Below are 71,853 nucleotides of genomic sequence, written 5' to 3'. Positions count from 1 at the left end.
TGTAGTAAATTACTTGTCAGTTTCAAAGCAATATAGAGGTAAAGAGGATTCCCCCCCCCCCCCCGGCCCCTTATATATAGAGAGACAAACACGTGTATATATATATATATATATATATATATATATATATATATATATATGCATCAACTCGTAAAGAAATAATAAAGGGAAGAAAATGAAAGCTGGAAAGTGTGGAAACCACGCAAATCCAGCAGTCTTATAGCGTATTTACCTTTCACAGACTGATATTTTAAAATCTTATTACATTATTATTTTGAGATTTTTTCTCATTACCTTTTTTTTTCAGTTCAAAGTGATATTTTCTCTCATTTCTTGACTATTTATTTTTTCATTAGGGGAAACCTATATCTTTAATCTGGTAATACTTGAAATTTACGTCAATTAACAAATCATTGAAAATTGAACATGCTTATCCTTTTGCTTATCCTTTTTTTTTTTTTTTTGAAACTTAATTTGCTTATCCATGGTTATTCGTTTCAGTTTTCGGATTGATATATTATCATTCAGCAGCTAAGTTTCAACATGTTAGATAAAAATAGCAACTAAAAGTCTAAAACAATTGAGTAGGATAAATGGAAAGTACGATCATTCAAGTTAGAAACTAATGACACTAAAATTCAATTACACGAATTATCCAAACGAACATATGTAGGAATAGATGATACTAAATTCAATATACCAAAATTGTGAAAAATTATTAACTCTACCAAAGTACTGTTGAGGTAGTCTACCCTGGCCCTCATATCCTACAAAATGTTGTCATTCATGCAAATGTGACATTATTTGGTAATTTTTTATTTTTTATTATTTGTGTTTACTAGAAAGCTGACTCATAAATTTGCATAAGTTGCATTATTTCGTTGGTTGAGAGAGTCACTTTAGCTGTTCTCCCAATAGACCTAATAATTTCTCTCAAATTGTATCATTCAATTGAAAAATAAATATAAAGATAGGTCAACATGCTGTCAAACCTTTGGATTCTACGGCAAACTCTTACCAATGAATATTCTAACTTTCCATATAAGCGAAACAGCTACAAAACAATTTGGCACTAACAAAATGAACCAAAAATATTTTGCAACAATACTAGGGCATAGGTAGAGAGGAACAAATCTTAATTTTTTGTTATAGTTGGAAGACCAACCAATATTCAGAATAGCTTGAATATTACATATGTACTCATAACAAAAGAATCGAAAACTAAATAAATCCATAATCAGTGCTGTAAAGAGAAACAGAAAGTGTCTAAGCCTCTAAGGCATTGGCAGCATGAAGGTTTGAGGATGTTGTGTCTATTGCCGTCCAATCCCATTCCCATGGGCGTGATTCAAATTCTAACGATGAAACGTAAGCCCCCAACTGTTCTAATTTGATGTCATCAATGTCATCCGCAAAATTAGTGTTAGTCATGCCATCTGTCTGTTGCTCAAATATTTCTACAGAATGCTCTTCATTTTGAATGACCTCTCTTGTAAGCCTGTCTTCTTTTTCCTTATTTCGTTGGCTTTCGATCCTACAAATCACGTAATCATCATACTGCAAGAAAAAAAATATGTTGATTAAGTGTTGTTTAATAAAAGCTAAAAAAAGATATTGATAAAATCAATAAGGCTACAAAAGGAAAATCAGAAACAATAAACTAAAGACATTTATATAGAAATACATACGAACCAATTTTTTTAACGGAGAGAAGTGATAAAAATACAAATCTTACTCTCATTAACAAGTCAATCAATCAAATGACACCAAATACACTAGAGAGATTCGGTAGGTAATATCAAGACTCACATAACATCATAAACATATAGGAAACCAAGCCTACAATGTATTTATGCATATACTTAAAGCAAAGTAGCACAATCCATGCAATATAAACACCATGGCAGTAAGATATTCTTAACCCCGATAATGAAAAGCACAACCCAGTTATCTAAACAACAATATACCACAAAATATTATGTAGCATGATAAATAGATAAAATCTTTAAAAACAAAAAATATATATATATATACATATGTAGCATGAGTCAACATTTAGGTTTGCTTGGAGTTAGCACCAAACAACGAAAATCACTAAAAGTTAGCATTAGGTTAATTGACTCCTAGTGTTGGTTGGAGTTGAAACTAGAGTACAGTATTTTGCTTATATAGAAAAATTAAACCCTAGTTCTATTTGGTCAAGAAAACCCTAATTACCTTATTACAAAATAAGGTTATTTTCAAATATTAAAATACTCATAGACTAAAACATAAAAATACAATTTTAGCAAATTTTAACAACCCAATAATCTAAACAACCAATAGCACGTAATATCATTCAAACATAGAAACTCCCAATTAACGATGGCACAAGAATGCAACAAAGAAACTTTCTTTCTTTCAAACAAGGACAACCACTCAAAGTTAGCACTAGGTTAATTGACTCCTAGTGTTGGTTGGAGTCGAAACTCGAGTACAATATTTTGCTTATATAAAAAAATTAATCCCTAGTTTTATTTGGCCAAGAAAACCCTAATTACCTTATTACAAAATAACCTTAATTACTTTCAAATATTAAAATACTCATAGACTAAAACATAAAAATACAATTTTTGCAAATTTTAACAACCCAATAATCTAAACAACCTATAGCACGTAATATATATCATTCAAACATAGAAACTCGATATTAACGACAACACGAGAATGCAACAAAAAAAACTTTCTTTCTTTCAAAATTTTTAAAGATAGTTACCTGTTTATTGCGTAGGAGTCTCCCCGCCAGTCTAAACTCATGCATGACCCATCGGCCGATGGTAGATTTGAGCCCTTTGTGCGGCATATAAGTAAGACTTCTCATAGAGCCAATTTGGTTCTTCTTAGCTTTATCTCGATATATTGGCTTATCGTTATTGAGTTTCCATGTGCCGTAGGGAGTGCTCCTTTGTATTCTTGAACCATTGGTTGTCACTTTCTTCAGTTTCGTGAAGAAGTAAAGACTAGTCTCATCGCTGTCCTTGAAGTATTTCCTCCAACTCCAGGAATCCTTTTCTCCATAGAGATCACACTCGATCAAAACGTCGTTTGAACTCAGCGGCAGTCCATGTACCTTATTGTAGAGATAATGTTCAACTATCTCAACATGCGTTGGTCGAAACCTAAAGCAAGGCAAAAGATCATCTTCGTTACCATAATCCACCATCATGTTACTCTCAGAGTGAGAGAGATACATTGAGCTAGGTTAATTAGTGTTTTCTTGGGATGGAAGTATGAAAGCAGAAAGAGGCAGCTTATTCTTTTATACTGGAGTATGACTGTCGGTTGAGAATAAGAAAGTAAAGAAATTTTTAAAAAAAAAAACGCTATATCCTTGGCCGGTTAGGAGTAGGACTCCGCGCGACTTAGGATTAATTAGGCCTGTTTCTCTATCTTTCGTCAAAAAAATAAAAATAAAAAATAAAAAAAAATTAGGCAGTTAATGAAAGGGTTTTTTTTTTTAATTATACATAATTAAACAAATTTTTTGGATCACATCAGATTTACTAAAATTGCTCACAAGTACCTAAGAATTTCCATGATTTACTAAAATTCCAACGAAGGGACTAAATATAGAGTAGATTTTAAATCAATTAAAAGTATATATTAAAATAAATAACTTGTAAATTTTCGATGCCTCAAAAACATATGTATTTGTATAATATCAATGATATGGATTACAACTATATTAATCGACACTCACAAATCTTACTAACATAATAAACTCACAAACTCAAAACCCAATACGCCCAAAACAAATATTTCACGATCTTCTAATTATAGTGAATATTTAATTAATTTGAGTAGTTCAATTGCAATTAGCCTATTACACATTTACAAGAATTTCATGATGTTTAAGTAAAAGTTGGCTGCCACACTTATCTCTCATTAATTCTGTAGGGTGCAATTTGTACCTAAGCCTAAAAATAGAAAGGAAATAAGCTCAAAGAGCTCAATACAATGAATTTGTAGAGAGTGTGTTTGAAATCTAGGTTCTAATGAGTTTGTATACCAATTATAATGGGCCAAGATCACAATAGAAACAAGTTTATATAAGGTAAATCATCCTCGAACTCAATCTGAGGAGGCTAAATCCTCCTTATATGTCTTTCTCACACTTAATAACAGATTACAAATATTATTCCTCAGTCTACTGTATTTCCTTTCTTTCTTTTGCTAATCCCCAATTCTGGGGGTTTCCTCTGCCTTTTATACCATCCTTCCTCCTCTCTCTATCCTCCACGTATGGATCAGATTGTTAGTATGGATACTTATCCCATCAGCATCTCCTTGAAGCTTTTGGGAGTAGCTGTAAGGCTGCACACTGATGCACAAGAATCACCTCCTCATAAAGAGGTCAGAGAGTTAGTTGTAGAGTATTAAATGAAGTGGTAGCAGCTTTCCCCTATATATTTCATAGTCTTTTCCTGTTCTGTGCTCTTACGATGTATATCCTTACCTACAGGATCTCCTAGAACGTCGCTTCTGGGTAGCATGCCACACCGTCTGACCTTGGCTTTGCTCAGCCGAGGAAGTACTCCTCCTTTGACCACTTTCTTGGATGATCATGATTAGACTATTTCTTAACTTAACAACACAAATTCTTAGGAAGAGGATTGGGCCTCTAGCGCAATATATACTCCTGGACCTATCAACCCCACAATAGCCCCTCGGGATTCTTCTTTCTGGCTCCTGGAGAAGGAAGGAGGATTTCGATGTCACCTTAATTACTCTGCACTCGTCATACATCATCCCTGACTACATAGGTGCCTTTTTAACTACCCAAGGCACACTCCTGATGCTTTGGCATACAAGACGTGCCTTCATTAATTTTTACGGCTCCTTGTTCCCCACGTTCTATAGTGTGATGTGAATCCAACGGTTGAGAATTTCGCTGCAACCCAGGCAGGAATTTTCCTGCTTGGGACTCTCCTTTAATATAAATACTGCCCAATTTAATCACTCACCTCACTTTAGCACTCATACACTGAACCTGCAAAACTCCCATAATCTACTCATGCCCTCACAGTTACCAAGAGCTTATCGTAGCTCCCACCTAGTGTGCCCCAAATATGTTTAGAATTATAGGCTGCATAGACGTACTTGATGAAAGGATGGGTTTAGGGCTTGCCCATCATGATGTAAACTAGATCTATAACCTCCATCACCTAAAAGGGAAGGGGTATTACCTAAAGTCTAGGTTTCCCAAGGTTATGCTCATCCAATGCCTCCTCGACTCCAACAAAGGCCTAAACAAGGACTTCCTGATTGTATCAGGGGAGTGACACGATGGTCTCCCCTGCTCGACGAGAGAGAGACAACTAGGTGGAGCTCTAAGTTTAGGTCGATTATTTTAAAAATCACCCCCTTTTCTTTTTCTTTTTCTTTTTCTTTTATTCGTGTCTGCATGTAAATGTTCATTTAATTCACACTAATTTTTGTTGATGATTTTGCAGATACATGCGTTGCTATCCCAAACTTCAATCTTGTCAACCAGCCAAGCTTAGAAGAAATACTAAAGGCCGTCGTATTCATTCACAGTGACGATTAGCTTCAAGCAACGCATTGGATTCTCAGCTACACTCCCATATCCAAAGGTTTTCAGGCGCCGAATTGCGTCATAAAAGCCAAAGACCCCCGTCTACACCGGATAAGCGTCATCATTCCAGGTTTTCTCATTCCCAAAGGCGCTCCTATCCTAGAAGGCACTCTCACCACCCAACCTATCCCAAAAGGCATTTCTACAATAGCATTTCCACTTCAACACACGACCGGTGAAGTTAGCTCCTCCCAACCCATCATCAAGGAAAAGGAGGAAATAGTTGACGTCTCGGACTTCAAGGACGATTTTGAAGTTTTCAATCTGCCTTTTTCCCCAGGAAGTCCAGCCAGTGACCTCGACCTCACATCCCCAGAACAAGCAAGCCACCCACAAGGAGAACCCACCATCTCGGACACAATGCCAATCCAACGCAAAACCATATAGAGTCTCCGAGACCTAATGGAGTCCCAAATGGAGGGTTAGGAGCCAAAGAAGGCCACCCAGCCCAAACATCCCTCACTTCCACCAACCCAACCCCAACGTGCTGACCAGGCTAATCACAAAAGAAAAAAGGATCAGCCTAAAGGCAAAGAACTGGTAGAGGGGGGAAAAGCCATCCTTCCAAGGAAATCGAGCCCCAAAAGGGAGCCAAGCAGGCTCGAACATCCCAAACAGCCCTGGAGAGGAGGGTTGAGCTTCAACCTTCAGCATCTGCTCCGACCTGGGCCCCGGCCATAATCCTAAATGGAGCTGCTGTTACTGCCGACGCCTCCATCAGAAGTTCTACTTCGTGAACAGCTGCTGTGTGGCCAACGCATTAGAGCAAGCAATTCTAGTGCCCAAGGACATGACCGACTTGAGGCAGATGAGGAAGCATAGGGTCTTCTCTCATTGAAGAAGGAACTTGCCCTGGTAAGAATACCATCCAACTCCTCTTTATTTTTATTGTTTTGTCTACTTCTTTTTATATATACCTAACTTATTTGATCTGAACATGCCTCAATGTTTCTTCTTGTTTTTGGGAAAAGGTCGTCTAGCGATGGCCGAGATGCAGGCGGAGGCCTAGCGTCTAAAGCTCCGTCAAACCGAGGATAACTAAGCGGTGGCAAAGAAGCCCTCGACAACAATCTGAGGGAGTTTGAGAAGGCTAAGGAGGAAGCTAACAAAGCCAAAGAAGAAGTTGAAAAGGCTAAGGAGGAAGCCAAGAAGGTCGGGGACCAGGCCAAGCAAGATAGGTATGAAGCTGGGGTAGCTGAGACCGAGGAAACCCTTAGGTTGGAGGTCTCGAAGGTATATAGATACTATTGCCTCCAGGTGTGGAATGAGGCACTCAAACAGGCTGAGGTTGATGTCTCTTCTGCCCTCTAGAGGGCAGAAAGTGTTTACTATCCTCTAGCCATTCGGGCTTGTAACTCATCTGTCCCTAAGGCTGATGTTGCCTCCTAGGGAGCAGTGCTGGAAAGGACAGTCCAACCAAAGCCTTTCCCTCTTCTGGCAATCCTTCCGAGGAAGCTGAGCAATTTAAGGCCATTGGTAAATTAATTGAAACAACCAAGGAGGTGGCTCACGATGTTACCCAGCATCCAATTGCCCCTACGGAGCCTACCAAGGAAAAAGAACCTTCCTATCCTATGGAGATTGTCTTGGCAACCCTTCCTATCACCACTAAGGAGGACATGAAGGGTAAAAGACCTTCATCTTCCACCACAGCCCAGCCTCAAAAGACTACCAAGGATAAGCTTAAAATAAAGATGAAGCCTTGATTCGTCTTTGTCTTCCTCTTCTTTTAGACTTTGTAGCCCCCCGCCCCCCTTTTTTTACTGTAATGTAATTTGATCTTTTGTAAGTAAATTGCCTCTTCCTGAGGTTTAAATCAATGAAAGTTACAAATCTTTCTTTCATGATTATGATACTTGTATCTCTCCCTTGTATAGTTTCTGCTTTATTTAGTACTTAATTAACAGGATAATGAGATATGCCCCAATTGGCTATCTGCATAATTAGTAATACTTCTTTAGTTAATTAACAAAAGAGTTCAAAAACAACTAAGTCTACAATCATTAGCAAAACACACTTTTAACTTCAAAATTCCTGCATCACAACAGAGCAATCATCCACCTCATTCCCAATAATCTTAATGACCTTGAGGGAATAATTGGGTATTGACTAGATAACAGATATGTTTGACATACTCACTAATGCTTTAAGTGATGCTCATAAACTTTCATTTGTTTAGATTGTTGCAGAGGAAACCCCTAGAATAGGGGGATCAGGAAAAAAGAAAAGGAAACACAAGAGACCAAAGAACAATATTTGTAATCTATCTTTAAGAGAGATATACAGAAAAATTATCCTCCTCGGATTGAGTCCAAGGACGATTTTCCTTACATAAGTTTGTATCATCTTTACTTCTTGGTCATCTTGGCCCTTGGCAATTGATAGACAAACTCATTAGAACCCAGATTCCAAACTCACTCTCTACAAATTTATTATATTGGCCATTTTGGGCCTATCCCGTTCCTATTTTGTGCTTAGGTGCAAAACGTGTCCTTACAATTGGCACCATATGTGGGAAATCTCGGTGTTTCATTGAGTACATCCAGTTATGGTAAGTTCAAGTCCTTACCAAGCAGAGTCTTTAGGGTCCCAACGTTAAGATCATCCCCTTAATCTTGAGCAAAGAAAGGACCGGGAGGGGAGTGTGCACACCACCCATACTAACACGAGTCAATCTCGAGGTGGAAGCCACGTCTCTCATGCGGACAGTGCTAAGGGCATGCAATTGGAGATCAATCATTTGAAGAGGAAGTTACGCCATGAACGACAGAAGCAAACTCCTTCCATTTCTGACCCTTCTTTTGATAATGGTGGAGATAGCAATTACAGGGCCAGGTCAAAGACTCCCCCTAGTGAGTCTTTCTCATATGAATAGGACAACCCTCATGGCCGCATGAATAGGAATTCATCATGCAGAGGCCTGGGGAATGACGCTATGAGCAGAACGTTGAACCAAATTTCTAAATCACCCTTCACACGTAGAATTGAAGCAGGGAAACTTCCTCAATGCTTCACTCAGCCAACAATCATCATGTGCAATAGACGAACAGACCCTGTGGAATATGTAAGCCATTTCAATCAGAGGATGGCCATGCACTCCAAGAATGAGGCTCTATATGTACGGTTTTCCCATCCAGTTTGGGACTTGTGGCGATAAGGTGGTTTGACGGGTTAGGGGCAGGTTCTATTGATTCCTTTAAGGAACTCACCTGGGTGTTTGGATCTCGCTTTATTACGTGCAGTAGGGTTCCTCAACCTCTAGATTCCTTGCTGTTTATGACCATGCGAGAAGGGGGACCTTAAAAACATACTCAGACAGGTACTGAGAGATGTTCAATGAGATTGATAGGGACTTCGATGATGTGACCATAAGAACTTTCAAGGTTGGCCTACCTACTGAGCATGGTCTAAGGAAGTCATTAACAGGGAAACCGGTTAGTAATGTATGCCAGCTCATGGACCGTATTGACAAGTATAAAAGGGTCGAGGAGGACTAGTAGTTAGGAAAGGGCAAAGCGAAGGTGGTCTCTTGGGATAGGAGAGACTTCAAGTCGGATAAGTACAACAATAATCGTCCTCGGCGAGATTTTTCTGGGAAGTTCGAGGTTGCTACTACACCACAAGCAGTTAACGCGTTGTTTCGAGAGCCAGTGCATCAAATCTTATAAAAAATCAAGAATGAACATTTCTTTCAATGGCCCAATAAAATGAGAAAAGACCCCACAAGGCGCAACCAAAACCTTCATTGTCAATACCACCAAGAGCGAGGGCAACCGAGGATTGTTGAACTCTATGAAGCCATCTGCAGCAGCTTTTCTGAAGTGGCAAGTTAAAGCAATTCCTGTATCACCCCAACAGGCAGGGACTCCCGGCAGGATTGGGATTTCAAAAGGATGCTTCTTCGAAACCGCCTTTAGGAACAATCAATGTTATTCTTGCAGCCCCGAGAGGAGTTGGTTCTCAATACTCTAGGGTGTTAACCATAGCCCAACCACCTGTAGGGACATCCTTCCTAGAGCCGAAGAGGAGCAGGACGAGGGTCCGTCCAGTGCTGAGTTTCTCTGATGAGGATAAGGTTGGTACCTTACAGCCACATGACGATGCATTGGTGGTTACTCTCAAGATAGAAAGGTCTGATGTAAAGCGGGTATTGGTTGATCAAGGTAGTAGAGCAGAGATTATGTACCCTGACCTATATAAGAGGTTGGGGCTGAAGATTGGAGAGTTAACCAGTTATGATTCACCCTTGGTAGGCTTTGATGGGAAGGTAGTCATACCAATAGGGCAGATCGAATTTCCAATACAAGCTGGGTCGGAGGTGGTAGAGGTGAATTTCATCGTGGTAGATGCGTTTTCTCCCCACACAGCCATCCTAGCAAGACCCTGGCTTCATGCCTTCGGGGCTATCTCCTCTACCATGCATTTGAAGGTGAAATATTCATCTAGTGACCAAGTTAAGGAGCTGATAGGAAGTCAGTCTATGGCTAGGCAATGTCTGGTGGCCGCAATTAGACATCAAGCTCAAGTAGAGTCTTTAGCATCAAATGAGAAAAGTTTGTAGCAATCAAAGGAGCCGGTGTTATCTAGGAATCCAATGGAGATGGTAGAGTGTGAAGGGTTAGAAAAGGTTATTATAGGTAACGATAAGGAGAAGTACTTTCAGGTCGGAGCTCAACTGCGTACTTAGGAGAAGGACGAGTTAATAATGTTTCTTAGGGAAAACATTGATGTGTTTGCTTGGAGTGCTTATGAGGCTCGGGGTTGGATCCAAGGTACATTTGAAAGTCAACCCAACTGTCATGTCGAGGAAGCAACCACCTTGGCGATTATCAAAAGAGCATTTTGAGGCTATCAAGGAGGAGGTAATCAAACTCAAACAAGCAGGGGCTATCAAGGAGGTATTTTATCCTGAATGGTTGGCTAATACAGTGGTAGTGAAAAAGAAGAATGGGAAATGGCAAGTATGTGCAGACTTCACAGATTTGAACAAAGCTTGCCCTAAGGACCCCTTTCCAATGCCTCGTATAGATCAATTGGTGGATGCCACTGTTGGGCATCCTCGGATGAGTATTCTAGACGCCTTTCAAGGATATCATCAGATACCCTTGGCTCTGGATGATCAGGAGAAAACTGTCTTTGTCACTCCTATAGGAAATTATCACTACAAAGTAATGCCTTTTGGCTTAAAACTGTAAGGGCTACCTATCAGAGGATGATGACCAGGATGTTTGAGCCACAACTAGGAAAGAACATTAAGGTTTATATAGATGATATGGTGATCAAGAGTAAGATAGAGTCCGAGCATGTTAGTGATCTAGGGAATATCTTTGGGATATTGAGGAAGCACAATCTTTGCCTTAACGCTTTTAAGTGCTCTTTTGGCGTTGGTTCAGGAAAGTTCTTAGGATATATGGTTACTCACCGAGGAATTGAAGTCAATCCTAACCAAATTAAAGCAATCAACAATTTACGGCCACCTCGGAATCCTAAAGAGATCCAAAAGTTGACAGGGATGATTGCTGCCCTAAACCGATTCATTTCTCGGTCAGCAGACAAATGTAGCCCTTTCTTCCAATTGTTGAACAAATGGAAGGGATTTGAGTGGAGCAAGGAGTGTTTCTTGGCCTTCCAGCAACTGAAAGAATACCTTTCTCGGCCATCTATCATGTCCAAACTCAAGGTGGATAAAGCTTTATTTGCATACATTGTTGTTGCTTCTCATGCTGTGAGCTTGGTGCTGGTACGAGTTGATAATGGTGTGCAGAGGCCAATCTATTACGTGAGTAAATCACTACATGAGGCTGAGGTTCATTACTTACCATTGGAAAAAGCCATTTTGGCAGTGGTGCACGCTACACATAAACTCCCCCACTACTTCTAATCTCATACAATTGTTTTCCTAACTCAACTTCCACTAAAATCGTTACTTCAAAGTGCTGATTATACTAGAAGGATTGTTAAATGGGGTACGATCTTAGGGGCTTTTGATATTAAGTACATTCCTCGTACCTTCGTTAAGGGTCAAGTTCTTACAGACCTAGTAGCTAAGTTTGTTGAGCTTTTTGTAGAAGAAAAAGAAGACAAGCAGAACATGGATGGAAAATCAGTTAGCATGGTCTCCCTCCAAGAACCTACGTCCTGAAAGGTGTATATTGATGGTGTAGCAAATCAAAAAGGAACAGGAGTGGGTTTAGTTATAGCTTCTCCCGAGATGATCATTATTGAAAAATTCTTAAGGTTAAGTTTCTCGGCTACAAATAATGAAGCTGAGTATAAGGCCCTGTTGGCTAGGATGATCATAGCCCAGAAGTTGGGAGGAAAGGCAGTAGAGATGTTCTCTGACTCAAGATTGGTTGTTGGCCAAGTAGAAGGGGAATTGGAGGCTAGAGATTCGAGAATGCAAGAATATTTGAATCAGGTAAGACATTTGCAATCAAAGTTTGAATCTTTCACTTTATTGCAAGTCCCCAGAAGCAAGAATACCCATGCCAATTCCTTGGCCACCCTCGCAACATCCTTGGCTCAGGGCTTACCTCGGGTTATCCTTGTTAAAGACCTATACAAGCCTATTGAGACTAAAGGTGATGTGACCTGAATTCATCAGATCAAGGTGGGACCTAGTTGGATGGATCATATAGTGCTATTCCTTAAGGAAGATATCTTGCCTAAAGAGAAGTCCGAGGCGGATAAAGTACATAAAAAGGCTCCTCAATTCTGGCTATTTGAGGACCAAAAGTTGTACAAACGCTCTTTTTCTAGGCCATACCGGCTATGTATACATCCTGAAGCAACAAAGCTACTTCTAGAAGAATTACATGAAGGGATTTGTGGAAGTCACATGGGAGGTAGATCCTTATCTCATAGGGCTCTTACCCAAGGGTACTAGTAGCCAAATATACAGAGGGAAGCACAAGAGTATGCGAAGAAGTGTGACCAGTGTCAAAGGTTTACTCCTAACATTCATCAACCAAGGGACGTCCTCAATCCTTTATCCAACCCTTGGTCTTTTACTCAATGAGGCTTGGATATTGTAGGACCCTTCCCTAAGGCAGTAAGGAATAGGAGGTGGCTGCTCATCGACACAAATTATTTCACTAAATGGGTTAAAGCTAAGCCACTATCAAATGTTAGGGACTTGAATGCGAAAAGATTTGTTTGGAAAAACATTGTCAGCAGGTTTGGAATTCCTCATACCTTTATCTCAGATAACAGGCTTCAGTTTGATAGTAAAGCCTTCAGAAGATATTACTGCAATCTCGGCATTACGAACATATATTCCACCCTGGCTTATCCACAGGGAAATGGACAGGCCGAGACTATCCATAAAGTAATAGTGAGTGGGGTCAAGAAAAGGTTGGATGATACTAAGGGAAAATGGCTGGAAGAACTGCCACACATCCTTTGGACCTATTGGACTATGCCTCGTAGTTCCACAAGGGAGACCCCATTTTCAATGACTTTATGGGGTCGAGGCTGTAATTCCTCTCAAAATCGGTTTCCCAACGCTGAAGATGAGCTCTTTTACTTCGAGCAACAATAATAGGTTGTTAGAAAGAAGCTTAGATTTGATTGAAGGACGAAGAGAAAACGTCATGGTTCAATTGGCATACTATCAGCATAAGCTCAAACAAGGCTATGACTCGAACGTAAAATCAAGGCTGCTGGTGTCAGGGTATTTGGTATTGAGAAAAGTTTTGGGTACTACAAAGAACCCAACCTGGGGCAAGTTAGGGCCCAACTGGGAAGGGCCATATCGTATTACTTCCGTAGCTGGAATAGGTGCTTATTATCTAGAAGATATAGATGACAATGTTATACCACGTCCCTAGAATGTAAATAACTTGCAAATGTATTATTATTAATGAAGGTCTTTTTTGATATATATATATATATATATATATATATATATATATATATATATATATCGCTTATTACTTTACGCATTACATTTCTCATTGTTGTTAAGTATCAAACAGAACATTGGCTATGTCTGGCTCCTCGAACCACATCCTTGGGTAAATTGATATTTTTTAACATTCTTCTAAATGTTAAACAGAACCTTAGTTATGTCTGGTTCCTCGAACCATTTACTTTGGGTAAATTAACTCTCCAAGTTATCTTACTAAGTATCAAACAGAACTTTGGCTATGCCTGGCTCCTCAAATCACATGTCTTGGGTAAATTGATATGTTTTAACATTTTTCTAAGTGTTAAACAGAATCTTAGTTATGTCTGGTTCCTCGGACCATCTACTTTGGGTAAATTAACACTCCAAGTTATCTTACTAAGTATCAAATAGAACATTGGCTATACCTGGCCCCTCAGACCACATACCTTGGGTAAATTGATTTTTTTTTAACATTTTTCTAAGTGTTAAAAAAAACCTTAGTTATGTCTAATTCCTCGAACCATCTACTTTTGGTAAATTAACACTTCAAGTTATCTTACTAAGTATCGAACAGAACCTTGGCTATGCCTGGCTCCTTAGACCACATACTTTAGGTAAATTGATATTTTTTAACATTTTTCTAAGTGTTAAACAGAACCTTTGTTATGTTTGGTTCCTCGAACCATCTGCTTTGGGTAAATTAACACTCCAAGTTATCTTACTAAGTATCAAACAGAACCTTGGCTATGCCTAGCTCCTTGGACCACATACTCTGGGTAAATCGAAAATTTTTTAACATTTTTCTAAGTATGAAACAGAATCTTGGTTACACTTAGATTCTCGGATCACATACCTTAGAGATTCCCACAACAGTGATCTAAACAAATAGAAGTTCATGAACATTACTTAAAGCATTTGTGAGTATGTCTAACATATATGTTATCTGGTCAAGATCTTATTACTACCTCAAGATCGTTAGGTGTATGGGAAATGATGTGGATGATTGCTCTTTTGTGATGTATGGATTTTGAAGTTAATAGTGTGCTTTACTAATGTTGTTGACTTAGTAATTTTTGATTTTGTTGATTAATTAGAAAGGTATTATCACTTATGCAGATAACAAAGTGGGGCATATCTCATTGTCCTACTAATTAAGTACTAAGTAAAATAGAAACTATACAAGAAAAAGATGCAAACATCATAAACATGAAAGAAAGACTTGTCATTAATCTTAGCCTTAGGAAAAGGCAATTTACTTACAGGAGATCAGATTACATTTCAAAAAAAAAGAAATATACAAGGACAAATCAGGGCTTCATCTTTATCACAAGCTTATCCTTGGAAGTCTTTGGAGGTTGGTTACGAGCTGTGTTGGTAGAAGCAGGCCCTTTACCCTTTGAGTCCTCCTTGGTGGTGATGGAAAGGGTCGCCTGGACAATCTCCATGGTCTGGGTAGCTTCCTTCCCCTCGTTAGGCTCCTTAGGGGCAATGAGGGGCTAGGCAGCATCATGGGCCACCTCCTTAGTTGTTTTAAGTGGTTTCTCGGTAGCCTCAGACTACTCAGCTTCCTCGAATGGATGGCCAGAGGAAGGAAGGTCTTTGACTAGGCTATCCTTTCCAGCATCTGCTCCCTGGGAGGTAGCATCAGCCTTAGGGACAAATGGACTAGGCGCCGAGATGACTGGAGTATAGTAAACACTTTCTGCCTTCCAGAAGGCAGAAGAGGCATCAACCCAACCTAGGTGAATGCCTCATTCCACACCTAGAGGCAGTAGTGTCTACATACCTCCGAGACCTCTAACCTGAGGTTTTCCTCGGTCTCAGCCACCCCAGCATCATAACCATCCTGCTCGGCTTGATCCCTTGCCTTCTCGGCTTCCTCCTTAGCCTTTTCTGCTCTTCTCTGGCTTTGTTGACTTCCTCCTTAGCCTTTTTAGACTCCCTCAGACTCTTGTTAAAGGCCTCTATTTATTTCTTTGCCGCCGCATAGTCCTCGTCGGCCTAGCGAAGCTGCAGACGTTAAGTCTCGGCTTGCCTCTCAGCCACCTTTAGAGCTGCCTCGGCACTCTTTTTATCACTTTTTGCCAAGTTTAGCTTGGCAGTGACCTCGTGTAGCTTTTTCTCTGCCACCTCAAAGGTTTTTTAGGTAGCAACACGCCTAGCCTCCTCGTCCTTCATTGTTCTGTGCGTGGTGATGATTATTTCCTCAGCCCTATAAGCAGTTTGGATGGCCTTTTCACATAAATAAAAAGGAACAATAAAACATACTCAGGTCAAAAAAATTATGTGTAAAAAAAATGAATGAATGAAAATTGAAGAAGAGTTAGATGGTAATCTTATCAGGGTGAGCTCCTTCTTCAGTGTGAGGAGGACCTCATGCTTCCTCATCTACCTCGGTTTGTTCATGTCCTCAGGTAGTAAATGTGTTTGCTCTAACGAGTCGGCCAAGCAAGCAGTTGTTCCCCAATCAAAACTTCTGATGGAGGCGTCGGCAGTTACAGCAGCTCCATCTAGGGTAATGACCGGAGCAGATGCTGGGGCCTGAACCTCAACCCTCCTCTCCAAGCCGTTTGGGATGTCCGAGCTTGCTTGGCTCCCTTTTGGGGCTCGACTTCCCTGGGAGGATGGCTCTTTCCCCCTTCCACCACCTCCTTGCCCTTAAGCTGATCCTTTTTTCTTTTGTGAGTAGCCTAGTCAATACATTGGGGTTGGGTGGGTGAAAGAGAGGGAAGTCTGGGTTGGGTAGACTTCCCTGGCTCCTGACCCTAAGGAGAAGGAAGCTTGGCTTGGGTAGCCTTCCCTGGCTCTTGATCCCTCACTTGGGACTCCATCAGGTCCCTGAGGCTCTGCCTGGTTCTGCGTTGGATCGACATTGTGTCTGAGTTAGTGGGTTCTTCTTATGGGTGGCTTATTTGTTATGAGGATGTAATGCCGAGGTCACTAGTTGGACTCCCCGGGGAAGAAAGTAGGTCAAAGACGTCAAATTCATCCTCGAAGTCTGAGACGTTAACTATTTCCTCATCTTCCTTGATGATGTGTTGGGAGGAGGTAGCTTCACCGGTTGTATGTTGGGGTGGAAAGGCTACTATAGGAACGCCTTCTAGGATAGGTTGTGTGGTGAGGCTGCCTTCTAAGATGGGGAAGCCCTCAAGAAGGAGGAAACCCGAAACGGTAACGCTTATCCGTTACAGGTGAAGGTGAGGGTCGCTGGCCCTTATGACACACTTCGGCACCTGGAAGCTTTTGGATATAGAAGTATATCCAAGAAACAGGTGCACCACTCTGAGCTGACCGCCACTATGGACAAACACCTCAACCTTCAAGATCTTGTCCAAACTCATTTGGTTGACAAGACCGAAGTTTGGAATAGCAGCGTGTTTTTCTACAAAATCATCAACAAAAATCAGTGTTAATCAAAGGAATGTTATATATATGCAAACACATAAAAAAAATTTATAAAAAAAAAAAAGAGCAACGGGGGTGATTATGAAATAATTGACCTAAACCTAGAGCCCCACCTAATTTCCCCTCTCTCGTCGGGCAAGGGAGGCCATCGTGCCACTCCCCAAATACGATAAAAAAAATCCTTGTTTAGGCCTTTGTTGGAATTGGGGAGGCATTGGATAAACCTAACCTCGAGAAACCTAGACTTTAGGTAGTACCCCTGCCACGTTAGGTGATGGAGGTTGTAAATCCAATTAATATCATGGTGGGCAAGTCCCAAACCCATTCTTTCATTAAGTACATCTACATAACCTAATATTCTAAACATACTTAGGGCAAACTAGGTTGGAGCTAATCGGTGAGCCCTAAGGTAATTCCTAGTGATTATGCCCATGAGAATTCTCATCCCCCCCTCTATAAAGGCAATCATCAGGATTACTACTTCTCCCTCCTGCCTTTTCTCATGCCATTCCCCTAACTTACAATATCTAATGGACACTCCGGGCGGAATCCTATATAGAGTTTTAAACTCCTCTATTTTCTCTTCAGAATCTACTAGAGAGGCAAATCTACCCATTTTCAAGGGAGGTTTGAAGGTATTAAAAGATAAAGAGATGAAAAAAGAGCCGAGGAGTAAAAGACACAGAAGAGAAAGAGAAGTAGATGAAAAGAAAATAAGCGAAAGAATTTTTGAAGACTTACACAAGAAAGAAAACTCTCATCGGACTAGCTCTCGGTAATTATGAAGGCACAAGTGGAGTAGGTAAGCTTGCAGGTTTAGTGTATGAGTGCAAAAATGAGATAAAGAATTAATTTGAATGTTATTTATATCAAATAAGAGTTACAAGGGGGAAAACTCCCGCCCAAGTTCCAGCAAAATCCATAACCATTGGATCCACATCACACTGAAGAACGTGGGGGGCATAAAGCCATAGGAATTTGATGAGGGAGTGTCTTGTAAGCTGAAGCATCAGGAGCGTGCCTCAAGCAATTAAAAAGGCATTCGCGTGGTCAAAGATGATGTATAATGGGCACAGAGTGATTATGGTGACATCGAAATCCTCCTTTCTTACCGAGGAGCCAGAAAGAAGAATCTCAAGGGGTTATTGTGGGGGAGATAGGTCTAGGAGTACATATTTATATACATATTAGGCCGGAGGCCCAATTCAAGGATGTTAAGCAATCCGAGGATGGATAAATGTCTTACTAAGGGTCCGTGTTGGTATATAGGGGGTAATGTCTGATCATGATCATCCGAAAAGATGGTCCGAGGAGGAATACTTCATTGGCTCAACTAAGCAGAAGTCAGAATGGATTGTTTGCCATCTAATGGCAACATCCCATGGGACTCTGTTGGTAAGGATATACATCACCAGAGTATAGGACAAAAGAAAACCATGAAATATCTAAAGGGAAAGCTACTACCACCGCATTAAATGCCCTACAGCTAACTCTCTGGCCGCATTAATGAAGAAGTGATGTCTGAGTAGCATGGCTCAGCCTTACAGCTGTTTCCAAAGGCTTCAGGAAGGGGTTAATGAGACAAGTATCCAAACGAACAAGCTGATCCATACATGGAGGTTAGAGAGAGGAGGAAGAATGATATAAAAAGTAGAGGAAACTCCCAGAATAGGGGGATCGGGAAAAAAGAAAAGGAAACACAGGATACCAAAGAACAATATTTGTAATCTATCTTTAAGGGAGATATACAAAAGAATTAGCCTTCTCGGATTGAGTTTGAGGACGATTTTCCTTACATAAGTTTGTACCATCTTTACTTCTTGGTCATCTTGGCCCATGGCAATTGATAGACAAACTCATCAGAACCTAGATTCCAAACTCACTCTTTACAAATTCATTGTATTGGGTTTTTTGGGCCTATCCCTTTCCTATTTTGAGTTTAGGTGCAAAATGTGTCCTTACAACAATCAATTTTATGATTTGAAAAGCTTCAGCCTAAGCCTTTAAGTTTGTGGTAAAAAACAACTAAACCATGGGTTATATCACTATATATATATGAAAAAGTAACTTACAAATCTCAAAAGTTGGTGAAAAAGGAAACCGATGAAAAGGATATGAAAAATAAATTAATTTGATCTTTCCACTTAAATGACCATTTAATCAATAATAATAATTTTATGAAAATTTTCCACACATTGTGGTCAAAGTTGGTGGCAAACTTGCTAAGCTCAGCCAATATGTCTTGCCTCGAAGAAGATAGCTATTAGCATTCCAGCTCATGAACTTTAAATGGCTATGGAAAATTATTAGATTGCTTTTGCCTTCATTGGATCACATCTATCATATTGTGTTTAATAACGAAAGAAATAGCAAAATTCAAAATTTAAAACTCAACGTATAGTTGTATTGTTAAATTTTAAATTCAAAGGTATTCTAGTTATTCAAGAGGAGAAAATTCTATAAAGAAAATTAAGTTGTTGAAAGAAATTACATAATCCAATATCTAAAACTACAAACCCAACTATTGTTCATGTACAAAATATTATAGATAGATATTCAATAATCAAGAACCAATTAATTTTTCCATCCACACAACGATTAGCTTAAAGCTAGATACTAATGGAATTTAAAAGAAATTAAATTCTTTGAATTTTATCACTCCTAAACTTTCAAACAATTTCTCAAAAGCTAAACAATCCACAAAGATATTCATCAACTAAACAGGCCAACTAAGGTCCAAAACACAAAAATTATAGCCACAACACAACATTCTACTTAATATGGTGTACTTTAAAGAATTTAAGTTTCATTTAAAAAATTAAGATAATTTTTTTTTTTTTTTAACTATTAGACCCCAAGTTCCATACAACAAAAAAAAATTAAGATTCAAACTCTACTCTCTTTTCTCTTCCATTTGCACAATTTCGAGTCACCAAACAGTCCAATTAAACAGTAAACAACAAATTATTAATATAAGAAAAAGGAAATCTAATATAACTAATATGTATTGAACCATAAAAAGCAAATTATCAAGCATCACATAAGAAAAACAAAATTATTCCCCTTCCTCCAAAAGTTTCTAAGAAAAGAATGGTTACCAATTGATTGGTATGATCTTCAATAGAATAAAAAGCTTCCAGTGATTGCAAGGCTTGATTGTTGACATCTGTCAATGAGTGGACAAACGAAATAGAGATAAAAAGAAATTTAGTTCATCATATAAAATGACAAGAAAAAGAGAACAATAGTAATTTCTCTTTGGTGAAAATAAATAACACTCTTACTATAAAACAAAGACCAAAATGAAAAAATCACATTGAAGTTAATTATCAAATAGAAAAATATTATAGCAAACATATTGAGAGTAACATTCTTGCAGCCTAGAGAATGGAAACCATAAAGCAATTTATAACAAATATGATCAAATGCCAAACTCAAATCAATTTTAAAAAGAAAAATATATATATATTTGACTAGTTTTGAGGCAATGAAAACTCAAACTCATTCATCATGAAATCCCAAAATTGAATTACATTATTTTTTTTTTCAAGTAATGAGATGGAAATAAATAAATAATAAGAGTAGTAAAAATAACAAACTCATTTTGAGTTCATACCCTTTGGACCTGGGCTACTAATGTTTGCCTCCCATGTGCTTCAATTTCATTTGCAAGCTCTAGAGTCATTCTCTGTCTCTTGTACTCATTTGATTGGGTTTTGGCAAACATACTTGAGTCATGACAGAAAGAACGGTTAAAACACTCAAGAAACTATCCCATTGAAGGTCATATCAATCAATTTGTGAGAGAGAACAACTAATAATTTATAATAATAAAAAATGAGAGGTGAAGAGGTTGCAATTTGTCAATGACTGTCAGAATTCCATATAATAGTGGCATCTGAAGAGTTTGGGTTAATGGAAAGACACACAATAGAGTTGGAGATAAGGTAACACCTAAATCTAAGAAGATGCTCAATAAATGTAAATTGATAAATAAAAAAATAAAAATGAAAGAAATAAAATAAATGATAATATGGCACTGATATAGCTTAATTGGAGAGTGGCAACAATAAATGTTACGCTTTAGCTTTTAGATATATATAGATATAGATATAGAGGATGTACTTTCTAATTTCTATCAAATCATCAACAACAACAATGCATTCTTTTTCAATTATTTTAATTTCTTATTTTCTCTATTTAAATAAGTGGCGACTCAATTGTGAAACATTGACCTAGGAGGGATGATAACAATAGTATAACCTGCACTCTCTCTTGAGAGGCAATAAACATGACTCCACCTACTTGCATGGGTTATGCTAAAACCATTTGAAATGTTTGGGTTCGAAGGCGAAGTCTCTCACATTGGCATGTCCACAAGTTTTTGGTCCCACTTTGGATAGCTCCCGATGTCTATATCCATATTTTTCTTACAAGATGATGAGTTGAGCAAATCACTTCGTATTACAACAAAGCATTCTTCTTGATGGGTTTTTGATTGATACGTAGGTCTTCCCCAAATTTCACTGTGATTTCAAGGGTGCATAACGTGCTTGTCATATAGAAGAATTATCTAGTGTGAATGTGTATATGTTGCGTACAAATTAAGAGGGAGTGTTTGTGCTTGCATGTGAATAAGTATATATTTGTAGGATTTTGAAATTGATGGGTTTAGAGCACTGTTTTCAAACCCAGACCGGGTCGGGAGGCGGACCGTGAAAACCGAGAACCGAGATGAAAACTGGTTTTTTAAGCATAAAGAACCGAATTTTTTGTTAATTCCATGAACTCCTAAAACCGAGGTTGGACCGCATGAACCGTGCGGTCCAACCCCTTAGCAATTTTTTTTTTATAAAAACAATTTAACACAATTTTATTCTACTTAATTAAATTATTTATCTCTTACAATGAATAAAAGAAATTATAATTAAAATCCTTCAAAGATATTCAACTTTACTTCAAAAATTAATCATAAATTTTAATGTTTTCATGGTTATTATTTCATTTTATTAACTTTTTTATTTAATTATTAAATATATGCTTGAAAATCATTAAATTTTCCTCACATATATAGATATATTAGTCAATTTTGCTAGTTTTATAAATTTAATATATATATATATATTTAGACTTTAATTAATTATGACATCATCACGGTTCAACCCCGGTAACCTCGGTTCAACCTCAAAAACCTTAAACCTCTCCTTTTTACAGTTCAATGAACGGTCCGGATTTCAAAATCATGGTTTAGAGAAAATTGATGGGTAGTTTCCATTATTCAAAACTAACAAGGAAGAAAACCTTAAAATGTTGGCCCAATTTTATTTTTTTTTAAAGCATAAGTTGCCCCAAATTCTAATACATTTACATAGCTGTAAAAAATTTATAACATACAGTAAACCTATAAAGCTAAATTCTTTTTTTTTAAAAAAACATAGTTAATTTCATCTCCAAAATTAGTTTAACGTCCAAACAAATTGGAAATAGCAAACTACCCAAGAAATCAACTGTGGCTCTCTCTCTCTCTCTCTCTCTCTCTCTCTCTCATGAGTTTCATAAAAAAGAAATAATTTGGATTGATCTTATTAATTTTTATATTTTCTTAACTTTAAAATGCTTAAACTCTAGGATTGGAAAATATTATTTCTTTCCCTTTTCTCTTTTAATTTTTTCCTATTTAATTTACTAATTTTAGTTACAAAAATAAAAGTTAAAAAAGTTTTTAAAAAAAATAAAGAAAATTGTGGCTAATTATATCTATATGTTTAGGTGCTGATGTAGTTCGAAGTTTGTTCTACAAGAAAATGAATCAAGTTTGAATAACTAATCTAATTTCATCCCATAAAATATATATATATATATATATAGTAATCTAACTTGATGACGAGTTCAAACGTATCTAGTATTCCAAATAAAATTAAGTAAACCAATATTGAATTATCTTCCCATTTAGCACTAGTTTAACTAGACATATGTTGAGCATCTCCACTAAATAAGCTAAAACCAAAATCCTCTCTATTTTAGGGAGTAAAACTTAAAAATAAAACTTTTAACGGTCTTTCTAAAGTTCAAAAGGTGTTTTGATAATCAAGAGTCACTCTCTTTGTCTAGAGTGCTATTGTTTATTAGCAAAAGAATTTATTGGAATAAATTATTCAACTCCTGTCTCCCTCTCTCTCTCTCAAAAGTAAAAGAAAAAGGGTTGTGTTAAGGGCACCATGAGGTGCCCATTAACAACATATTTTAGGCAAATTTTTGGGTAATTTTTTCAATTTTTAGCAATTTTTTAATTTTTGGCAATTTTTTTTTACTTTTTTTAACAATTTTTTTGACAACTTTTTTTCTTATTTTAAAGTGAAACACAAAACATGAAACCTTAACAAGCACCAGGTGGTGCTTGTTAACATTTCCTAAAAAAAAAATTGAAACAAGTACGTAAAAAAAATAATAATAATAAAAATGCTCTTAGTTAAGCCTGTATATCTTCTATATTTGTAGAGTTGCCAGAAGATGCAGCGCCCAGATGTTCAAAAGAAGGGGAAAAAAGTGTTAATCCCTGCAGTCATCAAAGGTCGGTCCCAAAAGAAATAATAAAAAGACGAGCCAAGGAAAGAAAGAGCTGGAAAGTAGCATATATATATATATATATATATTTTGAGTGTTAATATATGTCTTTAGAGTACAAAATAATAAATTATTTTTGAAAATATTTTTTAAAAAATTGAAAAAATATTGACAATTTTTTCAATTCTCGAGAAAATATTTTCAAAAATGAAAAGCTTAATATGTGCCCTTAGGGCACATTAACCGAACCCAACTCTAAAACATCACTTTTATTAAGTGTTTTAAATATTATAATATTTGACATTGACGAACAATTCAATTTCAAATTTGAAACCGCATTGTTCATAAATTGTAAATCTTATATTATTTTTTTTTATTAAGGTGAGGCATGTTTTCTTTAAAAAGGGAGAGTGAGAAATATAAAAAAATGAATAAAAATATTTAAAAAAGAATATTTAAATGAAGTTGTAAAAAATGGAATGTTTGATGTTTGGTATATTGTAAAATGGGGTATTAAAATTGTAAAAATAGTGTTTTAAAATTGTAAATACTAAAATTTTTACAATTATTGATGAGAATGCTAAAGCCTTTAAAGAACGGCTATGATGTATCATATACCAACATAGATACACGTACCAACATCTATGATCTGTATTAAACTTAGAAATTCTTCTTTTCTTGACTCTTATATTGTACCCTCTTTTTTGCTAAACTTATATTGTACCTCCTTAAACCTTTAATTAACATTAACATAACTTGTTTAGTCGATTGTTATTATTGTTTAATACTTTTCTCCTTATTTTTAACGGGGTTATTGTTTAATACTGAATTACTGACACAGGTCATCAAATTCAAAAAACTAAGACACATGTCGTTGGCAAATACCATGGGCTGATAATTGATTTCGTAATACCCTTTCCTCACTGGGTATTTTTATGCTCTCGAGTCTTAAGTGACCTTCTCAACTTGGAAAATAGTTATAGAACATAGTTTTGCTCTAAATTAGAAAAAATTTCTTAAACTCAAACCTTTTTTTTTAAAAAAAAAGGGAAATTAATAGTAGACTTTATTGATTACATAATTGAAAAAGAAAAGAGGTACAATCTACACAACATAAAAGAGGTACATTCTTCAAATCAAGAAATAACATCCTTTTTCTCTTTTGCAAACAATAGCAAGAGTTAGATTTCAAAAACACACTAACAAAACTGTTAGAGATATATTAGCCCATTAGTATAAGCTCAAACTTAATTTTATTTTGTGTGCAAACCAAGTCTCCTACTTGTACTAGAAGTCTATTAGTTTAGGATTTAGTCTACTATATATACACATGTTATGGTTCATTGTAACATAGGGATTTGTACTACACTACTATATTATTGGTGTAACCCTTTAGGGTTTCCTCCGTGGATGTAGGTCGTTAGGCTAAATCACGTAATCCTCGTGTGTTATTGTGTTCTATACTTTATGATTTTACTTCTGCATCTATACTAGCATATTCAACATGGTATATCAATGCTAATATTTACATGGTATCAGAGCCACCTTTCTATGGCCATAGTTTTCTGTCCTTACTGTGTATTAAGAGCAATCTTTGTCTTCTTCGGTGTTTCTTCGCTGCGTTCATCTTCTTTGGCTTCCCACTGATGCCGTCAAATCTCTCCAGTATAGTCATGCCACCGATAGAAGTCGCATCAACACTGCAAAACCATTGCCTTCCTCAAACCACCGTCACAGAGCCAAACTTTATTCAAGAAATATTTTCAACCTTATCAAATCTCAAGGTTTCATCAAGCATCCACCAGAGCCACCTTCCTATGGCCATGGTTTTCTATTCTTACGGTGTATTAAGAGCAATCTTTGTCTTCCTTGGTGTTTCTTCGCTGCGTTCATCTTCTTTGGCTTCCCACTGCTGCCGTCAAATCTCTCCAGTATAATCATGCTACCGATAGAAGTCGCATCAACACTGCAAGATCATTGCCTTCCTCAAACCACCGTCACATAGCCAAACTTTATTCAAGGAATCTTCTCAACCTTATCAAATCTCAAGGTTTCATCAAGCTTCCACCTTGAATTTGAGAGGGAGTGTTAGAGATATATTAGCCCATTAGTATAAGCCCAAGTCTAATTCTACTTTGTGTGCAAGCTAAGTCTTCTACTTGTACTAGAAGTCTATTAGTCTAGGGTTTAGTCTACTATATATACACATGTTATGGTTCATTGTAACACAGGAATTTGTACTACACTCTAATATATTATTGATGTAACCCTTTAGGGTTTCCTATCCGTGGATGTAAGCCGTTAGGCTGAACCACGTAATTCTCGTGTGTTATTGTATTCTATACTTTATGTTTTTGCTTCCGTATCTATATTAGCATATACAGCATGGGGTATCAATGCTAATATTTAACAAAAACAAACTAAATAAAAATTAAATTGATGTTTTCTAGCATCCATGCAGCCTCCAAAGGACAAATTTGTCAAAGTTGAGGAGATCCAAAAATTCACCAAAAATACTTTATCCTATGATATCTATGCAACATAAAAGATGTCAAATTCTAGAGGTTTTAGTTTATGCAAAGCAAACCCTATAACATCTATGAAGTGAGTTTTTGGTTGGCAGTTTTAAGGAATTCCAAACAAACCCTTTGAACCAAACAACTTCGTAAAAGAGCAACCTTATTAGTTTGGTCATTCATGTGTATTTTAATATTATGAGAGGAAAGTGTACAACATTGTAAGTGCACAATTACACCTGGACCCAAAGACAACTACGGGCTCAGGCCCAATGAGCCTTAAACAATGAAATTTGTAGAGTGTGGGCTTGAAACCTAGGTTAGAAGTACTGAGAACTTGATAACAGGCTAAAAGTTACAAACACTTGTAAATAATAAACAATAATTGCAAATAGACCTCCTCGGACGTGAGCCGAGGACTACTTCTGTATTATTTCTCTTTCTTTCTTTAAAGGTTACAATTCTTAATTTCTTTCTTCGTTACCGAATCCCCCTCTCTTTGGCCTTCACCCCCCTTAAATACTTCATTCCCTGATACTTTTTGGACAGTGACTAGAAGTTTCAGTCCTACTGTTCAGGGGTCACTTCCCCATTAATGCGGCCAGGGAGGTAGGTACAGAGTCTTTAATGCGGAGGTGGCAGCCTTTACTCTTGATATTTTCTTTAACACTGGTGCATCTAGAAGGTTCAGGGCCTCCCCCTTTTAACCAACAGTCTTTCCAGAATTCTGTCTTGACCTTTGTAGTGAATCTCCGAGTCCTCTTGGAACGGTCCGAGGAGGAACTCACCCTCGGCTGTATCTTCGGACCCTCGGCATATAGGCCGATTCATAGTATTAACAAATTCCTAGCTTATGAACAGATCGGCCCTCCTTGCTAGAGCCCAAAGGCCCACATGCCCACTTGGGTCCTTTTACTCCTCCACAAACATTATTATAATTTCAGAGTATGGTATGATTTTTTCCACTTTAAATTATAAAAATTATAATGAATATTTAACTAAATTGAGTATTTTGTGGTTCATGTAATAGGCTAATAGCCCAATGATAGCGGCAACTTTGTGGTATTTAATGTCTGATTTGAACCCTTTCTCTTTCCACTCTTCCACTATCTAAGATTTATTTATTAAAAAAGAGTTATGTCTATAATATTTTCATAGCAAATCATAAATGACAGGCTTGTTATTGACGGTTATTAATGGGCAAAAAAAAAAGTATTTTTAGTAGTAGGTTCAAATTAAATTAGAACCAATAACTACTTCCCACTTTGTTTCTCAAAGAAAAAAAACTTACTACTTAATATTTATTATGAGAATATTGTGACGACAACAATTCTGTAAAAAAAGATGAGAGTTTTACAATTTTTTTTTTTTGTTGAGAAGGTAGTGTTTTACTTTATAATAGACTTTTTGACAAAAACATGAGTTTTGATTCAAAGTACAGTTTTATGCCACAATTATTTATTTCCATATCAATTAGTAAATTAGAACAAAGAATTAGTCGATATTGCAAAATAATACCACGCTAAATTGCATATACTCATTTTTATTTTATTTTTTTCTTGCTTCAATCATTTTTAATATTTTGTTCATAGTACACAAAAATTTCATTCTAAATATATTAATCTACATGTAAAGTTTTTAACAGTTGAATAAGAGGTTTATGGTTCAATCCCTACTTACACCAAAAACTAATTGATATTTTGGTTTGATAATAAATAGCAGAATCATAAAAAACGGACATCATAAATTAAAACTCCATAAAAAATAAAAATAAAAAATAAACAAAAATACTGATTTACTAGGATCAAATTATGGAAAGTGTGAGGTGCCGAAAACCCAAAGACCCGAGGACCCGAAGAAGGGAAGCTCGAGATATAGTAAGCAAGGGAGAATAAAGGGATAAAGAAATATACCCGAGGATACCCGAGGATGAGGTGGCATGGGTGTTGATGACATAGGGGACATATTGCGAATAGTTGAACGTGGCTGGATAACTTTGAGTGTTGCATTAAATGTCCGGCACCAACCTTTCTGGCCGCATTAATTAGGAAGTACCGACTTTGTTCGTTGCATTAATGTAGACGTGACCTGAACAGTACGGAACGCAAAGTTAGGGCTTTGCTCCATTACCGACGGACAGGTGTCGGGAGAAGAAGCTGAATAGATGGCAATGTGTAGGGCTGAGATGATGAGAACTAATGATATAAATAGGAACCGATAGACACAGAAAAGAGACTTTTGTTGTTGAACCCTCTCTACAAATATATTGTATTCGGATCTTTAATCAAAGAACAAACGGTGATAGTCTAGACTGATTTGTGATTTTTGGTCCTTACAGAAAGGATATGTTAGCTTAGCAATTTTAAATTTATTATCCATATGATTTTGATTCAATAAATATAAGTGATATGCTTTTCTTTTCTTTTCAGGTTTAATCTATATATATTATCTTCTCCTTTAAATTAAAAAGAAAGCCATACAAAAAAATAAAACAAATAAAAGTCTTATTAAAAGTCAAATGTTTCACTTAATGTGAGACGAGTGGAGTAATGCGTACCTAATTAGTTAAATGAAGACATATTTTATGGTTTTTAGTTCCTGTTAACTTGCTCAAAAAAGCCATAAAACCCATTAATTTGTTAATTGAATCAAGTTAGGCTCTGAATTTCAGTTCACTTTGATCAATAAAACTGCATGTAACTAACGTTTTCACAATAATTTTTATAATAAACTGTAGTTATTATTGATTTTTATTTGTATTTATTACTAATATTGCTCTTTTATTAATTAGTAATAATCTGTCATTTAAATATGTTGCAAAAATATTTCAAAAATGTTGTAAGCATAACTCATTGGATTGAAATGAAAAATTAAAATTATTTCACTTTTTAGCTTATTTTTGTTATTATTTATAAGTCACATTGCTCTTTTTAGCATTATTTATAAATTTTATTGTACTATTTTAATTAATTTTTACCTTTATATACAATACTTTCAATAATAATTGTTCAATTTTAACAAAATAAAAAGTATCTAAACATTCTCTTAAAGTTAAAAGCAGCTGAGGAAAAAATAAACCAATAAAACATCAAGTGAAAGAGAATTAGAGAAAAGGTGAAAACCACAGCAACAAAAAAAAAATGACGTGGCAATTGGAAATGGAGTATAAAAAATTGAAAAGAAAAGGAAACAGCTTTACAGTAAATATATGGAAATCCAAGGGTAGAAAAGTACAGTCCCAACTGTCACACAAAACTAAAAAAAGCTAATCTTCCAACTTTCCCAACACAACCATCAGTACATGCTCAAATACCTCACATTCTCCTAAGCCAAACTCAGCCCACTCTCTCTCTCTCTCTCTCTCTGACACACACAACAATGTCACCTTCATCACCACCATTACCATTCTTCTTCACTCTCCTCCTCCTCTTCTCCACCGCCGCCGCCGCCGCCACCACCAAAACTCACTCTCCACCTATCTCTCTCCCACCTACACCCTCACCCAAATCTTCTCCAACTCCAACCATACCATCCCCTGAATCCTCTCCAACTCCAGCCACACCTTCTTCACCTTCACCCTCATCACCATCGTCACCCTCTTCCTCTTCTTCCTCCACTCTAGACCCAAAACAACTGAGAGCCTTACAATCCCTCAACATCCCAACTTCCAAAGACCCTTGCCAACCCAAAAACAATGCCACTTTACTTTGTGACTCTTCCAAACCTTTTCGTCACCTCCTCTCTCTCAGTCTCTCAAATTGTTCCTCAGACGATGTAGCTCTCTCCTTCACAGCTCTCAAATCTCTCTCTTCTCTTCACTCCCTCTCCTTCCTTAACTGTCCCATATCCCCCATTCGCTTTCCCACTGACCTCTCTTCCTCTCTCCACTCCTTCACTTGCATCAACTCCCTCAAAAGACTCACTGGTGTCTGGCTCTCTCGCCTCCAAAACCTCACCGACCTCACTGTCTCTTCCACTGTCATCAGTGCCTCTGGCCCTTTTGTCATTCTCGGCAACATGAAGAAACTCACTTCCATTACCATCTCACACGCCAATCTCACCGGTTACATTCCAAAACACTTGAATCTGAACTTTACCCACATCGATCTTTCAGCTAATAAGCTCAGAGGAAAGATACCCACTTCGGTCACACTCCTTGAAAACCTCGAGTCTTTAAATCTTTCATCGAATGCGCTTGTTGGTGAAATACCCACTTCGTTTGGGGACTTGATTTCGCTGAAGAACGTGTCTTTAGCATCCAACTCGTTGTCAGGTTCGATCCCAGACTCGATGTCAGCTATACCAGGTTTGGTTCATGTTGATCTGAGCTCAAACCAGTTCAATGGGACTATTCCGAGGTTTCTCTCTGAGTTGAAGAGCTTGAAGTTCTTGAATCTAGCAAACAATGAGTTTCAAGGGGTAATGCCTTTCAATGGGAGTTTCATCAAGAGGTTGGATGTGTTTAAGGTTGGTGGGAACACTAACTTGTGCTATAACCATTCGGTTCTGTCATCAAAGTTGAAACTTGGGATTGCGCCTTGTGATAAGCATGGATTGCCCATGTCACCACCGGCTTCTAAGGCGGATTCTTCAGCAGATGATAGTAGCAGTGATTCAGATTATGATGAGAGTGATGGGAGTGATTCAAGTAACAAGAAGGAGCATCATCATGGACCAAGTAAGGTTGTTCTTGGTGTGGCAATTGGGCTTTCTTCTATAGTCTTTCTTATTGTTTTCCTAGTTCTTCTCTCAAAATGGTGTCGTTAAGGAAAGGAGAAGAACCATTTTTTGCTTTTCTGCTTTTTTTTTATTTAAATTTTATTTTTTCGTTACTTTTTAGATTAGGGAAAAATTGGTTATTAGAGTTAGAGATGAGTTTGATTAATTTATTATACACTTTAATGATGAAGAAGAGTAGGTGCAACGGGAAAAACAAAAAAAACAAAAAAAACAAAAAAGGAAAAAGAGCAATCATTGAATTGGTGTGTTATTTTTTTTTGCTGATTTGATCATTTGATGGGGGAAAAAGAGCAGTGGGGTTTCAATTTGTCTGATAGGTGTATTCACTTGGTTGCATTATTAATGTGCCATAGAGGGGAAAGTGGTTGATGTTTGATTCCTGAGTATGTACTTTTTCTTGATCTACAAGCATTTATCTTTTCACACTTATATATTAATCAGCCACTCAATTCATCCTTATGAGCTTTAATTGTGTTGGTTTGTTGTCCATCTACTCTTTCTGTAGTACAGTGAAGCCATACTTTAGAAACCCACACAAGGTTAGTATTACAGTGATTTTCATTTATATTGTTGGTATCGATGAAGTCCATGACTATGATAATAGAATGAGGGTGTTCAAGTAATTTTCTTCTTTGCTCATTATATTATATTCATATGGTCAAAGGAAATTCCATGAGGAATTCTTCATGGCTGTTGTGAGCGCCTGTGTGCTACAAGCCTAAACCAATAATTCACAATACTTTAGGTTCTAGATTTGTAATTTATGAACTTTCACCTTGTACAGCTGTACTAGGTATTTATTGCTAATATTAGCAACAACAAAAAAAAGAAGGTATTTATTGCTAATAGTTTACGTGTGCTTCCCAGTATATTTGGAAGTTTAAAGAGAGAGAGAGAGAGAGAGAGAGAGAGAGAGAGAGAGAGAGAGAGAGAGAGAGAGAGTGTGTGGAGGGTAGAAAGGGAATGTTTAGATATCCCTACCATTTGTTTAGATGCTTTAAAAATTAAAATGAGATTGAGGAGAAATGATCAAACATCATATAAATCTGACAATGCAGAGGGTACAAGGAGAAGGAGATTGTAAGGGAATGATTATTGCTTCCCCTTCTTCTTCTTCTTTATTTTATTTTTTTATACAATAATTTAAGTGTATATGTGTGAAGCTCCCTGTTGGACTAACCACCGTACCAAGGGTACACGGCATAATTGCTTCCCCTTTTTGAATGTTTTGAAAATTAATTAGGAGGAGGGGAATTGATATCTCTTCCATTTGTTTGCCTGTTTTCAAAATTAAAATGGGAATGAGAGGATATGATAAGACATCATATAAATTGACAATAATATCCATCTTTTGTTCAATTTAAAGAAATATATATAAATTGGCATTAATTGGGTAATTTTGGCTTTTTTATTTTATTTTTAATTTTTAATATTAGTGGAATCTCTTCTTTCCCTTGCCAAATACAAAATACTCCTAATTTGGAGAAATTGAAATTGAAAATGAGGGATTTGAAATGAACCCTCCCTCTTCCATCTATTATTAATATTATAATTTTATTAAAATTCCAAAGAAAGTAATTAAATACCTTCTATTCCCTTCCCTCTACTCGTCTCTCCTCCCTTTCCATTGAAAAATTCATGGCCTTTCTCTTTTATAGGTGAACAAATCATTACAAGAAAATTGCAATTATTTTAGGTGATGGTGATAAATAGGATGACTTTTTTTTAATTGGTGATATAGAAGGATAATTTTCTATGTCTCACACACTCCATTAAAACAAATTATACTTATATGTACGACCCTGAATAGACAAGAGACAATGAACAAGCTGGTGATGGTTGATGAGTTGTAAAATGGAGAATGACAAGAGATGCCTCTGACCCAACTAACCATGTTCTCAATGTAAATGTTATTAGATGGTTAATTCAAGTTCTCTCTCCTTTTTTTTATGAGAATCTGAAATGTATGGTGATTTTGACTGGAGCATATGAATTCAATGGTTAATTCAAGTTCTCTCTCCTTTCTTGATGACAGTCTGAAATGTATAGTGATTTTGACTGGACCGTATGAATCAATTGTTAGAACTATAAACCTACCAGCTTCTTTTTATTCTTTGCCATTTTCTTGATTTACCTCTTTGCTTTTCTTTCTTAGTTTTCCACAGCTTCGAGTTTCAGCCTCTATTCAAATATTCTCACAACCTCCAAATCCTACACTGCCTGTGCATTGTTTGTGGCATCTGTTTTGAGCAGGTACTGGAAACCTGATATATCCAGGCCCTGTAAACCTTTTCCCTGCATCTTATGTCCATCCATCAGAATGCTCTTCTTGCTTGTCTTTTCTGTCCTTTCCTGGTGGTAGAATGTTTGAGATGGCTAAAAGCCTGGAATAACAACAGAGATTAGAAGATAGGGATATTCTTATCAGCCCTTCGACCACAACGCTATCTAAGTATTCCTAGAAGATTCTAATTTCAGCTCTAAAATAGAGCACCAACAGGGGATTGTTTTTGTGTTAGCTGGCTCAACAATCAGAATTAAGCTTGCACTTTTGGGTTGTATCTGGGAAGTACTTTTACCATTTCAAATTGCTTTAAATACCCCCAAAAAAAAAAGACATTTATTAAAGTGCCAGAATAGAAGCTCAAAACTTCCACTAAAAAAAAAAAAAACATTCCCCCCCCCCCCCCCCCCCCAAATTAAAAAAAAAAAACTAATAATTTATAGTATGTATAAGTACTTAAAACTTTTAAGTATATAGCTACGAAAATAGAAGTTGGCCCTCCCAAATGTTCGAGTTAGTCCAATGATGCTTTTAAAAACTAATAGAATTTGTCAATTGGTCTAGTAGTTATAGAAATAAGGTTGTTTTTGTTTTCTCTAATTCGTTTTTTGTACACATTTAATATCAAGCTAAACAGTTTTTGTATACTCATTGGAGTTTAAAAGATGTTAAGTTACCCTAAAAAATTATCTTGCAAATATACATATGTGAAAGTTGTTAATTTTATATGCAATGTATTTATAAAATATGACTTACTTTAATATCAAAATATTAATGTTTATATTTGTGTATGTGCGTTTACGCATATGTGTGATAGTTTATCTTGACTTAAGACTAACATATTAATACTAAAATTTGACCTCCCAAACAAAAAATACTAGCTACACCCCTGATTAGATTGTACTGAGATTTCAAAATGAAATTCCACAAACTAACATGATGCTGCCTCAACCCTCAGCTGGACCAAATGTGCTTGTGGATAAATCTTCCTAAATAGAACAGAATGTACATTATCTAGTGCATCACTTGAAAGGTACGACATGAATTGCTATCTACTCAACGCCCTTGTGCTGGACTCTTTTAACATGGCAAGCTCTTTTTATGTACTCATGTGTCAATGCCATAATTAGAGGCAGCTGTTTTTGCTCTATGCATTTTGCTATTTGGACCCGCCACATAGCGCAGTCATGAATGGCATCTCAGCAGCAATATGAAAGCTGAACCTAATTTACAATAAACATGTATCGTGTCCTGATGTTAAAAAATCATACCATCCTCACAGAAAGATGACTTAAAAAAGTTGATAGAATGGGAAAATAATAATTTATGGCATAATTTTACAACTATTCAAAAGGAGAAAATTTATGAACACAGTTTTTGTCACAATCATTACATGACTGACTACAAGACCGACTGGCGGAAAAAAAAAATTTGTAGGTTTATGTGAAAGTGATAGGCAATTGTTTGTAGTCTCTTATATCAATGTTGTGGCAAAAGCACAAAAGTAGTAGGCAAAAAAGAACTCATTTAAAAAAGAAAAAAAAAAAATTCTGCAGTTTGTGTGTGTTCTACTTATTCCTAAGGCAGTAATCATTACTCCAATAGATGCAAAGTCCGCCCACCAGGAATAAGTTCATGGAGGAGGACTGGTGAAATAATAATTGTAATTTATCAACATGAGGAAATAATATTGGCCAAAAAAGAACTAATACAAAGAAGATATGAGAGTAAAGCCACGGAGCACTACAGTGAGTGAAGTGAATGTCTAGAGTATCATCAACAAGTGCATCATAAAAGTTTATAGGAGCAAGGTTGTCAAAATTAGGATTCTACGTAGGTGGAATCGTAGATCATAAAATCGAATCATAGATCGTAAGATCTTACATTATTTGAGAAAAAAAAAATGCACATTGATATGTTAAATAATCACATAAATTATACATTTATTGATATAATTACCATATATCACTATATCTATTTGTAAATATCATTTAAAGAGGCCAAAAACCTCAAAACGTGATACTTTATTGAAATATTTTTTATTTGGATCCAATTGACACTCTCTTTACATTTGAGTGGAAAAACTTAATCTATTGAGATTTTATCTTTCATTTAGGTCCAACTGAGCCTCATTTCAAGTTAAAGCAAATTATAAGAAACCAATGTTATTTGGGATCATTAGAATCGTACAATCCTATCGATCCTGAACGATCGTAAAGATCCTTGAAAGATTCAGATCATTTTAGGCAGGTGGGTTTGTAAAATCATAGAATCGTAAGATCCAAATCGAGATTTTGACAACTACATATAGGAGAGCTTGTTTTTCTCAAATTGCCTTACTCTTAATGTCATTGTGATGGTACACAACAATTTTATGAAATCGTGGTATTGTGTTTCTATGATTCTATCAAAAATAACTTTTGCTTGTTTCTAAGAGCCTTCTCATCAGGTATGTTAAATGTGTCAAATGTCAAATATTTGGCATTTGGCACACCAAAAACAGAGCATCATGAGGTGTGCTCAATGTGTCAAATTTTTTAGATATGCTACAGTACGCTTCTATCTATGGCACAGTATGGAGAAATGTGTTATATATATTTTTTATTATTATTTTATTCAGCTTTCTCTCTTCTCTCATGGTGCCAAGCAGATTCACTCTCTCATCCTCTCTTCCTCTCCATCAATCCTCCCAACCTCTGATTCACTCTCTTAGCCTCTCATCCTCTCCATCAATCCTTTCAATCGGTGGTTCATCCCTCAAATGCCTCAAACCCATACCCAATCTAAGCCTACCTTGCCTTCTTCCTAGACCTCAGTTTCAATGGAATCGGAGCATCATCCAAGCTCCACCGTGACAACCACAAACCACCACCACTCCTCTGCTCTTTGCGTCTCGGTCTAACCCGGACCCAACACACGCCTCTCTAAATCAAGAACCAAAACCACGCCAGCAAGCTCCGCCACTGTCCTCCCTGCTCGTCCCCTAAAGTCCAATCTCGCCTCTGATCTCACCGATTCTCTCCTCTGAACTTGCTGCCAATTACTCCTTTGGTCTCACCAGCGCCGCCGCCGATCTCACTAGTCCTTGCCGTCAATCTCGCTAGTCCTCGTCGCTGATCTCGCCAGTCTTTGCCGCCAATTTCACTAGTCCTCGCCACTGATCACACCGCCAATCTCCACAGCCGTCACCGATTGTTGGTTGAGTTTGGGTTGGCGTTTTATTCTCTATTGAGGATCCGGTGATTGTGGGTGTAATTTGTGGTGGTTGATTTGCTGTTGGTGGTGGTTGTTGGTTGGTTGGTGGCAACTGCCACTGAGTTAGGTGTTTGTATATTGGCTGGGATTTGAGATAATATATTATTTAATGTGTAGTAAATATTATTTTAATGTATAGAATTGAAGGATAAAACATCTGATAAATGAGATATTGTAAAATGATGTAGTAAAATGATAAAGTAGGTGTTTAATGTTCAAATTGACATTTTTTTGAAACATCTGATGAGAATGCTCTATAAGTGCAAAAGACAGTTGTTTTTTGCATTGTGAAGAACATAATACGAGACCACTGTCTTAGAGCAACCACATTAGTATGTCTAAAAGATTCCGTCTATTATATACAAAAAAACTTACTTTTTCTATTTTACACCATTACTTTTTCTATTTTACATCATTACTTTTATAAAACACTTACATCAGTTTATCTATTATACACACTTTTTTATTAAAATAATATTTTTCCTCACTTTTTTTATTATTTCCCACCTAACCCATAAAGTATCTGCCTCTCACTTTCCCCGAACCCACAAAGTCTCCGCCCCTTTCTCATCCCTCAAAGTCTCTGCATCTTTTTTTTTTTAACAATTCGAAAGCTACAAGGAAGAGGGAAGATGATGAAGAAGAAGATGAAGATGATTGAAACATAAGGAAATCCCTTATCTCTCTCCTTAATTCTCAGATCCCTTAAGTCTCTACCACCATTGGGTTTGTATTTGATTTTGATTTTGATTTTGATTTTGGATTTGGGTTTTCAGTTTATGATTTAATTTTGAGTTGATTTTCTGTGGATTTTGGGTTTGATTTTCAGTTGATTTTGTTTTTGGTTGATTTTAAGTTGGGTTTGGGATGGGTTTTCCAATGGGGTTTGAGTTGATTTTAAATTGTTTTGTGTTGATTTTGAGTTATTTTTGGTTTGATTTTGTTGATTTTGTGTTTGGATTATCAAATGTTGAAATGGGTTGTGGTGGTAAACCGATGATAGTTGGGTGGTGCTGTGTTTGTATTTGGTTGATACTTTCTTGACCGGTGTTGGTCTGTAACAGAGGAGCAAGAATATGAGGGAGAAGAGAAAAGCCCAAGTCCGTTTCAAAGGAAGAAGAAAGAAAAAATGGAGCCAAATTGGAAAATTATTGAAATATCAAATACACGAGCTACAATAACCGTGCATAAATACACAATTTTACACCTACAAATGTGGATGTTTTTTTGAATAAAATGTATAAAATATATTTTTTTTTTTTTTTTTATATATATTTTGAAAGACTATGCACCCACGGATGTAGATACACTTACAACCATACCAGGGAGCTGTGCAGCACAAAAAACATGTAATAGTGGTCCCAACCTTATACTATATTAAAACAACGAAGAACCATACAATATAAAATTGTCTGAACCCTGCAATATTAGATCTTATCGTACATCATTCAAGGACTGGCCCATCACATTGACCTGTCTGCTGTCTGCGTTGGTGGGCCTGCAATGGTTAGCAGTTTCCCAAGGCTTGTGATGGACAAGAGCAGTAAGAAAGGTGAGAAAAGAAGCAAGTGGAAGGCAAATTACTAAAAGATGCCTTTAGAGACAATACAAGAATGATTCCAAGTGAACTGTTTAAATGGGCCTTCCTATGATAATGTATCATATGCAGAAACACTAGTTTTGTGCTTTTATCAGTGTCAAAACATCATTTTTCTACATCCTAAAAGATTTTTCAGGACTTTTCAAAAGTTGGTAGTACCCACTTTGGAAATCTTTTATGCAGCTCCACATTTAATAATTCCCATCCTTCCAATTATAAAGATGGGGAATTCAATTTTTTTCAACTCCTCAGCAGGGAAAAAGAATTATTAAGGACACAATCAACGCTTTCTTCCAGAGAGATCGATCATCCTCGCTTTGGTAATGGTACCCCTGTCAAGAATGGATAAAGTATTTATGAATACCAATCAGAGATTAGCATTAATGACAAACTGTTTATTTTCGTATGAACTAAATATTATGCCTCCAAAGGTCTACTGAGACAGGAAAATGCTGCTACTTACAATGCAAGACAAAACCTGCATGTTGACCACATACAAAGCCATCAAAAGAAGGATTCTTCATGAAAATTCCATTCACGCGAGACATCGTGATTCATAAACTCCTCCAGGTTGTAAAGAGACATATAGGGAGCCTCTATGTAGAAGTGCAATCACAATGTTTGAACTGTGAATTATGTCTTTCTTTAAGTGACCCAATATGTATAAGAGATCTTAACCATAAGTCCTCATCCAAGCATGTTTGTCTCAGTCATCAAACCATTTTACAACAACTTATGAATCATTTCTTAAGAATTAACTTGATTTGCAACTCTTTTAAGATAATAACTCCTTTACATTCAAACCCCTACTCACCCTTGATTCACCAGAAGCCTCTGCAAGAACAGTTGCCATCCTTGAAATGGTGAAAGCGATTGGAATCTCTCAAGACAATCTCCCTGCTAGCTGACTTTGACATGAACTTGGCCATCTCATGACAATCACCACATACTCTCAGATTCTTGGTCACACGTATGGTTTTGCCATAAGGCAGGCTCAGTATTCCAAAAGCCATGGCTAACTTTTCACTGTGCCCACAGAGAGCCACTTCCTTCTCCATATCATCTGCATTAATCAAAGCATATCTTGTCTTAGGAAAGTAACCTTCTTCCCTCATCTCCATTCTTAATCTCTTCAATAGTGACTCTATCTTCTTGGTTTGTGGGTGTGAACTATCACCTGCCACAAATACATAAACTTTGCCTCTGATCTCTATCCAGCTACACCCTGGGTTCTTTTTCAATCCTCGCCGACCAATCTTCTCGCGCAAAATTTTAACTTTTTCCCACTTCTCTGCCTCAGCATAGATATTCGCTAAAAGTACATAATATCCTGTGTTCTCTGGCTCCAGTTCAAAAACACGTTCTGAGACTTTCTCTGCTAGTTTTACATCATGGTGGATCCTGCACCCACAGAGCAAGGCACCCCAAATTGTGGCATCTGGTTTAATCGGCATCGTTTCAATGAATTTATATGCCTTTGATAGCTTCCCAACGCGAGCAAGAAGATCAACCATACAAGCATAATGCTCCAACTTGGGCTCAAAATTGCATTCATTTCTCATTATATGAAAAAATCTCCATCCTTCAGAAAGTAATCCAGAATGACTGCATGCATAAAGTATAGAAATGAAGGTAACTTCATCAGGCTCAACACCTTCATTTCTCATTGCATTAAAGGTAGCAATAGCTTCACTTCCAAACCCGTGCATGCCATATCCAGCAATCATTACTGTCCATGAGATAAGATCCTTTGAAGGTGTCATGTCAAAGAGTAAACGTGCAAGAACTAGCACCCCACACTTCACATACATGTCAACAAGTGCATTGCTGACATAATGATCTGAAAAAAATCCATTTCTCAGTACGTATCCATGAATCTCTCGTCCTCTTTCTAGAGCTGCTAGGCTGGCACAGGCTGGAAGGATACAGGCCATTGTTATGCTGTTGGGTTTTATTACTCGTTGCATCTCAACAAACAAATTAAGAGCTTCATTGGGAAGACAGTTCTTTGAGTAGCCCCCAATCATGGTATTCCATGAGATAAGATCCTTTACTTGCATCTGAGAAAAAATAGAGTAAGCATCTTCCATGCTTCCACATTTTGCATACATATCCATGAGAGCATTAGAGACAAACAAACTAGAGTCCATTTTCTTTTCTTTTATATAACTGTGTACATCCCTGCCACTCTCCAAAGAGCCATTACAAGCACAAGCATGAAGGACGCTTGTGATAGTAAAAAGATCAGGGCTAACACCTTTCCTTTCCATTTCACTGAATAATCTTATTGCCCCATCATATAAACCTTCTCGGACAAAACCTGCCATCATTGAAGTCCATGACACTACACTTCTTTTGCCCATCTTCTCAAAAACTCGAGTTGCAGCATCCAAATCACCACATTTTGAATACATGTCAAGCAAAATATTGTTGAACATGAGCTCTCCATCAAAACAAGATTTTATTGCAAAAGCATGAACTGCTCTACCGACCAAAAGAGTTCCAATACTTGCACAAGCCACAAGAACATTCACTATTGTCGCCAAATCTACGTCAACACCCAAACATAGAATCTCTTTAAAAAACTCAATTCCCCTCTTTGCAAGACCATTCAATGCATACCCACTTATCATAGAATTCCAAGATATAACATCTCGATCACCCAATTCATCAAACAGCTTTTGTGCACTCTCAACTCTTCCACACTTGAAGTAGAAAGCAATCAGAGAATTCACAACCGTGTTATAACAACCAAAACCCAATCTCAGCAAATACCCATGAACCTGTTGGCCACCTTCTATATTGCCTAAGGCCGCAAAGCACTTTAAAACACTAGAAAATGTATGAGAATTCACTTCAATACCCAACTCCTGCATCTTCATGAACAAACATATACTCTCCCCAAAATCACCAATCTTTGAGTACTCATTTATCATAAGATTCCAAAGAAAGACCTTTTCATTAGCAACCTTATCGAAAACCCGCCTCCCTTCTCTCAAATCCCCACATTTCACATACATAAATACAAGTTTTGAACCCAAAACTCCATCAACCACTAACCCATTAGAACATATAATCGAGTGGACCATTTTACCATCTTCTAGCGATTTAAGCTCAGCACAGAGCTGCAAAACTGAACAATATGTATTGGTCTCAAGCTCGGATTTTTGAGACACACTAAGCAATTTCATGGCGTTTTTCAAGTTACCCGCTTCATAGAATTTGCAAATTTTGGCATCTACATCTGTAACTTCATGAATGGTGGTTTTGGTGAGTGAGGCCGAGGCACGGGTTGTAGTACAAGAACCATACCAATTTGTAGGTGATAGAGTGGTTGTTGAAAATGGTTTACAGAAAATGAAACCATTTTGGGACATGACACGGTTTTCTTTAGGATTATTATGGTTTGGGAAAGAAACCCAGAAGATTGGTGTGGTATTGGCTGTGATCAACATTTTCAGCTATGTCCCTGAAATTTGAGGAGCGCGGGAAATTCCCACCTAGGAAAAAATAAAAAAACCAACAATTGAAGTGTATGACATGAAGCTCACAGACATATATATAGTGAAAACTATGAAAGTGTTTGGGCGCGTGTGCATCACGCGCTTTAGCAAGATGTGGACCAGCTCTTTTTAGTGACCAACAAAAAAGAGAAAGAAAAAGAAAGGTTCTATAGGGAGAAAGTATATGTGAATTTGAATAGCATAATCCATTTGCATATTCAGAATCTCAGATTTTGCAGGAAAATATGATTGCTGCAGTAGTAGTTGTCCATTCTCACTCTACCCTTGTTGAATTTCCCTTTTTTCTTTCACGCAGCAGGCAATCCAGGCTGGGAAAACCCATTTTCTCTCTCAAAGGTATCAAATTTTTAAAGAACCCACATCCTATTTTCCCATTCCCACATACAAAACCCCCCCTTTTCGTTGAATTTTTTTTTTTACTTTTTATTTTTTATGGAATGGATATTGTTGTATTGGTATTGTACTGTGGTTGAGATTTGTAGCACTGGGTTGCTGTCTTTATGCTTAGTTATTGGTTTTTGTGATTGAATTGTAGTAATCATAAGGAATCTGTGTTGGGTTTTGATGATTTGGAGCGTGCCACGCTTGTGGCAATACCTTTGTTGTTACACTGTGCTGTGTTCAGAAGGAACATTTAAATTGATGCCTAAACTTAAATTGTTGTTAGAACAAGTAAAGTAGTAATTCAAGTAGATATGATATATTTAGCTTCTTATTTTGAGTGACTAATAATGGCTGCCTGGTTCCACGGCTACTAGGAAATTAGTCCTTATCTCAACCTGTCAACTCTTATTCTGACATGTTCACCTGGATGTCCAACCCCAAAATTAAAATCTGTGTTTTTAAACTGCTTAAGTCTATTTTGGGGGAAAAAAAAGAAGTTTCTAGTATGTCTCGAGTCAAGAATATAATTTGACATCCGAAAAAAGTGCAGCACTTATGCAGCTTCTCTATTTAAGTGCTTGTGCTGCTTGGTTTTGAGAGAAGTTGCAATATGCTATTACTGTGATCTTGGATATAGTTCAAAGACATTGTATCACTCTTATTTTTATTTGCATATAGACATTAAATTCTTCTTGAAAGTATTGTTGTTTGTATGCTTCTAATTGACTATATCTGAGTCTGTCATTCCCTCTTTATTAGCTTACAGCCTTACACTGAAGATTGGATATCATATATAATGGTGTTTTTGACCCGCACGTTTTATAACTATAGACTGAAAGATCATTTTTTGATGCAGCTTCTTAAATTTGGCAGAGACTGCAGATAGGCCTTCACTGTTTGACCCACCAAAGGACTTTCATCAGTTAACTGTTTCAAGCATAAGATCTGATGAAAATGGAAGACGTAGACCTCCCTGGAGAAGTTCTGCCTCAAGAAGAACATCAGAGGACGAAAATGAGACACCTCAATCATCCAATGGTGAAAAATCCAACTCATCTAACCCGGAAGAGATCATCGCTATGTTCCGACGAATTCAATCTGCAATCTCGAAGGATGAGTCTGTAAAAACTAAGAGAAATTCCAACTTGTCCAAGGATAAGACCTCACCTGAATCAGTTCTGGAGGCTCTTCACAAATCAAGAAAGCAAGTGAAAGGTGATGTAGGTAGATGTCACATTTGTTACTGTTGTGAAATTGCTAAGTTTTGACAAGATATACTGATATCACAGGGAAACTTGAAGCTGAAATATTCTTTAATTTTTTTATTTCATAGGCATGCAAGAAAAAAGGACAAGCATGAAGAACACATAAAACTTATTATTGAAAAATCACATCTCACTTTCTGAGCAAGAAAATTAATTGAGTGTCAGTGTTGTATGCAACAATTAGTTTTTTATATAATTAATACGATCCCTTTTTTCTTTTTCTTTATTTTTTTAATATTATTTATGTAATTCAGACTCTCTTGTTATTGTAGATAAAACTTCGAACAAGGAAGGTGATAAGGTGTTGACAAGAAGAAGAGGTGTGGCTAAGAAAGAAGAACAAGTACAGAAAAGTCCTCTGGTAGGAGACTTAAAGCCAACCCGGCTGCCATCTAAGTTTGTGAAGAGATCACCAATACCATCTCCATCAACCCCAAGAGAAAGGATGCTTGAGTTGAATAATGAAGCATACTTAAAGCAAACTCGGCTGCCATCTAAGTTCGTTAAGAGATCGCCAATACCATCTCCATCAACCCCAACAGAAAGGATACTCGAGTTGAATAATGAAGCATCTCAGCCCAGAGCTGGAAGAAAGGAGTTCAAGTTGCCGAGAATAGAGGAAATGAAACTAACAGAACTTAAGGATCTAGCAAAGTCTAGAGGATTAAAGGGTTACTCAAAGCTGAAGAAGAGTGAGCTCATAGAATTACTGAGGTCCTAAAAGAATATGAAGTGTTCCTGAGATGAGAAAACATGGAACCAGGAGGTTGAAGTTATAAAGGAATGACAAAGGAAACTGTTCTTCCAATTTTTCATGTGATTTGTCATTGAAGGTCCATCTCTTTTGGTGCTAGTGTCTTGTTTTCATTTTTATGTTTGGTTGTTTGCTTCAAATGTGTTTAACAGCTCTAATTTTCGTGACATGTAAATTTTAGCTACATGAGCAAATTGTATTTAATTGAATCCTCATGCAGTTAAAACAGCATTATGTGCAAGGTGCCAAATACCTCCCCTCCCCCAAATTTTGATAGATTTAAGTATTGCGTAATTCTGATAATCTTGAACAATTTCTACAGTTTTCACTTGTTTAATCCGAACTTTTATGATGCAACTTTCAAGAGGTTTATTCTTTCCTGGTCAAGTTGCCACAGCATTATGTGATTGCTCTTTGTTTAAGATTTCAGATCTTAGCAATGTTAGTGAAAATTATGTGGTTCAACAGTGTGCCTACTACATCCATGATAGTGAGCAGTGGAAAATTTCACTATCAGAAATGAGGGGTTTACAATGATTTTATATGCCTCTAAAGAAACCCTAACACGGTGTATTGAAATTTTCCAATATACCGTTACCAGACTGAGGAGGGCTTTCACCCCTCACCATCACCCATGAGACCAGAGACCAAAGTTACTTCTCATTAAGAATATATGAGTCACTATCTCTATTCGCTACCACTCTTTGAGCAACATAGTAAGCAAAGCAAATAGTAAGAATTATTTTCATATGAAAGAGGGGAGGGTGGTTTAGATGTTGGCGGCTGGTTTCTGAATCTAATTTGATTGTAGGCCATAAAGCGTTGCTAGCTATAGCTATATTGCACGGGAGACATATTTCATGATTTTATAGAGTGGATCTGGAATATGGATGGATTTGAGATGAGGACTATTGTCTTGATTCTTCTGAGGTCAATAACAACGTCTACCAAACGTTGCATCAACAACATGCATACCAACTAGAAGCAAAAGCCTAATCTCATCTGCCATAATTGAGCAGGCGTAGAAATTGATCAAGCCTGTCTCACGAAGCAGAAGCGAACTATTAGATGTGTCAATTTCCCATATTCAATCTTTTAGGAGGCAGAAACACCAACAAATTTCACATGACAATACGAGTTTCTTGGAAGAGAGGTCTTGAGTGATAATTATGATGTCAACAACCTTGAAAGCCTCGCGGTATATCTGATTAAACAAAAATTCTAAGTGGTTTTCTCCGGGGAATCATAGTAACGCTGGGGATCCCACTGGAAAAGATGATGTGGGGGTTACAAATTCCTCAGAGTGCATGGATTTCGATAAATGTCAAGAGTTGGTATCATATATACTCCAAAATACAGCCCGTGAGCCAGCAACCAACCACAACACTATTAAGCAGCCATCAGACAACTGGACAGTCTGGACCATCATACTGAAGAGGTGACATATCAAGCCAAAAGGTTGGCGGCCGTAATTAGCAGCTATGAGAGTACTCAGTTGAGTCAGTTTAGAGATAATGAACCATCAGGTGAACAAAACAAATACAAGGCAGTACAAGACCCAACCAGCAATGCAATTCATATTCAACCTAGCGTGCAGAAATTGAGAGCAGAGGCAGAAATGATATCAAACTCCCATATATTAAAGCATCAAGAGTTAAAAAATTAAATCACCAGAAAGTACTTAAACTAATGTAACTCATAATCTCTTCAGACAAAATATAAATCCTGGTAAAGAAACCAACGGAAGGTAACAGCTTGCCAAAAATTTAATTTATCCAAGGCTATGAAGGAGATCTCTCTAAGATATGTTCTGGGACTTGTTAAGGATCACTCCTTCATATTTCATCTGGAACCACTTCATTGCATCTTCCTTGGTAACTCTGTGCTGAATTCCAACACGGGACTTGCATCTACGACAACGACCCACACGGTATCCTGCTCTCTCCAAAACAACGAAAAAGTCCATACCATAGATACCAGTTGAATAATGAAGCATACTTAAAGCCAACCCGGCTGCCATCTAAGTTTGTGTAGAGATTGCCAATACCATCTCCATCAACCTAAGAGAAAACATACTTGAGTTGAATAATGAAGCATTGCAGGCTGGAGCTGGAACAGAGGAGGTAAAGTTGCCGAGAATAGAGGAAATGAAACTAACAGAACTTAGGGATCTAGCAAAGTCTAGAAGATTTAAGGGTTACTCAAAACTGAAGAAGATTGAGCTCATAGAAATGAAGTGTTCTAAAAGAAATGAAGTGTTCCTGAGATGAGAAAATATAGGACCAGGAGGTTGGACTTTTTTTTTTTTGATAGGTAATCCGAAAGCTTTTATAAATAATAGAAAGAAAGTCATACAGGAAGTTCATGATGATGAACAATATGAATAAACTACTAGGAAGCTAAGTTAAGGGAGGGCAAAAACTCAGCGAGTGAAGAGCAATTAGTAAACCCCCAACAACGAGACCACTCTAAGAGACTACGCTGGCATAAAAGATTTAACTCAACCAAAGTCTTCTCTTTGTCTTCAAAGGAACGACGATTTCGTTCCAACCACACAATCCACAATAAGCACCCTGGAACCAAATTCCATATGTCCGACTTATCCTTTCCATGCCACTGATGCCAACAAGGTATCAAATCCGCCACCGAACCTGGCATAACCCAAAGAATCTCAAAGGTCTGAAGCATACAAGACCAAAGAGAATGGGTAACAGGACAATGCAGAAGAAGATGGTTAACCGACTCCCTATCCTTGCAACACAAACAACACCTATTAACCAAAGGCCAACCCTTAAGCATAAGGTTGTCCAAGGTGAGAATCCGACCATGAGCAGCAAACCACAAAAAGAATGCCACGCGCTTGGGGATCTTCGGTTTCCAAACCCCCTTCCAAGGAAGCCAAGGATTCGAAGCACCTCGGATCGCGAGGTAGTAAGACCGAGTGTCAAACATACCATCTCCTTTAAGCCGCCAGTGAAGGGTATCTCTCCTACTACCCTGTGGAATGCGGGATTGGATAAGCCGGAGAAGAGAATACGAAGCAGCCAACTCCCAATCTTTAAAAGCTCTATAAAACATTAAACTCCACACTCTAACAGTACCCCCTTCTGGAATCCACAAAACCTCAGAGATACAGGCATCCTTGTCCGCTGAACACACATAAAGCTCAGGATAGAGAACTTTTAGAGTAGCGTCACCAATCCACCTATCATGCCAAAAACGGATACGAGTGCCTTGCCCCACTACAAAAGAAAGATGCTTAGAAAAGTCCTCCCAACCTTCGTTAATGCTTCTCCAAAGGCCACACCCATGGGACCTCCTGCAATCCCTAGTCCTCCACCCCCTTTGATCCTCGCCATATTTTGTAGAGATAACCCGACGCCACAGGTGGGTATCTTCATGGCCATATCTCCACAACCACTTCCCTAATAAAGCCTGATTAAACGGCACCACCTTTCTTAACCCCAATCCACCCATCTCAACGGGTAAACACACCTTATCCCATGCCACTAAAGGATATTTGAAACCCCCCTCAGAAGACCCCCCAAGGAAATTCCTCTGAATACTTTCCAATCTAGTCGCCACTACTTTAGGAATAGTAAAGAGAGATAGAAAGTATGTCAGGAGACTTGAAAGAGTACTCTTTAGTAACATGAGCCTACCACCCTTAGATAAATAGAGACGCTTCCATCCAGAGAGCCTCTTCTCCATCTTTTCCAAAATAGGATTCCAGATCAAGGGAGACTTAAAAGAAGATCCCAAAGGCATCCCCAAATATTTCATAGGCAAACTGCCTACTCTACAATGAAGCACATTAGCCAAAGCATCTAGATTATTCACCTCCCCAACGGGGACAATCTTGCTTTTCCCAACATTGACCTTCAAACCCATAAACGCCTGGAAACAAGACAACACCAACCTTATTGACAATAGCTGCTCCCTAGAGGCCTCACAAAATATGATGGTGTCATCCGCAAATAATAGATGGGAAATACTCACCCCAGCAGAGTTCACAGCTCCCACCTGAAATCCCCGGATAAGATTACACTCCTCTGTCTTCTTCAAAAGTCTACTTAAAACCTCTATTATCAAAAGAAACAATAACGAAGATAGGGGATCCCCTTGTCTCAACCCATGGGAGCTACCAAAAAAACCTTCAGGGGAACCATTTACTAGGACAGAGAAACGAACAGATGAAACGCAAGCCTTAATCCACCCCCTCCATTTCACCCCAAAACCCATCCGGCCCAACAAATAAAACAGGGCCTCCCAGTTCACACGATCATAAGTTTTCTCAATATCCAGCTTGCAAACCACACCCGGGACTCTGCTCTTCAACATACTATCCAAGCATTCATTTGCAACAAGCACTGAGTCCAGAATCTGCCTTCCGCCAACAAACGAATTTTGAGTCTCAAAGATGAGATTATCCAATACCCTCTGCATCCTATTAGCCAACATCTTGGATAACAGCTTATAAACACTACCCACCAAACTAATGGGGCGAAAGTCTTTAATGTTAACGACACTACACTTCTTAGGAATTAAAGTGAGGAACGAAGCATTCAAAGACCGTTCAAACGTAGAATGTCGATGGAAATCTTCAAAAAAGTCCATTACATCCCTTTCCACGACACTCCAACATTTCTGAAAAAAGGCCATGGTGAAGCTGTCAGGACCAGGGGCTTTATCCCCCTCCATCTCCTTTAATACCTGGAAGACTTCCTCCTTCGAAAACTCCTTCTCTAAGAACACCCGATCATCCTCTTCAATACTAGCAAACTCTAACCCATCCATAGAAGGACGCCCCACCTCAGTTTCCTTATACAACTCTTGGTAAAAAAGGACTATTTGAGAGCGTACATCATGCTCATCTTCATAAAGAATACCATTCACCTCCATCCTTTTAATTTGATTAGCATTTCTATGGGAGTTTGCTAATCTATGAAAAAACCGAGTATTATTATCTCCCTCTTTCACATATAAGGCTCTAGACTTTTGCCTCCAAGATGTCTCCTCAAGAGAAGCCAGTTGCTCTATGTCTCCTTTGAGTTGAATGCGCCGAATTTGATCCGAATTTGAGAGACCCACTAGCTCCTCTCTCACATCTAACCCCACCAGCTCAGTTAGCTTATTCTTCTTTCTAAAAGCCAAATCACCAAACTCCTCCCTGTTCCACTTTTTTAAGTCTACTTTTAGAGCCTTCAATTTTTTAGCCAAGATGAAACTTGGAGAACCCTCAAAACTGTAACCATCCCACCACTGCTTAATTCTATCTACGAAACCCTCATCCTTTAACCACATGTTCTCAAATTTAAAGGCACTTCGACCACGCCGAACAACACCAGCTTCTAGCAAAAGAGGGCAATGGTCGGAAAGAACACGGGGAAGCACCCGTTGGGATACATTCTCAAAGTGCTCCTCCCAATCAGGAGAAACCAAGGCCCTGTCAATTCTTGACATAGAGGGAAGACCGGAATCTCTAAACCAAGTGAAAGAAGCCCCCTCTAAAGGTAAATCAACTAAAGAGTTATTCTCTATGAAATCTGAGAATGTGAGCATAGCAGGGCTGAAAGTCTCACATCCAAGTCTCTCACTTGGGTATCTGATAATATTAAAATCACCTACTAGACACCATGCCACGGGCCACCTGGCGCGCACCTGAGACAACTCCCCCCACAAATTAGGTCGTTGACCATTGTCATTAGGGCCATACACGCATGTACAAGCCCAAACAAAATCATCCACCACTCCTCTCAATAATACACTGACAGAAAACTGACCCACAATAATATTCAACTTCTCAAAAACCCTCTTATCCCAAATCAGCAAGACTCCACCTGAAGACTGCACAGCATCCAAAACAGCCCAATCAATGAACGGACTACCCCATAAACTCCGAACAAATGCTCCATCAATAGACGAAACTTTCATTTCTTGAATACACACAAAATCGCACTTCCACTCTTTTAGAAGGTTCTTACACACCTCTCTCTTCCGGGGATTACTAAGCCCCCTTACATTCCAAGAAAGTAGTCGTAGTGTCATTTAAAACTACTAGCATCCCCCGAGTCAGTCAAAGCTGATCTTCCAACTTATAAAGGTCCATCTCTTTTGGTGCTATGTCTTGTTTTCATTTTCATGTTTGGTTGTTTGCTTCAAATGTGCTTAACAGGTCTAATTTACCAGCCTGCCTCTGCCAATTAACTAGTAGAATCCCAATTTTTCCAAAAATGGGCCAAACTAGAAGCAAAAGCCTAATCTCATCTGCCATAATTGAGCGTAGAAAATGATTGAGTAACCAGTCTTACGAAGCAGAAGCGAACTACTAGATGCATCAATTTCTCATATTCAATTTTTTGGGAGGCAAAAACATCAACAAATTTTTCTCATGACAGTAATAGTTTCTTGGAAGGGAGGCTATGAGTGATAATTATGATGTCAACAACCTTCAGAAAGCCTCTCTCAGTATATTTGATTAAACAAAAATTCTAAGTGGTTTTCGCAGGGGAATAATAGCAACACTAGGGATCCACCCGAAGAGATGATATAGAGTTAATGAAGCATCAGGTGAACAAAACAAATACAAGGCAGTACAAGACCCAACCAGCAATGCAATTCATATTGGACCAAAAGTGCAGTAATAGAAAGCAGAAGCAGAAATGATATCAAACTCCCATATATTAATGCATCAAGAGTTAAAAAAAATAAATCACTGGAAAGTACTTAAACTAACGTAACTCATAATCTCTTCAGACAAAATATAAATCCTGGTAAAGAAACCAAAGGTAACAGCTCGCCAAAACTTTAATTTATCGAAGACTATAAAGGAGATCTCTCTAAGATATGTTTTGGGACTTGTTAAGGATCACTCCTTCATATTTCATCTGGAACCACTTCATTGCATCTTCCTTGGTAACTCTGTGCTGAATTCCAACACGGGACTTGCATCTACGACGACGACCCACACGGTATCCTGCTCTCTCCAAAACAACGAAAAAGTCCATACCATAGATACCAGTTGAAGGGTCATACCTGAGGAGGGAAAAACACAGTTAGTATTTCTAACATTACAAGTCAAATTGCTCTTTCATATATAATACTGATGAGGTTAGCCTAAGGCCTTCCTGATAGGAAAAACATGAAATCCCTCGCATTCTCAACCATAACAGCCCAGCAGAAGAACAAATGCACGTCTAGTTTACATCTCTATCTGTTACCACAGTTAATAAATATGTGGGAAATTCCATATGTTAATAAATATCAAACAAAACCACATCACCAACATATTAACAATATAATGCATGCCATCAGAACAACAAAATTTTATAAAATGCAGGAACCCAACAGGCTTCAATGAACTGTAGAATTTATGGACCTAATGTGACTCAAACTTAGGTACCCATCACTACCAAACTAAATATTTTTCAGAAGGGTGATAATTCCTTGGAAACATTAAAATACTAAATTAAAGCAGTAACCTGTTAGGATATTTAAAGTTATATTATTCCATATACGTAAATCCTAGGCTCAATTTCACCATAGGACCCAAAACCCAATAAGACAGCATAAAGTCCACCCGGTTTTATTGAACATGAACTTTAACCAGGAAAGTTGCACTAAAAACCTAACTGTAACTCATCTAAGCAAAGCACAGAAAGTTATAAAAAGTAAAATATAAAAATAAAAAAGGGGGGGGGGGGGATCCTAGCTGAAGAGGAACGATAAGAACAATATTGATTTTTTTTTTTTAAAGTAATTCAAGGCTAATATCATTAGGATCAAAGCTGTTAGAACTAGATCAGCAGACCATGGGTCAAAATGATCTTCACATTAAATGGTTAGATTTGACTGTTCAGTTGTCAGAGACAATCAAAATTGTGAATATAGAATGTGGGGAGAACAGAAAAAGAAAAGATGCACATCCGAATTCAATGTACCAACACTACATGTACCGATAAACAACAATACTTGTAATACAAGTCATAACAGCCCCTAGGATATTTCTACAGTTTAGACTAGGGTTATCCTCTATAAACACTCACAACAGGCTAAATGTAAAAGAAAAACTATAAATTTATATAGTAACAATGTAGCCTCGTAAGACTTACTACTAGCTAAGCCCTCACACAGAACCACGATAATCTTTGCTTCTAGTCTCCATTCCTCTTTCTCATCCTTCACTTTCTCAATCTCGTAAACAATTCTAATATAACTAATCCATACCCCACACCCCCAAAAACCTTTATGCTTGCTTTCTAGCATTTGCAATACCCCTGCTGATGCATTTAACCAATGGCCCAATAGCTAAAGTAAACAGATAACAACATCAATACTACCCTCATTATTCCACAAGCAAAGCAAATTTAGCATAATTGTGCACAAACATATGCAAATTTAAATGCAAATTAAATGTTATTCAGAAAGCAATAAACTGACTTGATTCCGAGATCGATGTGCTCCTGAATACCGAATCCGAAGCAGCCAGTATCGCTGAAGTTTCTCCTCAAAAGCTCGTACTCCTTGACCTTGAGGCCACTCTCCAGAAGCTGCATTGCCTTCTCGCCTCTCACCGTCACGTAGCACGCAATCTTCTCATTACGCCTAATCCCGAACGACCTAACGGTGTACCTAGCTGTTACATTCAAAATCACAAAACCAATCAATCAAATCAAGACAGAAGAAGAAGAAGAGAGAAGGCAATGAGAATCGTTGGTACCTTTGGAGAAGACAGGGTTTTGGCCACTGAGTTGCTCCAACACCTTGGCGGCTCTGGTGAGACGATCACCGCTCTCACCAACGGAGATGTTGAGGACCAGCTTCTGGACCTTGATCTCCCTCATTGGGTTGCTTAGTTTCTTCTCCGAAGCCTTCAAAATCCAAAACCCAAAACGTTCAGAAACTAAATCATTACATTAAAATAAAAAACAATAACGACAAAATTGATAACCGAGAGAGAAAGAGAGAGAGGCACCATTGTTGTGTGGATGTGGAGGAGCAGAGTACTGAGGCGAAATGGCTGAGAAGCTGAGCGAGAGAGAAATATTTGGGGGTATAATAGGAGTAGGGTTTGTTTAGAGCTAGGGTTTTTGGTGTTGGTTGTGCAAAATTACGATATTACCCCTTAATTTTACATAATAAAAAAAGCAAATTTCCGTTGCCGGGACTTGAACCCGGGTCACCCGGGTGAGAGCCGGGCATCCTAACCAACTAGACTACAACGGATTATTGAGGGACAATTACTGGAATATAATTTATAAACCCAATACATGCACCTTCTGCCAATATTGGCCCAATTGCTATGGCCTAGGTTGCTGTGCATGGTAAGTTTGTCTAAGGGTGTCCACGGGTCATTTTGAGTCAATTTTATGCCCAACCCACAACCAACCTAACCAAATCAAGTGAACTTTTTTCAAATCCACTGCCAATTGATGAAGGAGTCGAGTTGGACTGGTTAGATATGTATCAAGTTTTTGTTGGAGTCAAGGAGGAGGAGATCTAGTCGGTATTCTACCAGAAACGATCGAAATTCAATCATATGTGACTGAAATTATTTAGATCTAGAGAGATCTTAACGTGATCTCATCGGATCTACACAAGATCTCGCCAAATCTATCGAGATCTGACTGTAGATCTCTTCATACAACAAAGAATGGAGGCTATTGGTGGTGGATATCGGTTGGGTCAGTTGAAATCGGATTTTGAATCCAAAACCCTCCAACATACCCACAAAAATTAGATTCTGGACATCGAGACCCGCCACCAATTATCACAAGCCTCAGATCGAGCAATTTGTATTATGGTATCAGAATTTTGCCAATAGTGGTTGGTTTCCTGTCTCTTGCATTGCGGTTTGTTTTCTACTATAACGCTCTCATGTGTATTATCCTTTGGTGTATTTCACCTTCTTAGTTGTAACTTGTAAGCTTGGATTCCTTGTTCAAAATGATTTTGTTTTATTGGTTTATATAATCATTTTTTGCGTGATTGTTGTCGGATTAAAGATTTCTTTTGTTTGGGTTGATTTGGATTTGCAATATGAGAACTGAGACTAAAGGAGACTGAGATTCTTAGCATACCTCAATTACGAGTCTCATGGTGGAGATCAGTTGTGGATATATAACATACTTTAATTTATGTTAAAGGAAAAAATTAACAAAAGCCTCAAAATAAAATTTACAAAAAAAAAAAAAGAAGAAGAAATAAACTATAAAAGTGCCTATAGAAAGAAGAAAAAATACATAATTTTGGTTCTAAATACAATCCAATATAATGGTTACGACTGTCAACAACAGGCACAATTTCCATTTGTGCTTGTCAAGTTTGTCAAGTCAGGTGAGGCGGCCCTTTCTTCCTTTATATGATAAAACCCTTGTCTTTGACCTTGGAGTAAAAGACTGGAGGTTAGCCCTCCACAATGAGACTTTTCTTTATTCACCTGAAATAAAAGTTGGTCTAGTCGGTCTGGGCTAGTGGGTCAATTTGGTAGATGGGTTGGACAGCCCTATTAGTGACTAATTTTTTTTTTTTTTTTTTTTGGAGAAAGTAGTGACTGATTATTGGCTTTAATTCTTCCTAAATGTGCGATGGTGTATAGACATGTATGATGAAAAAGTAATTTTGGAGAGTCATCGAATTATAAATGGAAATTGTGATCCTAAGATTACATAAATGTTTAACAAAGTTGAACATGATACTTAAATTGAATGAATTTGAAACTTAGAAAATTCAATTGAACGAAAAAAAATTAAAGAATTGAAATGAATTTTAGTTAAATTTAAATTTTGCGAATTGCATTTCAACCTTAATATTATTGTCAGAGAATCATATGAATTGAAGATGCCTCTAACCTCAATATCTTGGTCTATGTCTTTGACCAACAAATCAATTGGCTCAGCTGTGACTAATTCACAACTATTATTATCTTTATCGTAACTTTAAGGCATTAAATTATATTTTTCTTTTACTATTTCAACTCCTCTCAATGTATACATATAACTAAAAAAAGATTTCTTTGCTAAATTTCTTTTATATTTTTAAAAGTGTGCTTTTGCATGTGTGCTATTGATAAATTTAAAAAATGATATTTTATTTTAGATTAAAATGATTTCTGCTTTATTTATTACTAAAAAAATTTAATTATTATGTAAGATTTATTATTTTATACTAGCCTTATAAAATCATGAAAATTTATATGAAAGTTGTTTAAATTTTTTAGATATTTTTTAGTAAAATTTTCTAATATTGATAAATTAAATATATTTATTTGTATTTAATTAATTATTAAATTAATTATGACATTATCATGGTCCAACATTCGTCAAACCCCTGTCCAATCTCAAAAATCTTGAACCCCTTCTTTTTATAGTTCTTTGAATAGTCTAGGTTTTAAAATTATGGAGTCGCTCAAGAGAGGGAGAATAGCCTTCTCGAGTTTGGGAGCAACTATTGACAACATTAGGGCCATGATTCAAGAAAATGAAGGTATCACTCTTGAAAATGTCTGGCTGATATTTCAATACATAACAACTTTAGAAGATGGTCATACTCTTGATGACTATAACATTCGAGACTACAATTAGATCAATTCTGTTTTAAGGCTTGCATGAGGAACAAGGATCTTCGTGAAAAATTTTAACATAAAAGAATCTCATATCATCATTCCTTCTACCTAACACAATATAAAAAATGATATTTTCTTGTTCCTCTCTTTTCTTTTCTTTTTTTATCCTTCGTACATTTTGTATTCTCTGTATTTTCCATCATTCCATCAAGATAGAACATTAATAATCGTCGAAACTTCAGTTGTGGACATTGGTATATATATCATAATTTAAACATTCACAAATTTGAATTGTTCCCCTTCCAAAATAGTTGAGCTAATTCAATGGCCCTCCTAAAAAGATTACGGGGGAAAAAAGGAATATTGGCCAACTTAACAAGTGGAGTTCGAAAAACAACTTCTCTAGTTTTCTGCATTTGTTGATTTTCTGAAAGCAAACAAAAAATTATGTTATACCTCAACAAAAAAAAAAAAAGGAGGTTATAAAAAGGACGTACATGAGTTGAAAATTAAAAAATCCTAATCTAAATGCATTGCCTAAAGTAGCTCCGTAGGGAGAACCAAAACAAACTCATGCTCTCTCTCTCTCTCTCTCTCTCTCTCTCTCTCTCTCTCTCTCTCTCTCTCTCTCTCTCTCGAACTATGAGTCTGTGATTGGCTCATTGGCTAGCTGAATCTTTAGCTTTATTAATATATATATATATATATATATATATATATATATATATATATATATTTTTGCCTGTTTTTTGACTTTTTGAATTTGGCTTTATCTTATCCGTTGGTGTTGGTGTTGGTGTTGGTGTTGGTGTTGGTGTTGGTGAGATATTAATGTCTTTTAGTGTAATGTGTATTGTGATTTGTGATTGTAAAATTTTCTGATTGGCAGCTGGCTCTTGTGATTGGGGGCATCAAGCATGAGGCTTGTAATAAATCACTCTTTTTTAGACTTGGACTTAAGCTATAGGGCCTGTATATTTTTGTGCTGCACAATTTATTGACTTTTTTTTTTGGTTAAGTAATAGTGTGATATTCCAAGTATCAAACAACCATAGTAATTAGTTGAACTAATTAATTTTGTTTGTTTGGGATATTAACTAACCAATAATTAATTGGAAAAAGCAACTAATAAACAATAATTAATAATTTAATTAACCAATACATTATAAAAGACAAACAAATTAAATTATGTTAGGCTAAACAAAAATTAATAATTTTATAATTAATGAAACAACAATATAACAAATTATAGTTTATAAAAGATAAACAAATTAATGAAACAGCTAATTAACAATACATTTGAGAAAAATTCTTAGAGTTGCTACTAGAAAAAATTATGTTTCTTAAGGAACACCTTAAAAAAAATTCCTAAAACCGCCACTGCAAATTAAACAACTTTTATGTACTCATTACTCATTAAACCGCCAAGTTGCTTTAGGTTATTGAAGAAACATCATTTCAGTTTTTTTATAAGACAACTTTCATCTTAACTTACAACACTAAAGGCATTTCGAGTTATGAAATTTGAACGGAAGATTACATATATTGAGGCAACTCTTGCCCAACATGTAATTCATTTTGCTAGTGCTTAAATGCTTAATAAAATTTCAAGCTTCACATCAAATGATAATACTAATTAGATTCTTAAAAAAAGGTTATCAATAAATATTTTTCCATAGTGACCACAGCCCGTGAGCACCTACAAACACGAATTTTGCCATTCCTATCCAATTTGGGAAAAGTTTTGTCCAAGGTCCACTTGACTCTTGATTACAAAGACTAGTAACACACAACACAACTACACACGGAAACGAATTCCTACTCCTACTATATGTAGTACATAGATTCAGCCTTATATAAACGATCAAAACCTCATATTTTTCTAAAAGTTTTCTCAGTCTCTAGGAAGAAGAAGATGCAGATTTTTTTGAGAAACCTTAAGGGGGAGAATAGCCTTCTAGAGTTTGAGAGCACAGAAACCATTGAAAACATCAGGGCCATGATTCAAGAAAAAGAAGGTGTCACTCTTGAAAAACTCTGCCTGATTTTTCAAGGCAGTACAGCTTTAAGAGATGGTCATACTCTTGCTGATTATAACATCCAAGACTACAATCAGATCAATGCGGTTTTAGGGCTTGCAGGAGGAACAAGGATCCTGGTGAAAACTCTTACAGGAAAAGAGCTTGAACTCGACGTTGAGCCAAATGATACCATAGAAAGGATCAAGGAACGTGTTCAGGAAAAAGAAGGGATTCCTCCCATGCAGCAAAGGCTTATTTATGGAGGCAAGCAGATTGCAGACGAGAAAACAGTTCGAGACTACAAAATCGAGGGTGGCTCTGTGCTTCATCTTGTGCTTGCATTGAGGGGTGGTCGTTTCTGAAAGTAGTTTTCTATCTTTCTTAGGAATGGCATGGCAACATTATTATTATTATTTTCATTAGAGAGTTTAATAGTATTCAATTTGTTTCTATTCTTTAAATTTTTTTTTTTTTTTTTTTTTTGAGAAACCTTTTCTTCAGAGAGTTAGGTTGCCAGGCTGGTGATTTGTAGTACTACTTACTATATGCTAGTGAAGCAAAATAAAATTATTAGAATTTTGAATAATATTTTTTACCAGTACATCTTCTTTACAGTTACATAATGACCATTACCTTATTTGAAGAATCCAAAATTTATATTTGGATGGTAGGAATTGAAGTACAAGCAGGTGATGGTGCATGCATTTGCAAATCTAATTAGATAGTTTCTTATTGTTCCTCAAATATTTTTGTTTTCCTCTCTTTCTTTCTTGCAAGTGAATTTGTAGTTCTAGATAATAAATTGTGTGATTTCTTTCCTTGTTATCAACATATTAACCACATATTAGGTGACTAACACTTGTTCTCTCTCTTTTAACACTCACAATTGTCCCTCCTCTTTCTGTTTTATCTCTACCTCATTAATTTTTAAGCCACCTCATTAGAGAGGACAAATACCTTTAACCCAACCCAAAGCTGACCTGTCCCGTTTCCAATATGGCCAAGAACCTTATAATTCAATGACATTTCTTGGTCTCTTTTACAAGGAGAATCAAGGCTTGAAGCCCCGCTTCCCACTTTTTATAACAATTGAATAAAAGAAGAAAGAAGAAGATAAAATTGGGGTATCAAAAATACTGGTTTAGTTATAATCAGACTTTTAAGGATCAACTTTCTGTGTCATGAATAGATCAAATACGTATAACATGACTCCCGAAAGTTACACATTTGGCAATCTAATACTAAAAACAGTAACTGACAATATACATTAATTCAAGAACCATGCCAGAACAAACAGATGCAACATTTGTCTTTGCACCAAACATATATGTACATGACTCTTGAAAGTTACATTTAACAATCTAACAGTACCAGAACTCAAAAAATCTATATTAATTCAATTGTCATGTCAGAATCAAACCGAATCTAACTTGATCTTTGCACCTAAAATATGCACTTTCATGAAAATGCCATTCCCTTTAGCTTTTCAACAAATTTTTTTTTTTAATTGATAAGGTATGATCACATCCAGATGGTTTTGCCTTCAAAAGACCTCACCTTCCATCTCATTCTTTAAGAAGGGAGAAAATGTCATTTGAGTTAGAGCTTATTAACAAATTTCTCACTCATCATGTCAGAATCAAAGCAAATCTAACTTGATCTTTGCACCTAAAATATGTACTTTCATGAAAATGCCATTCCCTTCAGCTTTTCAACAATTTTTTTTTTTTAATTGATAAGTTATGTGCACATCCAGATGGTTTTGCCTTCAAAAGACCTCACCTTCCATCTCATTCTTTAAGAAGGGAGAAAATTTCATTTGAGTTAGAGCTTATTAACAAATTTCTCACTCATCATGTCAGAATCAAAGCGAATCTAACTTAATCTTTGCACCTAAAATAGGTACTTTCATGAAAATGCCATTCCCTTTAGCTTTTCAACAATTTTTTTTTTAGTTGATAAGTTATGTGCACATCCAGTTGGTTTTGCCTTCAAAAGACCTCACCTTCCATCTCATTCTTTAAGAAGGGAGAAAATTTCATTTGAGTTAGAGCTTATTAGTGCTTATTAACAAATTTCTCACTCACACTACTGCTAGGTAAAACTGAATAATCAATTACTATATCAGAATTAAGTCCAGAACAATGGAGAGGATATATGCAGACCAAAAAATCACTGCTTTTTATTGCAAGTATGATCTAAAAAAGTCGTAACTTTTATGTATACAATGGAGGCTCTCCAAACATGATAACATGTCAAATGGAGCTGCAATGAATAGAACACTGAAAACTGAAAAAAAATAAAAATAGTGATGGAAGAAATACTGGCAAAATAGCGGCCTAAACAATTTTCGAGCCTTCAAACATGAAATTTATGGCAAAATCCAATACTTTTGGTGGAAGAAATAATGAAGAATTAATTCCCGGCACATTACCTGCTACACTAACGGCAAAGCAATAAGGAATTCACAATCTGCTGCTTGTAAATGTTGTAACTTTTGTAATTTGATGCCTCAAAACTTCAGGGCCTTTATATGAAGGACCCTACTATATTCGCAGAGCATGTCTTTTAGAGCATGGTCCTATTAAAGCTTAAGGCTATATGTCATACCAAAAGTATGCCAGAATCCACATGATGATGCACAGGAAGAACCTCTTACTTTTATTCAAACCCATATACTAGAACATATTTACACGAAAAAACCATGGAAGTACAAAAGCTATTACCAGGCATGCCATCAAGAAATTACAAAATGGCTGTCCCCGCCAACATCCTCCACCCCTGTCTGAGGGGTTACTGCTGACACTTGTATATCTACTTTCATTCCATTCCTCCATAAATCCATTATCCCCAATACCAGTAATATTTTTGGCAATCTCCCCACAAATTTCACACAATCTGCACAAACGAAAGAAAGAAAGTTATCTACATAAATTGTGAATCCTGATACTAGGAACTTGTTCAAAAGCACTTTGACAAGAATTCTTTTTAGGGCTGGGACTTTATACTAATCTCAGGATACACCATTCACCCATAGAACTACCTTAAAACTCAGGAGCTTGCAAGTTCACAGTCTTCAGAAAACAATTTTCCCCACTATCCATTTCATAATAATGGCCCCCTTTTATGCACCTAAATGTACTTGAAGTTTGACATTATAGGTTACCATATTAGACAAGTATCTTCTGCATGCCAATTTTTACCATCTTGGGATCAAAATTACCATCGGTTATTGCCATATGTAAAAACTTATCAAACACCAAATAGAACAGTGCACATTAAAGGTGCAATGCATTTTTTGTGAGAATGGTATGAGAACAAATCTGCTTGAAGCACGCACAATAGCACTTCAACCGAGAATGCATATTTGCAAAATGTGATTGAGGAGTTGAAAAATGATTATATTTATGCACATACACACAATTTGAACTCCTTTCAGAATACACACTCACTATATAAGGTCAAAAAGAATAACTAAACAGTAGGGGAAGCAGTGGATTAATGAGATCTGGTAGCCTTCCAAGTGACCTCTTATATAAGTTGAGACGAGATTTAAAGCCCCTGATGTAGATTAGAGACAGGCCTATTGTAAAATTGAGTAATAGTAAGATAATGGCCCTTTTATCCATGATAGGATAACAAATAGGCATAAAACTTAAGATAAAAATAAAATGTGTCTGTATTGTGGCATGGTGCTTTTGTATCCAACATAAGTAAATAAAAACTGTACAATATAGAATCACAATCCATCTACAACAGTGAATTCTATTGATTATGTAACCATGACTTTGATGTGATGACTGATGAAGCTGTGACAAAACTCATTTGCTTCTTTTATAAATAAGAAATTACTTTAATAGGCCAAGCCCCAGCTCAACAGTTAGTGAACAAGAAAAGCCCCACGCAAAAGAAAGGAAAAAGAATAATAACAGAAATCAAAACTCAACGTCTAAGACTAAGAGCATAAATAAACTCCAAGAGAGTGAGGAACTGAATCTTGAATGAAAAGAAGGCCAAGAAACTCAAAGAACCAAGCTTCAGCTTAAGCCTAAAATGCTCTTATATTATTCACTGCTTGCTAACAAATTATTAATATTCAATGAGATGGTTGAAATGACGCAGTCCAATACTATATATTTAGTATCCTGATGAAAACAAGGAAAAAAGTTCATGTATTGTGAGCGTGAGTATAGAAAGCTTGAGATTACCACCTTCTTCCTCATAACTATGGTGGCTGTCTATGCCTCTATGGATCTTACTTGAATTCCAAATTCAGCAGAGAGAAAAAAAATTGAAATCAAGATTAAGAAGCTAAAGATTAACCCTCCTGCAATGTAATTCTTTCTTGGATTTGATTGCTCATTTGAATTGTCAGTTGTAATTTATTGACAAGAAGTATTATAATCATCATGGAACTTTTTTTAAAACTCTTCTTTCTTTCTTATAAAACTTTATCACTTATTAAGGAAAACTCTTATAATTCGACAGTATATATTCCAATCTTCAACATTAACAAAAACAATAAAAAATTACCTGTTCCCTCTTAGCTTAAACCATGCCTCAGCACACTGGTTATGTGCAATGCCTAGCTCATCTTTACACCCACAACCAAGCTGAATTAAATCCTCCATAGTACCAATAGTAGCATTATCAGTGACTGATGTCGTTGCATCTGATGATTGCTCAGAACTCAAATGGCAAATCCTACAAACCCTTTCCCCATCCCAATTCTCGACAAACCCTTTACCACTGCCACACTTCACATCAATTACACACGAACTCTTCTCCAATTCAAACACCCTTTTCTTCACCTCTTTAGTGGATGCCTCACTCGACCCCAATTCATTACTTTTTGCTCCGGATCCCTTTTCATCTCTACTAACACGCAGAGCCTCATCTGAATTAATAACAACTACAGTCTCAGACACAGCCCCACCAACCGAATTGCTCAATGTCTCACTCGTCACTTGATCAACTCGACTGAGTACCTCACTGCCACCGCCACGATCAATCACCTCCAGATTGAGCACTTGCTCATGCCCTTTTATTTGTACCTCACTCAATCCCAAATCACCACCCAATACTTCCAAACCCTTATTTTCATTACTACCACACACAGTATCCCTCTCTTCTGAATTCAACAAATTCACGGCCTCAGACACCACCCCATTACCCAAACTTCTCGGATTCTTCACACTCGTCCCCGGATCAAACCGACCCGGTACCTTACCCTCCTCCTGATCCATTACTAAACAAAAACTTTCTCCCCCCAATACATCAAAATTCCAAAACTTTCTTACAAAAACAACCCCAGCAATAATATTTGTGTATAAAAATTTTATATATTGCACCCTTTTACATAACCAACATGAATTTCTTCAAACAAAAACAACATAAACAACGTGTCGAATCCGATCCTAATGTTTTAATCAGCCACTTCATGTCAAGCACATAAACACATATCATATAATCTCCACACAAAAGAAAAAAACTAATAATACCCAAATCGAAATCTGATTAATACCAAACCTTTAGATCGTAGATTATCATAAAAAAATAAAAAAAATAAAACAGCTCCAATCAGCATCCAACAAATGGGTTCACTCCCCTTTATCAAATCTGTAAGTAATAAAAGAAGTTGAAAGATCAACTGCACCAACAACTGTATAGTAAATTCATTTATCTATGAGTTCGTGAAGTTTCTAATTTGTGGGATATATTTATAAATAAAAAAGAGAAAGAGTGTGAGGGAGAGAGATTCGGTGAGCTGAGAAATTGTAAAGAGAGAAAAAAGAAAAGCAGAGCTTTTGAGTGATAAAATGAAAAAGTGAGAAGTGACGAAAGGGAATGAATTTGATTGGACACGTCACTATGATTTTTGCTGTTCGGAATGGGAATAGCACGGAATCATTAATACCACCATAACAGTACTGTACTGTAACGCGCATTTACTTTTGGACATTTATGTATGGTTTTGTTTCAATAATTTCGTTTGAGATTTTGGAGATAACGTTTTTTTGAAAAGGTTAAGGTAAACTCTAACTAGTGGATTTTTGTTGGCGGTGGGTTTCTGTCCGATGAGGCTAAGTGCCAATTTGCCATGTGATTGCCAGGGTTTTCATGAAATTAATAAACATTTGCCGTTTTTCCTCTTTTATATGAGTTAATTGATAAGAAAAGTATTTTTTGATAATCTGATAAGATAAGTATTTAAGTAGTAGATACTATTTTCATGTATAATCTAATAAGTATTACTATTAACTAAAAATAAAAATAAAAAGTAGTAAATAGATAACTCTTTGTTTTTTTCTTTTCTATAGAGCACTTGCAATAAATTTGCTAAACTGACTAAAAAGTCAATTTAGTAACCAATAATCTTAAAAGTAGTCCTACAGCAAAGTATTAGTATTAATTTTAAGAGCAAGACTTAAGTACAATACTTAAGTTTTATTCCTTAAGTTTTCCTTTTAAAATTTTGTAATATGGATTTTTTCTCATAAGATGAAAGTAAATTTTTTAGTTAAGTAGCTATATGACTGAATCTTATAAGAAAAACTTAAAGAATAACAGTTAAGGTATTGTACCTAAATTTTGTCCTAATTTTAAAACTCAAAAACAAAAATAGTATTTTAATATGTGGTGTTAAAAAAATAGTATTTTAATGTGTTGATGATTGTGATTGTTATTTATTATGTTATTTATATTATTTTAATGCATTGATTTTTTTTTTTTTTTTTGAGAAGGTTAACGCATTGAATGTTAAAATAAAACTTTTGATGTTAGGTGTATTATAAATTGAAGTGTTAAAATAGATGAAGTACCATTTTGAATTGCTAAAAGTTATATTTTTAGTTTTCTTACTATGAATGCTCATTGGAAGATAGATAACTCTTTTTTTTTTACATACACATATACACTTAGATTAGGCTAGAGTATAAATTCTATCTTATATAAAAATAAAAAAATAAAAAAAAAAGATAGAAAACTCTTGATTATATGTATTCATGCGTAGGATTAGAATAAATCAAACTTTTCTATAATTCTTGTATCTATCGTAGTTAATACATTCACATTCTTAAATTTATACTCACCCAAGAAAAAAAAAAGTATTAAATTTACAATAAATATTTCTTGTTTTGATAAATTCATATAAGTAAATATCTTTTTTTCTTTTTTTATAAGTTTAGTTAGAATCACCTACTGCTATATCAACTACTTCTCCCCCTTTCAACTCTTTAGTGGTGACCATCTTAGTGGTAGACATAACAAAAGCATAAGATCTAACTTGAATCACATTAATCTATTATACATAGATACATATATATATATATATATATATATATATATATATATATATATATGAGATAGGTTCAAGTTATACATGGTTAAACTCTAAAGAGTTACACCTTTTTTAAACCATTGGATTTAAGTAAATCTAACGGTCAAAAAAGACCCTCATTAATGCTAATATTCTGATTATGATTATATTAATTATCTTTCATTTATTATATTTTATATTTATCTCTAAACCCAAAAAAAAGTGTTATATTTGTCTCTCTCTCTCTCCTCCACTGTTGTTCCACCTCCTTGGATAGATTGCCGGCAGAAGAAGGAAAATTACAACAAAGCCAACTTGGAGATCCTATACCACAAGACCATTAATCCAAGCGCATGAAAGGACCCCAATCATGACCCCAAAAGATTCCTCATCAGTTAGGGTCTACTTCATTATCTTTAACATAACTTTGTATTTTTCTCATCCAAGGACAGTAATACAATCTATGATGATAATCAATGTGTCCGATGTTGGTATTGTCCTAAACGATGGTTTGGTTCATCGAGCTTGGATCACCTACAATGGTCCACGTCGTTGGATGGACATTCATTTAGGATCAAAAGATGAAGATTACCCAACAAAACCAATCTTCTCTGAGCAACTTGATCTCTCACCGTTTCTCAATGAATATATGTTCTTTCTCAATGAATACATGTTCATAGGATTTTCAGCTTCCACAGGCAATTTGACTCAAATCCATAACGTCTTGTCATGGAATTTCAAGTCCACAAGCCAAGCCTTTCTTCGTATTCCTTCAACAGAAACATGTGAGAGCAAGATCATTGTCGAGGATGGTTCTGGGACTAGGAAAGCTCGTGCAGAACCACCAGGCAGCTTCTTGATTTTTGTGGCTATGGTAGCCTAGAGAGAGTCAGACTTTAATGCTTTTTTTTGGTTTAGAGGTAAATATAAAATATAATAAATGAAGGATAATTAATGTGATCATAATCATAATATTAGCATTAATGAGGGTCTTTTTTGACCGTTAGATCTACTTAAATTCAATGGTTTAAAAAAAGTGTAACTCTTACACTAGGTGTAACTTGAACCCATCTCTCTCTCTATCTATATATATATATATATATATATATATATATATATATATATATATATATATATATATATATAATTTAATAGTATTTTTTTAGTGAAACTTAGAAATGCTTAGGGATTATAACCCAGTGCTAATTAAAACCTTTACTCTATTTATTATAACCATCAGATTTTTTATTTTTTATTTTTAAAGCCACATACACATATATAGAACTTTTTCCTTTTTTGTATGCACTGTATGGACAACAAAATCTTTATTTCTAGTAATAGAAAGGTGTCCACCAAAAATAAAATAAAACTTCCCTAATGCTTTGTTTGTTTCTATAGAAAACCTTCTATAAAAATGGTTTTTTGTATTTTCCAGTGTTTAGTAGTATAAAAAAAATTAAGTCAAAAGAAAATTATTTTTGGTTAACAGAAAAAATATAACTTATTTTTAGAGATTGTTTTCCATTCAATTTTTTTGAAAAAAAATTATATCCCACAACAAGTTAAATAAAGGAAGTTAGAAGATTTATTTTCAATTCATTTAAAGTAATTACTAAATATAGGAAAATAAGATAGTTTTACTGAAAATATTTTTTAGAAAATGACTCATTTTCTAAAAAATATTTTTACCTAAATAAATAAAACGTAAGTAACAGAAGAAAGTTAAGAAAAATAGTCAAGTTGATTGGTAAAACAAGTATCCAAGTCAATTTGATTTGATTGCTTTACTTCCTATGAATCTCTTTTGTTTATTAGCTACTAATCTCCCACGAGCTTCTCAAGAAAATAAAAAGGAATACAAAGTAGCATGAAAAATTGACCCTAGCAATTGTTTAATATTGCTCTGCATAACCATTGAATGGTGGATTAGTAAATATACATATTCATGAGTAAAAATGCAACACGCAGATTTGCTATCATTCTTCAAACTTGAGGGCTATTTTGGCTCATGTGACGAAGAATGATTGCTCAATTATTATTGTATAAATCCTTAATTATTAACATCCATGAGATTTTTTTTTTTTTTTTTGAGAAATACACACACATATATATAGGAGAAGGGGATGGGGATGAGAAACATCCATGTGATATTTGACAACTAAAATTGATAAGAGCTATGTGAATTATTTTACAAAAATTCTTGAGCCCTGAAACATTTAATATTAATTAGTATGATAATACCTTTTCTTTGAAAAATACGTAAAATTGATAAGAGCAAAGTAGCAAACTATGTGAATTATTATACAAAAATTCTTGAGCCCCCCAAAACATTTAATATTAATTAGTATAATAAAACCTTTTCTTCTAAGAAAATAAAGAATATATTCCACTTCCACCCATATCATTTCCTGGATTTTCACTTTACAAAAATTGTTCCTTACACACTTAAGCCTATAGCAATTAAAGCTAAGAATGAAGTGCCAATCACTTTATCCTCATCCAAGTAAAAAGAAGAATCTTTGAATTAGAAGTAAAGGAATGGCGTAATTTATATATATACCTATATTAGTAAAACTAGGAGGAAGGTGGTCCTACTTTTACTTTATGTTATGATCATATTTATTATGGTTCCATATATAAGCTGCTAGCTTTTTTGTTGATCTGTTAAAAGTATTTTCATTTACTATGTTTATGGTAGTGTGGACACACTTTCAACCCCATAAAGAATTGCGGACACAATTGAGAGGGGAAGTTGGAGGTCCTTATCTATGAATGCAACTAGTAAGATGTGTTTGGTTTGCCTTATGTAACATCTTTATTTTTTATTTTTGAGATAGGTAGATAGTTCAGAAGGTGAAGTTCAAGTTAGTATTCAAATCAAATACATGAGGTACTATTAAAAAAAATACCATTAAAAAATTGAGCTATCACTATAACCCATGTAACATCTATTTTTATTATGTAGATAATAAAAATATTTAAATTATATTGTAGAATCAGTGTCATGTGCCATGTGTATAAGTTTTATATAATGAAATTTATAATATCTCTGACGGTAGTCTCAGATATATTCTGAACTTCCATATTTGCACAGAGTTCTTGCAACAAAAAAAGAAATATTATTAGATAATTATCTATATTTAGAAATTATTCTATATATTTAGCGTTCTACATCTCTTTACCACATAAATATATAGAGATTTTATGTGCCAAAGGAAAAGAAGATAGTACACCGAATGCACCATACAATTTCGGGTTCTATCTTGGAAAGGAAACGCCATAAATAATGGGATGTGAACCTAATAAAGACAGCCACACAGATTGCATCCAAGAATCTGAATAGAACTGTTACAAGGCAATGCAATGCAATGCATACAACAAAAGTATTAAAGGCACGAGGGTCCTATGCTTATAACAAAGCAGATAGCTGTTAACAGCTTGTACACGTCATACCCTTCGATTAAGAACCAAACAAATGGGCTTAAATAGTTAACCTAATGGCTGGCACTGGATCAAGTGGCAAGTACTTCCATGCCAACCAATTATATATATGGTCAAGGGGAATTTATTCAATGATTTAATCAAGTGGCAAAAAAAAAAAAAAAAAAAAAAGAGGAAAGATCAAACATCAAAGATCTATTTTTATTCCCTTCGTAGGGCTCTCCCGGCACGAACAGTGATTAGTCTCTGGTTGAAAGCCTTGAGGATACACTGTGGGCAACAAAAAAAAAAAAAAAAAAAAAAAAAAAAAAAAAAGATCTATTTTTATTTTACTTTTTAATTGTAGTCTCATTTTGTGTTGTTTATTTTATTTTATTTTATTTTTTTAATTTTGTTGCCAAGTGACCCATTAATTAATGATACTTCGGGTGAAAACAAAAATGACCACCATCTCATTCACCAAGGCAAGACTAACTAATCATCATCGCTGAATATTTTTGTCTGTAAGCATGAGTTAGAATGTCTTCTCTTTTTTTTTTCTTTTTTTATTTAAATTATCAATAGTTACTTGTTAAATTTTTCAATAGTTTGTGCATAAGAAGTGTTGAGAGGTGTGCTTCAACCAATCAAGACTCGATCTAAGGTTTGACAAAAATATTGCTTCAATCTATCAAGACTCAATTGAAATGTAGTCAAAATTACATATTCTTTTGCATATTGGACATTTGATGTTATAGATACGTTACAAAATCAATCAAGATTACAAGTCATGGAATTTGTCAACTTCTAAACCTAACAAGAAGTATCACCCTTTTTATATTGGGCTATAACATATTTGAATTGAAACATTTTATTTCAAGAGCTAATTTCAAAGCTTATTAAAAAATAATGTTATTTATAAAGAATTAGAACCAATGTTTTTCCTTATGTTTGAATGGAGTTTTATTAATTCATGCTTCTATTTTTCCTCTTTATATAAAAGACTCCATGTTATCATTTGCTAAGGTGGTAAACAAGTTGAACTAAGTGATGTATTAAAAGTTAATAGTTGTTCATTTAATTTTATTTTGAACAAGAGTCAAACCTGAGATTGTCACCAAATTAACTTTCATAATTAAAGTTTGATTTATTTTCTTGTTAAATAGTAAGAACTTATTTACAAGTTACTTAATTTACTTATTCTTTTCGCACACATTTATGATTTATCTATTATATTTAATTCAATAGTTTTTAAAAAAAGTAAAAGTTGGAAATGTTTAGGAGTTCAAGTGATAGACTAGTAGTAATGACATTTTTTTTAATAGTGTTAATATCTAGGTTTGAATCCCACCCCCCTCTCCAACACTAACTACCTATCTCAACAAAAAAAAAAAATGTGAGTTCATTAGTTCAATTGGTAAAAAATTTTATAGTTGAATAAAAGATCTAGGAACCTGTTGGAAAATTTTAAACCCAAGTTGTTAATTAGATTTATTATGAATAAACCTTGTTAAAACAAACAAACATCAATATCATGCACAACAGAAAAGTAAATAAGATAAGATATGATGGCCTAGGAAAACCAATGAAACAAACTAGTTTCACAGTAAAAAACATGGGGGGAAACCTTCCCAAAAAACAATCCACTATAATAAATAGAAGTTTCAGATCTAGTACAAAGCCTTTGTCCCTAGACTCCATAATCCCATTAGATGAACTTACAATAGAAACCTTCTACCACTTCAAAACCTCTGAACTCTTCAATATATGAACGCCGCCCTTTTACACGAATCTCATTACATGACTAACAAATGATCTATGAATCTCAATACGTGACTAACTCTAGCAACTTGAAGAAGACGTTGTTGGCTGCAAAGTTCTTCACTTCATCAACAATGAAGATTAAGAAGTACTTGGTTACAAAATCTTAAGCCGCAAAAGGCGCAGTAACTTCTTACAGAGAGAATAAGGCATTCGGTCACTTTTTCATATGTTCTCTATGTGCATACCCACTGTGACGGCCTTTAAAATAAGCCTATATATGTCTAGGGTTGTGAGAAAAGAAACCCTACACAAATATTTCAACATGGGCCAAAAATTAAATCTGAAAATTTTGATTTCGTAGATCTCGACAGATTTAGCTTCCTATCGAGCTTCTGTTGAGCTTTCTTTATTAAGTCTCAATAGATACTGTTTCTTTTAAGGTATCTGTCGAGCTTTAATGAACAGTTTTTCTTCACTTGTTTCTTGGTCCAATCTTCACGGTTTTAATACTTGGCTTGAATAACATGTTTCTTGAAGTACTATACCCATCCTAGATCTACCTAATTACAAGTAAAATACATTTTGTCAAAGGATTAGCCAATTACATAAAATATGTCCTTAACATTGTTACATCATTTTCAAAGTGTGCAAATTTCAAACAGTAGTAAATTTAGAATGCTACTACCTTTGTTATTTTTCATATTATCATGGGTCATGGCATAACATTTTCAAGCCATCCAATTAACTATATGATAGTAAAATTATTAGGTTAAGGTCCCTATCTTTTATATCATATTTCAATTTGGTTTCTAATTTTTCATTTGTATTAATTTAGTCTCTGGCATTGTCTCTTGGATGAAAATTTCTAACGTGGTAAATTGCCAAAATAAAAAATTAGTTTCTATTGATGCGGCAATAAATTAATTTTTTATTTTTGCAGTTTGTCACGTCAACAATTTCCATCCAAAAGATAATGGCAAAGACATGACACTGAAATATTAGAGACCAAATTGATACAATTAAAAGGTTAGAGAACTAATTGAAATATGGTGTAAAGAGTATGAATCGAATACATTATTTACCTTAAAAAATTGTAAGATAAATGAAGGATATATGTGGCCCTGAAATGAATAACAAATTAGTTTTACATTAGATACAAGGAAAATTACACTTTACCACCCTAAAATATACTTTATATTATACTTTATATTACACTTTGCACCTTAAACTATGACCCTTATTACATTTTGCACCCCAATGTTAGGTTTTTTGTTAGCTTGGATGGAAATTCAAAATTTAAGGTGCAAAGTATAATCAGAAGTATAGTTTAGGATGGTAAGATGTAATTTTCCTTTTGTTTTTAAAGCATTGAGAAGAGGGGCAATTAGGTCTTTTAAGTGATACTATATTTTTGCATCCAGGTTAATAGAAAACTTAATGTTGGGTGCAAAGTGTAACAAATGTCATAGTTTAAGGTACAAAGTATAATCAGAAGTATTGTTCAAGATGATAAAGTGTAATTTCCTCTTAGATATGATATGTACATAGGTAAAGTAAATCCACTTTTTTAAAAAAAGAAAAAGGATAAATCCACTAAACCATTTGAGTTTAACTCAATTTCAATTAATTTTTTATATGTCACTGTTGAGGTCTAAAATATTACAATATTGTATCAAGACCCAAAACAATACAAAATTAAAATTTAAGAACCATTTGGGCTTTCAAAGATGGGGCAAGGCCCATACTTGCCAATTAAGGACTATTTAAAATAAGTAGGAAGGGTCCAAACCCATGAATAGGTAAGCTTTGGGCCTTGTGAAATAAAGAAATAAAGGAAAAAGGAAGCTCAGCCCAGCCCTTATGAGAGAAAATTGTTGGGGAACTCAGAAAGGAAGTTAAACCAAGATACCGAGGGATTCCCAGAAACCTGAGATCCTCGAGATATGTAGAAGG

The 71,853-nt window shown here is 35.9% G+C and overlaps 6 protein-coding genes, 1 non-coding gene and 1 pseudogene across 8 annotated transcripts; 3 read left to right on the top strand and 5 right to left on the bottom strand.

Moving 5' to 3' along the window:
- Positions 1-1,266: 1,266 nt before the first annotated feature.
- LOC142635311 (NAC transcription factor NAM-B2-like) lies at positions 1,267-3,232 on the bottom strand. The gene is made up of 2 exons (XM_075809493.1): positions 2,756-3,232; positions 1,267-1,557 (listed from the first exon to the last, which is right to left on the bottom strand). Exons 1-2 carry the CDS (start codon positions 3,230-3,232, stop codon positions 1,267-1,269), a joined length of 768 nt encoding a protein of 255 aa, XP_075665608.1.
- Positions 3,233-29,287: 26,055 nt separating this feature from the next.
- Positions 29,288-31,134, top strand: LOC142633718 (receptor-like protein 51). The gene has a single exon (XM_075807963.1). It carries the CDS (start codon positions 29,387-29,389, stop codon positions 30,773-30,775), a length of 1,389 nt encoding a protein of 462 aa, XP_075664078.1. The 5' UTR covers positions 29,288-29,386; the 3' UTR covers positions 30,776-31,134.
- Positions 31,135-37,664: 6,530 nt separating this feature from the next.
- Positions 37,665-41,415, bottom strand: LOC142634126 (pentatricopeptide repeat-containing protein DOT4, chloroplastic). Its single transcript, XM_075808404.1, has 2 exons — positions 38,351-41,415; positions 37,665-38,219 (listed from the first exon to the last, which is right to left on the bottom strand). The coding sequence occupies exon 1, from the start codon at positions 41,340-41,342 to the stop codon at positions 38,709-38,711; it is 2,634 nt and encodes an 877-aa protein (XP_075664519.1). The 5' UTR covers positions 41,343-41,415; the 3' UTR covers positions 37,665-38,219; positions 38,351-38,708.
- A 146-nt stretch (positions 41,416-41,561) lies between these two features.
- LOC142634180 (uncharacterized) lies at positions 41,562-44,055 on the top strand. 2 transcript variants are annotated; one of them, XM_075808474.1, is made up of 3 exons: positions 41,562-41,747; positions 42,669-43,010; positions 43,333-44,055. In XM_075808474.1, the coding sequence occupies exons 1-3, from the start codon at positions 41,636-41,638 to the stop codon at positions 43,779-43,781; spliced, it is 903 nt and encodes a 300-aa protein (XP_075664589.1). In that variant the 5' UTR covers positions 41,562-41,635; the 3' UTR covers positions 43,782-44,055. The 2 variants fall into 2 exon arrangements, with proteins under 2 accessions (XP_075664589.1, XP_075664588.1); XM_075808473.1 differs by having other exon boundaries at positions 42,669-43,019.
- Positions 44,056-50,477: 6,422 nt separating this feature from the next.
- On the bottom strand, positions 50,478-52,903 carry LOC142634351 (large ribosomal subunit protein uL5-like). Its single transcript, XM_075808649.1, has 4 exons — positions 52,789-52,903; positions 52,534-52,684; positions 52,254-52,449; positions 50,478-50,849 (listed from the first exon to the last, which is right to left on the bottom strand). Exons 1-4 carry the CDS (start codon positions 52,789-52,791, stop codon positions 50,654-50,656), a joined length of 546 nt encoding a protein of 181 aa, XP_075664764.1. The 5' UTR covers positions 52,792-52,903; the 3' UTR covers positions 50,478-50,653.
- A 63-nt stretch (positions 52,904-52,966) lies between these two features.
- On the bottom strand, positions 52,967-53,039 carry TRNAE-CUC (transfer RNA glutamic acid (anticodon CUC)). The gene has a single exon. It is a non-coding gene; the product is annotated as a tRNA-Glu (tRNA).
- Positions 53,040-57,241: 4,202 nt separating this feature from the next.
- Positions 57,242-57,760, top strand: LOC142633661 (ubiquitin-NEDD8-like protein RUB2 pseudogene; annotated as a pseudogene).
- A 1,796-nt stretch (positions 57,761-59,556) lies between these two features.
- On the bottom strand, positions 59,557-63,277 carry LOC142636818 (uncharacterized). The gene is made up of 2 exons (XM_075811117.1): positions 61,932-63,277; positions 59,557-60,296 (listed from the first exon to the last, which is right to left on the bottom strand). Exons 1-2 carry the CDS (start codon positions 62,642-62,644, stop codon positions 60,077-60,079), a joined length of 933 nt encoding a protein of 310 aa, XP_075667232.1. The 5' UTR covers positions 62,645-63,277; the 3' UTR covers positions 59,557-60,076.
- Positions 63,278-71,853: the final 8,576 nt, after the last annotated feature.

The sequence above is a fragment of the Castanea sativa genome, chromosome 5 (genome assembly GCF_040712315.1).
Source record: "Castanea sativa cultivar Marrone di Chiusa Pesio chromosome 5, ASM4071231v1".
Lineage (NCBI taxonomy): Eukaryota > Viridiplantae > Streptophyta > Magnoliopsida > Fagales > Fagaceae > Castanea > Castanea sativa.
This window is presented reverse-complemented; position numbering and strand designations above follow the sequence as displayed.

Excerpts from the sequence above, each read along its gene's own strand:
- LOC142635311 (XM_075809493.1), bottom strand. The coding sequence starts at position 3,232 with ATGTATCTCTCTCACTCTGAGAGTAACATGATGGTGGATTATGGTAAC. Across the intron at positions 1,558-2,755 it reads GACTCCTACGCAATAAACAG|TATGATGATTACGTGATTTG; the intron begins GTAACTATCTTT and ends TTTTTCTTGCAG.
- LOC142633718 (XM_075807963.1), top strand. The coding sequence starts at position 29,387 with ATGTCACCTTCATCACCACCATTACCATTCTTCTTCACTCTCCTCCTC.
- LOC142634126 (XM_075808404.1), bottom strand. The coding sequence starts at position 41,342 with ATGTTGATCACAGCCAATACCACACCAATCTTCTGGGTTTCTTTCCCA.
- LOC142634180 (XM_075808473.1), top strand. The coding sequence starts at position 41,636 with ATGATTGCTGCAGTAGTAGTTGTCCATTCTCACTCTACCCTTGTTGAA. Across the intron at positions 41,748-42,668 it reads ACCCATTTTCTCTCTCAAAG|AGACTGCAGATAGGCCTTCA; the intron begins GTATCAAATTTT and ends TAAATTTGGCAG. Across the intron at positions 43,020-43,332 it reads GCAAGTGAAAGGTGATGTAG|ATAAAACTTCGAACAAGGAA; the intron begins GTAGATGTCACA and ends TTGTTATTGTAG.
- LOC142634351 (XM_075808649.1), bottom strand. Across the intron at positions 52,450-52,533 it reads AAACCCTGTCTTCTCCAAAG|CTAGGTACACCGTTAGGTCG; the intron begins GTACCAACGATT and ends TGAATGTAACAG. Across the intron at positions 50,850-52,253 it reads CACATCGATCTCGGAATCAA|GTATGACCCTTCAACTGGTA; the intron begins GTCAGTTTATTG and ends TTCCCTCCTCAG.
- LOC142636818 (XM_075811117.1), bottom strand. The coding sequence starts at position 62,644 with ATGGATCAGGAGGAGGGTAAGGTACCGGGTCGGTTTGATCCGGGGACG. Across the intron at positions 60,297-61,931 it reads TTTAAGCTAAGAGGGAACAG|ATTGTGTGAAATTTGTGGGG; the intron begins GTAATTTTTTAT and ends TCGTTTGTGCAG.